General features: G+C 27.1%; 4 protein-coding genes across 4 annotated transcripts; 3 read left to right on the plus strand and 1 right to left on the minus strand.

Annotated features, from left to right (window-relative positions):
• The first annotated feature begins 6,818 nt into the window (after positions 1 to 6,818).
• Positions 6,819 to 40,074, plus strand: LOC100210280 (WW domain-binding protein 2). The gene is made up of 10 exons (XM_065803828.1): positions 6,819 to 6,977; positions 7,541 to 7,646; positions 12,627 to 12,704; positions 17,878 to 17,938; positions 18,377 to 18,469; positions 18,944 to 19,126; positions 26,906 to 26,928; positions 27,070 to 27,118; positions 38,844 to 38,902; positions 39,726 to 40,074. Exons 1-10 carry the CDS (start codon positions 6,922 to 6,924, stop codon positions 39,774 to 39,776), a joined length of 759 nt encoding a protein of 252 aa, XP_065659900.1. The 5' UTR covers positions 6,819 to 6,921; the 3' UTR covers positions 39,777 to 40,074.
• Positions 40,075 to 43,868: 3,794 nt separating this feature from the next.
• Positions 43,869 to 45,446, plus strand: LOC100213815 (uncharacterized). Its single transcript, XM_065803829.1, has 4 exons — positions 43,869 to 43,968; positions 44,609 to 44,820; positions 45,076 to 45,144; positions 45,251 to 45,446. The coding sequence occupies exons 2-4, from the start codon at positions 44,611 to 44,613 to the stop codon at positions 45,299 to 45,301; spliced, it is 330 nt and encodes a 109-aa protein (XP_065659901.1). The 5' UTR covers positions 43,869 to 43,968; positions 44,609 to 44,610; the 3' UTR covers positions 45,302 to 45,446.
• A 6,013-nt stretch (positions 45,447 to 51,459) lies between these two features.
• LOC136083366 (THAP domain-containing protein 1-like) lies at positions 51,460 to 52,359 on the plus strand. The gene has a single exon (XM_065802762.1). It carries the CDS (start codon positions 51,460 to 51,462, stop codon positions 52,357 to 52,359), a length of 900 nt encoding a protein of 299 aa, XP_065658834.1.
• A 6,077-nt stretch (positions 52,360 to 58,436) lies between these two features.
• LOC136083368 (piggyBac transposable element-derived protein 3-like) lies at positions 58,437 to 59,735 on the minus strand. Its single transcript, XM_065802763.1, has one exon. It carries the CDS (start codon positions 59,733 to 59,735, stop codon positions 58,437 to 58,439), a length of 1,299 nt encoding a protein of 432 aa, XP_065658835.1.
• Positions 59,736 to 72,089: the final 12,354 nt, after the last annotated feature.

Here is a 72,089-nt window from a genome sequence, read left to right on the forward strand (position 1 = left end):
TTTTTTAATATCATTACTAATTATTTTATTCCATACATTAGGCCCTCTAATAGTTATTGAGAACTTGGTTGACTCATATATAGTTTTGGGTTGTACAAAGTTGTTACTTGAATATTTAGTCATGTGTTTGTGTTGAATTTTATTAAGTTATGGTTTGAAGATATTTGGTATTGTATTATTATTAGTTTTATACATAAAAATTAGCAGATGATATATATTTATTTGGTACAAGTTTGATATTTCTAGATTGTTGAACAATGGTCCAGAATGTGAGAAGCGGTGTGCATTTGATAATAATATAATTGCATGTTTTTGTTTGCTAAATAGCTTTTTTGTCTTTGACTTATTGGTGCTGCACCAGGCAATGTTTCACATAGGAATGAATAAATGAGTAATATATGTGTTTCAAACATGATTGATCTAAGTATGGTTTTGCTTTATAGAGTAATCCGATATTTTTAGAAATTTTATTTTCAATCATGTTTATGTTGTCTTTCCAATTTATGTTTTCATCTAGAATTCCACCTAGAAATTTCATTGAACATTCTCTTTTTACGATGTATTCTCCAATAATAAGTTTTGGAAGTGCAAGAGGGATTTTATCTTTTTTATGGAGGCGATGAAAAATAGTATAATTAGTTTTAGTTAAATTAATTGCAAGTTTATTCATATTTAACCATTCTGTTAGTTTTAGAAGTTCAATGTTGACCGTTTTAAATAATGTTGTTATACCACTGTAAGAATAAAATAAATTTGTGTCACCAGCAAATAAAATAGAATCTAGAATATTAGAAGCTTTGCTTAAATCATTAATATAGATTAAAAATAAAAGTGGTCCTAATATAGATCCTTGAGGAACGCCGCAAGTAATTGACATTTTGTTAGTTTTTTCATTCCCGAATGAAATATATTGTTTTCTATTAGATAAGTAGCTTTTAAACCAAGCTATGTTTATATTTTTGATTCCGTAGTTTTCTAATTTTTTAATTAAAATACTATGATCAACTGAGTCGAACGCCTTATATATATAGAAATATAGAAAATACATTTAACTACAACATTAGTACTAACATTATCAAATCCTTGTGCTTTGTTTAATTTTAATAAACTCACAGCATCTAATAATTCTATTTCAGTTAACTCAGCATTTTCCATAATTGAATTGCTTGGAGTCAAGTATTTCTCCTTGTTAAACTCACTGTGTTTTAATTTTGATGCTAAATTTAAACCTGCATTGACAAACACCTCATTAAATGTTTTAGCAATTATAGATTCTTTAGTAATATCTTGATGATGATAGTTTAGTTTTTTTGGAAGACCATTTAGCTTAAGTGTTTTTTTGCAATAACAAACCTACATCCTTTATTAAAAGGATAGCGCTTCTAAAAGCGTTTTTGAAACAAACGTTTCGAATTTAAAAAAATTAAAACTTAAATTTACTAAAAACAAAACATGGTGTACCCCAAGGTTCCATTCTTGCTCCTCTTTTGTTTCTTATTTATATAAACGATCTTCCAAACGCCTCTAATATCTTTAAAACTATAATGTTTGCCGACGATACAAACTTATTTTACTCGTCAAAGGCAATCGAAGACCTCTATAAAAAAATAAATGTTGAACTAAAAAAAGTTAACATATGGTTTAAATCAAATAAACTGTCTATCAATATAGAAAAAACTAAGTATATACTATTTCACTCTAATCAACTATTAAAAACTAACAAAAAATTAAAAAAATACCCCTGAACCTACCAACAATTAATATAGAAAATATATCCATCAAAAGAGCTCTGAATACAAAGTTTTTAGGAGTTCTAATTGATGAACACATCTCCTGGAAACCCTACATAAACTACATAAACACAAAAATATCAAAGAACATAGGTTTACTTTACAAGGCAAGACCATTTTTATCACAAAAAAGTCTCAAACTTATCTACTTCTCATTCATGCATAGCTATCTCATGTATGCCATTATAGCATGGGGCAGTACCCACAAATCTAAGTTACAACCACTTTACTTACGTCAAAAACACGCTTCAAGACTAGTATACAACAAAAGTAAATTTACTCATGCTCAACCCTTACTGGAACAAATGAACGCACTTAATATACTCCAAATAAATACTTTTCAAAATATATTTTTCATGTTTAAATATAAACTAAGTCTGGTTCCAGAGCATTTTACAGCACACTTTTTTAAAAACAATATAAATAAATACAATACAAGAGCAACAGGCAACTTTAAGACTTTTTGAAACAACGAGATTTTTAAAATTCTTAGTTACATATCGTGGTCCCTATTTATTTAACAAATTAGTTTCCAGAAACGAATCACTATTAAACTTAAACAACGAATACTCTCTGAAAAAAAAGCTAAAAACTACAATAATCAAATTAAACAACTGTAAGGAATTTTTTTAAATTTGAATAAATTAATAAAAGTAACTTAACTTTTAATACAAATCGATAATAAAAATAATATTAATAACAAGGTATATATGTAACACGTATATATATACCACGTATGCAACTGATTTTTTATGTGTATTACACGTCTAAGAAATAGGTACTCGATGACAAGACTGACTTAAGTCTTCTGCGAGCTTCCTATGACTACAAATAAGTATTTCTTCTTATCAATCTTACGCAAATTTTTTTTTTATCATATTTATACACTAACATTATCTTAAAATGTGGTACATTAACTTATAGTGAAACATCTAAACTCTCCTCCAAAAAATCAGCAGGTTATTTTTATTTATTGTATTTTTTATTTTAATTGGAGTAATATAGAGATATATTTCTCGGATTATTTTTACTTACACGTTATTATATTGTTGTTATTGGTATTTATTTTATTCATGTCTCGGAGTTGTAAGCAACTATATTTTTATTTACCTCGTATATTTTGAACTTTATATTTATGATTTAAATTTGTATATCTTTACTGCCAATCAGTGATTGGTAACTTGTAATTACTTTGTAGCTGTAAAATAAAACATGTATAAATAATAAATAAAAAAAAAAAACCTTTCGGTAAATTTTAAATTTCATACCAATACAACTTGTAGCTAAAAAACTTTTTGTTTCTATAATAATTTAATTATTCATAAAAATTTGGTGAAGTGTTTTTTTAATGTTTTTAGAACGTGTAATTTATGTGATATTGCTCTATGGCGAATTAACTGAATTATAAACTTATTGCTATTTACCCAGTGGACATCAGACGTCCTAAGACGTCTAACAGGCGATTATTGGACGTCTGGACGTCTTCTCGACGTCCGTTGGACTTTTTAAGGCGTCCAATATCCGCTGGGTAATATTTCAAAAATAGTGCTAATAAAGTATTTTCGTTGTCTTTTTCATTTTTATTAGCCTAAAATTATTACATTTTTGAATAAAAAAGTTTAAGATACAAATAATTTTGTTGTTTTTGTTGTGCAATGTAATTAATAAAAATTTCTATGTTAATATTGCATCATCCTAGTTTTTGCATTATCTTAGTATAGTTATCTTATTATTTGTGCTGTTGTTGCTAATGATTTTTATTGTTGTTATCAATTGAGTATTCTCTTTTTTTTTTTCTTCTTCTTATATTATTTATTATAGCTTAATCATTATTTTTTATAATTAATTTAATCTACACTTGCTTTCATTTATTAATATTACTGTTGAATTTTTTTGTTTTTGTTTGTTTATTTTATTTAGGTGTCACTGCGATGACTAGTTTTTAACTATATGAGTGACACCTAACCTAATTTTGAAAAATTATAAAAACTTTTAATTTTCAATTTTTGGTTCAATAAAATATAAATGAATATATATGAATTTTTATTTTTATTTTATTATTTTAAATATTAAGTTAGTTTCTGTCGGAGTATACACACATTGGCTTAAGATTTTAGCAAATCAGAATGCCTTTTAATAAAAGGTAAGTTTTTTATGGTTATTTCTAAAACAAGTGTACATATATTGATTTAAAATCGGGGCCTATGTTCATAAAATAACTAGTTTTTGCAGGTTGTCTGAACCAAAAATCTATGTTTTTTTAAATTTCCAACCTCCTTTTTAAAATAGTTCAGTGCTAAATACTAAATAATACTAGGTACTAAAGGCCAAACTTTATAAAAATTTCGAGTAAATTTTTTGTCATATTTTAGAACAACGTTTCAACTTCAATGAGTATTTTTTTAAATCAAAGGTAACTTATGATATATTTTTTTGTTAACGCGAAATACTGAATTTTTTAAAAGTTAACTTGTTATGTGCAGGAGAAGAGAAATATTTAAGTATTTAATTAACTTTTACAAAAGAGTTAGTTAAATAGTTATTGTTACTACAACAAATATTTTATATTGGTGTTCGGTTTTAAACATTTTAAAAACCATCTTCAAACTCCAAAAGTAGTAAGTTATTTTCTCATTGTTCTAATTACTGTACTGTTATGAAATCTAAAAATTATAATGTACTTTTGTTATGCTGTGAGATTAGAAAAGTTCTTAAAACTTAAGAAGTTTTAAGACTGGCACGTGAAAGCAGAAATCTAATGCAGACGTACGTTTCTAATAAATTTCACTATTATATTTTTGAATTAACTAAAACACAAATTTTTTGAAAGTGTAAAAGTTAACTATAAACCAAAACTATAACCAATTTATAATATCAATAAGAAACAGTTCAAATTATTCGAAATAACAATAAATCTAAGCTAAAAAGATTGCATTGAACCCTGGATCTCATGTATTTAAAGTAAGCGCACACATGTATTTAAAGTAAGCACAGTTTGTTGAAAGCAAGCTGGAAACTTAGGGTGGAATGCAAGAAGCGAATTTGAAACTTGAAGTTATGCTTCAAACATAAAATTTGAGTGAATACGTAGAGCAAACTTAAACTTATGTTATACTTAAAAACCGACCGTTTTTAAGTTAAACTTAAAAATGCTACTTGAAAAAGCACAAATTGCTTCAAAGTTAATTTTTAAAGTCTTACTTGAGAAAGTTAGAATTTAAGTTGAACTTCACTCAGGTTTGCTTCTTGCATTCTACCTTGGCTTTTTAAAAAGGCTTGTATAATAAAACACCTTTTTAGTCAAAATCTATTCGGGTACTTTTGTTCCCTGACTTCCATCAATGCGTCTTTTTTGCAAAAAAACACTCTCAATTGATGTAAGTATGAACAAACAAGTTTAAAGTTTATACAATTCCTAGTGACGGATTAGGACTTTTCGAGGCCTGGGGCTATTTTAAAGCAGGAGGCTCTATTCCTTGTCATTAATCAAATAATTTATTTTCAGAGTTTCTTTTAAAAAAATTTTTGATTTTAAATCAAAACCGTGGGCGTTTGGGGTTATAGCTCCCCTTTAATTCAACACTGACAAGGCTTGAAAACATCATATTCGAAGCATTAAAAAATCGCTTGGGCGATGTTTTTATTATCTTAATGATATAGATTGAATTTGTTTTAAGTCGGAGAAAGCGACATTTGAATCATAATTTGAATCATAAATTGTAAATAAATAGTATTTATATATATTTATCGTGCAAGTTTATGTGTTTTCTCTAAATTAAAATATCTTTCAAGTTTATGTGTTTTCTTTAAATTAAAATGAGTTCTAAGAGAAGTGGATTTGTCTCAATATTTATTAGGGATGTTCAAAAAAACAGAATTTTTAAAACGTGAATACACAAGAAGCCAAATTTGGGGCAAATATAAAAAAAATGCGATTACAAAAACAAAATTCCGAAAATATTGGCGTTTACTTTGTGCTCAAGCGGCAAAATACCCCGAAAAATGCCTAAATTGTTCCTAAATCATTTGGCTTTGACCGCAAGGTAAATCTCAATATTACTTTAAATTTTTTTTTCTAATGTGATCATAATAGTCCAAATTTTTATTTAGATTGTTGTTTATTTTGGTTTTTTCATAAGTATTGTTTAAAATAAAAGAAAGATTTCGCATAATTAACGCAAAAAAAATTCTTTTTTTTTTGCGCATTTGCGCTGAAATATTTTTTTGTGAAATTATTTTTTCATATAAACAATAATAATGAAAAGACGAGGATACACAACAATCTAATAAAAAACTTAAAACCAATAAAATTACATTGGAATAAAAATTTTACAAAATTTTGAGATTTACCTTGTGCTCAAAGCCAAATAATTTAGAAACAATTTGGGGCATTTTTGGGGATATTTTGCCGCTAGAGGACAAGGTAACAGTCAATATTTCTGGAATTTTTTTTTTTGTAATCGTATTTTTTTTATATTCGCCCCAAATTTGGCTTCTTGTGTATTCGCGTTTTGAAATTTTTTTTTTTTAACACCCTTAATAATCATATGAACTTACAAACCCTTTTTTTATTTAGTGGCTTTTTTGCGATAAATTTTTTCTTTTTTTTTTCTTTTTTTTTCTTTTTTTCTTTTTTTGTAATTTTTTTGTATAGGTGAAAACAAAGAAATTATTGTTGACAATAACTGTAACTAATATTATTTAACCAATATGAAAATTATTGTGTTTTAACTAATTTAAAAAATATTACCTTAAAAAATATTTTTTTGTGTTAATTGATAAAATATTATTATCAAGAGTAATGATAATAAATTTTAACGTTTATTGGTTTGCAAAAAATGAAACATTTTAAAGGTGATATCGCCTTCACCGCAGTTACATAAATGACTTTTTTTACGCAATCGTGATATTTTCTTTTTCGTAAAATTGACAACAACTCAACATTAAAAAATGATGTAAGCGTTTGGCTTCTTCGTCAAGTTAAATAAAAGCCTTCAATAATAGTAGTGATAATTTAGTGCGTGGGACCAAGAATTATATAAAAAATTATATTTTTTTGCAAAAACGAAAGCATTTAATATTAGTTGAACAGCATTGTATCATATCTTATGAATTTTTATTATTATCAATAATGTCTGTAAATGCAGTGCAGGCAAACGGTGGAAGATTAACTTTACAAGGAGATTAGTAAGTTTTATTTGTATGCTCAAACTTGGTATTTATTGAAATGTATCTGTCATTTAAAATTTTATTGATACAAATCTTTGTTATCAAACATTAACATTATTGTAAATATCAATAATAAAGAATTGTCAGAAGATTTTTTGCTTTACTTATAATAATACTTTAGTTTCCCATTTATACAATTTTCTAAAATGGTGTATCTGTTTTCTTTTTAAATTATGAACTCATTAGTAAATTAAAGTAGAAAAATTTTGTCATTATAGTTTATTAATAGTGTAATGTAATTGTATAAAATTGTGTAAATATAGTTCATAATTAGTCAATGGATTGTCGAACAACTTGTTCTCTGATGTATTTGTATATAAAATAAAATACAGTGCATTTAAACAACTAATTGCAACAAATAACAGTCTAATTTTTATTATCAATTGCCATTTTTAAAATGCTTCTATCGGAACTTTCTAAGTAAACTTAGTAGCTTTTCTAAAAAATAATTTTATTTATATTATATTGAAATTCCTTTGATGAAATTTATTATGATTAATTTATCATATACTTTTATTCAGTGTTGTCTACCATCAAGATGGAGTCGATTTTAGTCTTGAAGGTGATAGGGTTCCATCAAACTTAATTGGGAACTACACAGGAGACATGTTTATTACAAATCTCAAGGTAAGGTTTTTTGATAAAGAAATGTTCCAAACAGAAAAAAAGTATTGTCAATGAATAAAATAAATTTTTTTTTTTAAATTGTCTTATTTTATTACTTTTATTTATTATTTTGTTCATAAATTCATTATAAAACCGTTTATAATAGGTATGTGACATAAAAATTTTGCATAAATTAAATATTAGATTATTATATATCATTAGAAAGGCCTCCAATTTAATTTTTCAAAAGTGAAAAAATTATCAAAATCAGACAGTTCTGTAAAAAGTTATACTTGGTAAGTGACAAATTTCTGATTTATGAACTTCCTAATAAATCAGAAGCAAAAAAAAATTTTCAACTAAAATTATCATAACTTGTCGATTCTTATCAAAATTCTTATAACTTGGTATCAAAAGATAGGTGCAAGAATAACCCACAAAATGATAGCAACCTTAAGCTGTTGGGTGTAACATAGTGGGCGACAGGTGCACATAAACACAATCTTTATGGTCAATAAAAAAAGATTTTTATAAATAAAAGGGTGTTTCTACATGAAACTGCTTTATTTCATATGCAAAAAGTTGTTACAAAAGTTGTCACCACCGCAGTTCATCAATTAGTTAGGGTAGACATTATGTGATATGTATATATATATATATATATATATATATATATATATATATATATATATATATATATATATATATATATATATATATATATATATATATATATATATATATATAGTACTGTAAATATGTTTTAAACTACTTACATTTTTTCAAAAAATCCAGGAGAATTTTTCTCTTATATTTAAGTTTGTAGTTCTATATTATAAACTTATTAAAACACATATAATTTACACAAAATATGGAACAGTTACGAACTTTTTAATGTCAAACTTCATAAAAAACTCCTAATATCTACTATGTCCTGAATTTGCCTTAATCACAGCCGATATTTGCCAGGGAATAGATTCATACAGTTTAGTCATAAAATCCTGGGATACGTTGTGCCATTCTCTTCTCTGAAGTACTTCAAAACATTCTTTAGCATTTTGGGGAGCATGTTCGACCTTCTTTCTGTCCAGGTAATCCCAAATATGCTTAAATATATTTAAATCTGGACTCTAGGTTTCTATATTTAAATCTGGACTTTAGGTTTTAAAGTCTGGACTTTAGGTATTTAAATCTTAGACTCTAGGTTCTATATTTAAATCTGGACTATATGGAGGCTAGGTCATTAATTCCAATACTCCTTCCTCTGCCATTTCATTTAAATAATTTTTTGCCACTCGGGAACAATGTTTTGGGTCATTGTCCTGCTGCAGAACAAAATAATGACCTATTAGTTTCATTATGGAAGATACAGCATGGTGCCTTAGGATATCCACATAACGTTCCCCGATGAGTCGCCCCTCTATTTTGATCAAATCACCTACTCCGGGCTGACAGGCTTCACTAATTCTTCTTCGAAAATATTGGCGTCTTTTTGTTCCAAAAATTTTAATTTTGGACTCATCGGTGTACAGAACCCGATTAAACATTTCCTGGGCCCAATTTTTGTGTTGTTTTGCATATTTAAGTTGTAATAATGGTTTTCGAATTGCAACACACCCTCTTAATCCTGATTTGAGTAGATGTCATCGAATACAAAAATAATGGTCAAGTTTTAAAAAAAAACAATTACATGCATTGTCAAAATTAGAGTGTGATCGTACACCTTTCTTGTCCATGACTAAATATATATATATATATATATATATATATATATATATATATATATATATATATATATATATATATATATATATATATATATATTCATATATATATATTCATATATATATATATATGACTATATATCAGAGATGTACACTTGTGGTTGCCCAGCGGTACCAGACGACCAAATTTTGTGAAAGGCGACCAAAAATATTCTTTTGATGCAATCAAGTCATCCGAAAGAGCGACTACTAATTTTTATTGGTAGATAAAATGCAGTTTTTTTTTAAATTCTAAAATGATAATAAAACTATACTTTTAAAGTGTCAAAGTTTGTTTTACGCAATTTCTATTGTAAACTTGAGCATAAAAATTTATACGAGCCTTTAAACATATTTAATAAAATTCTTCCTAAATAAAAACTGAAAAGTTGTATAATTTAAACAAAAATACTAATTATATCTTTTTACAAATTTTATTAAAAAATTTAGAGATAAAGTAATAGAACTAAATTTGCCTAAAAAAATGTCAAAAGCGTTCAGTTAAGGGAAAACTTTTTTGTAAAATGTAAATGTTAAAATTGTTCAGTTAGGCCAAAAAAAATTTTATTTGGAATATTTTAATTATCTTTTAACATAATTTATGTGACGTTCAAAAGGAATTAGGTCATAAAAAATCGCATTTAACCGCAACTGCAAATTTAAAAAAGAAAAAAGTTTTTTATAAAAAAAAATTTTAATTTTAAAAAACTTCCAATTAAATATGATTTAAAAAATTTTAATTTACCATTGAAGAAATGTTAAATAGTAAAATGTTGAATGTAAAGTTTAGTTGCAGTTTTTATTAAAGAAGTTATTTCTAATTGTCTGCTAACTAATTCATTACATAAAATAGACACATCATAGATTATTATAAGCAAAAGGAAATTAAAAATTTTTTTTTTCTAATAAAAAATAAGTATTATTTATTATATATTATGGCGTATATATCAGCATGTACTTTATCTGAAAGTAGAAAAGTGAATGCTAATAATATTTTACAATATCATCTTTATTTATGCAAATTATTTCTAGACTAATATAGTTCAACTATTTCTAGACTAATATAGTCTACACAAGATATAAATGATATAATGAAATATGACTAGAATATGGGAGAAATTCTCTGAATGTGAAATTTTTTATAAAAAATAGCAATTGGCAACTCAAAAAGTTGGCAGGCGACCAAAATTAATAAACTAATTACTTTCAGTCACCCTTCTGGCGACCGACCGATTATGTGTATATTTTCCAAAAATCACCTAATATTGTCATTTTTTTTAATGATGGGTCAAAATCTTTTATTACTTGAAACAAGTTTTTGCGATATCAGTAAAAATTGTAGTCCTTAAAAATTTAGAGTTAAAAATGTGATTTTTGAAAATCAACTATAAAAGTTAATTGAAAATTCATCAATGAATTTTTTAATTACTGCAACTTTTGATGGTTAGAGGATTTTGAAAATCATTCTGATAATTCAGCCGGGTTATCTGGAATTTTTTTGTAAGTTTGATACATTTTTGAAAATTTGCCCATGATTTTCACGATAGTCGAGGTAATATTGTTTTCTTTCATAGTAATATAGTGTTTTATATATATATATATATATATATATATATATATATATATATATATATATATATATATATATATAATATTTTAAGCAAATAATATTAAACCTTTATTGAAAAACATTTTAGGCATGCAGGTTTTTTTTCTTTTGTTTTGTTTTGTTTTGTTAATTCACCTCTCCAAGACTGAGAAGGCCACTACAGAAGAAGAGGCTTCTTAATTGTGGTTATAACCCTCTCTCAACTCTATAACTCCGATACACGAACCTTGACAAACAAGGTCGCTGGGCAGAGAAACAAGCTTAATTTTTGCAAAGCAAAAAATACTATCAACATGCTTAAGGAGGAGTTAACTGTAGCCCGGGGTGATAATTGCTTCAAAGTCTAATGGGATGCAGGCTTTTCACAAAGACTTTCATGATTATAGATGGCTAAAGCTACATTGTGATATATTCGTGGAACATGCCAAATTTAAGAATATTCAACTAAATGATTTTGAATCAGTTGGGATCAATCTTGTAGAGCATGATGGTGTCCTTTCTTAACTAATTTCACTGTTTCCTGAGTTTGTAAAGTTGATGAAGATTTTACTACGTGTGCCTGTCACCTCCTGGGTGTGTGAGCACTGTTTTTTTTGTCTTAGTAGGCTAAAGACTTATATGCATTCTACAATGTCTCAAGAGCGATTGAATCATCTAGCTCGTTTAAATTGCCATCGGGATATTGCCTACACTTTTGATTTTGACCATTTGATTGACCCAAGCGTAAGCCTCACATAGTTGTCTATTTTACTTGTTTACTATTGAGCTGTTCCTTCATATACAAATTTTTTTTTTTTTTGTGCATGAAGGAGCTAGTTTTATTTTTGACATAGTCATGTTTTGTTTCCTTGTTCTTAAAATCTTTTTTTTTCTTAGTAACTTCTAATTTAATTTGCTTAGAACCTTAAGAGTTGGAAGTGAATTTGTTTTAAACAATAAATATAGACTACCCAAGAATTGTGTGAGACACTTTTGATTTTTTATTTAGAAATAATAGCAACTGTCTTGAAAGTTTCAGATTCCACATTATGTTATTCCATTTTATTAAGAAAAAACTTGTGCTTTCTCAAAAAAAAAATTGAATAGCATGAGTTATTATATTTTTGGAGTTTAAGTTGACGTAAATTTATTTATTCATGAATAAATAAATTTATTCATGAATAAATTTATTTAGATTGTGTTTTAAATTTATGAGAAATTTGCAATTTTGAAATTAATTTTGTTAATTTTAGGTAGGAAATAAATGTTTTTAAAATTGTAAAATTTTTTATGTCCACTTAAAAAAATTTTTTTTTCCAAAATTTTAACTTATTAAAGAATATTAATACAATTTTGTATTTTATTATTTAAAAAGAATTCTATGTGTATAATACAACTATGTAATGTATAATACAATATAATATATAATTTTTTATTTATCATTGTTTATTATATAATGTATAATACTATATAATGTATAATACTATATAATGTATAATACAATATAATATATAATTTTTTATTTATTATTGTTTATGTTTATCAGATAATTAAGATCAACATCTAATCAACTTATTTATTTTATTTATTTATTTTATTTGTTGTTTGTATATCTAATAAATGTTAATTTTTAAAATGTTAACATTTTAGCTTATCTTTGTGAATAGTTCTTCTGCCAAAGGCTACCAGACATTTTCAATGGATTTTCAAGGAATAAGAAATGTTGAGGTTAATATTATTAATACATGTTATTTATTTATATAATTAAAAAAAAAAGGGCATTTAATGTGCAAGCAATTTTTTACAACCAGGTGTTGTTCCTGGCATTAACAATGAAGAGAGTATCACTACATCAACTAAGGGTTTGGGTTAGCTGGGTTGTCACAGGAAGCGTGTGCAGTTGGACGTCTTCTTTGTCCACACTTCAATTTTCTTAAGACAACTTGAGCATGACTTTTTGCATGTTTTGAAAATTTGCAGAACAAAATTAAGCTAAACTAAACATAAAAAAAGTAATAATTAGTTAAAGAGAATATAAAAAAAATAATTATAAATTACTAAAATAAAACTCAAAGTCTTAAAGAAAATTATTTGAAATGTTCATAGTATGCATTTGAAATAAACAACTTCAAAACTTTTTTCTAATAATTTTTCTAATGATTTTGTATTATGCAAAACTCTTTTAAATAAATTTAAAAATTTCTTTTGATCAATGTTTATTATTTTACCAAAATGTTTATTTATCAAGATGTTAAATTATCAAAGAATATTCTATATAAAATATTAATCATTTTTATTTAAAAAGTATGTATTTTTTTATGTTTATATTTAAATGTTTATATTATTTATATTTATATTTAAAAAGTATGTATTATTTATATATATTTATATTATAATATATTTATATCATAATATATTTATATCATATTATATTTATATATAAAAGTATGTTTTATTTTATGTATATATATATATATATATATATATATATATATATATATATATATATATATATATATATATATTTATATTTTAAATAACCTCCATATTTCAAAATAACTTTTAATTAAAGGTTTTTATATATTATGGAAAACATTTAACTTAACTTTTTATTAAATTTTTTTCCAGACCATCTGCAACTTATTAGCACCCTTGCCCCTATAATTATTTTTTTTTAAATAAAAGTTCGAATTTAAAATCTTAAAAATTTTTTTTTAAATTTAAGCTTTTTTTATTCTGGGTAAAAAAATCATTATATGGGATCCCTTTTGGATCTTTTATAAATCGAACCACATATCAGAAAATTTTTATTACCAGCACATCGAGAACAACCACATTTCGTTTTTTTTTCCCTTTAAATAATATTTATACCTGCTTGAAATGTGTTGCTTAATTATAATCAGTATAAAAAGTTTAAAAAACTTTTTGAATTAGACTTAAAAATATGTAGAATTACCATGACCCGTATAATGTAATGTGTCATGTAAGTCTATTCCATAGAATGTCCATGTGTCATGTAAGTCTATTCCATAGAATGTCTATTCCATTTCTATACTTGTTCTTTATATAGCTGTTTTATTTCAATAATTTTAAGTAAGTGGTAGAAAATAAAAAATGTCAAATCTTTGTTTTGAGTTAACAATATATGTTCAATGCCTTACAACTTCTTATTGTAAAGTTGTAAACTTCTATAAAAAAAAAAAAACAGGTACGAACTTAAGTTTAACTTAACTTTTTATTAAATTTTTTTCCAGACCATCTGCAACTTATTAGGACCCTTGCCCGTATAATTAATTTTTTTAAATAAAATTTCGAATTTAAAATTTTTTTTGCTATAAGAAAAAAAGGTGTCTCTTTAATGTGTGTTAAATGTGCACACTTTACTAATTACCCATAGGGGTAAGTAACCAATTGAACCATCAAAAGCAATAGTCATGGCAATCTAAAGTCAATTTTGCATTTTCTTAAAAAAAAAGTGCTGCAACTTTTTCTTGCCATTAACTCGGGTGTAATACACATTCTGTGTATACACAAAAATGAGTATTGGCTGCAGCATTAAGTTCAGTATAAAAATATTATAGGATTAATAATTATTAAATAATATAAATATGCAAATAAGCATATATTTTTTTAACAAGTTTATTAGTTAGTTAAATAATATAGTTAAATATGTAACAAAGTAAAGAAAATATATTTTTTTAACAAATCAATAAAACTTTAAAATTGTCAATTTTGATCTTCTATATTGCATAAATGACATATTATGATAAAGCTAAAATAAAAAAAGTATTGAAAGATTTATGATATGTAAAGATTTCTGAGCTGCCAATAGTCACCATCAATTTATGCACTTGCCAATATTAGCTCATACATTTTACTCTTCCAAATAAAACCTTTGGTTCCAACCACAGCCTTCTCAAAGTAATGTCTTTTTTTGACATGTTATAAAGAAGCAATTAACTTCATTTTGTAATTTTATTGTTACTGCTACCTTATAGGCAGCAAACAATTTTGAACGATTTGTTTTGCATTGTTTTTTAATAATATAACCCCCTGTTTTTAACACTTTGTTTTTGACTATAAGAGTCATAATAAATATAAGTCTGAAAAACAACAGAAAGAGTTCTGAGAACAACTATGAATAATACATTAAAACTGCCAATTTTTTTAAAAAGAAAAACAAGTTTTTAAAACTTGAGAAACATCTGTGTTTTAGTTACTCTGAAGTCATTTGTATCTTTTTTGTTTTATCTTGTTAGCACAGTGAATGTTTCTAAAGCTTGTACAAGAAATAAATGTTAATGAATAAATGTGTCTTTTCTCTCAGTGGTTGCTTTTTTAAGTTTTGAATTTTGTTTGCATTTTGTTTACAACATGTTCCAGTTTCAAAAAAATGTTTAGTTTTCCCATTTAACTTAAAACTGGTTTTAAAAATGACAAAATTATAAAAAGTTCGAGAACAAATAACGCACAAATTTTTGAAAAATCCAAATACAACAAGCTTCAATTCAATAACAAAAGTATTGCAAATATATCCTACACTGTTAGCCGTGTTACTCAATGTATTTCTCAAACAAAATCAATCAAACACAAATCTGGTGGTGAAAGAAAGGAGGGTTTCCAAAAGTTGCTAGAAAACTAGTTGTTAGAAAAAGATGAGACAAGCAGCATAGTAATAAAATACTTTCTTTAACAACTTTGTTTAACAATGCCACTATTTAGATTCTCTTGCAAAGCTCATGTCATACCGATTCTAAAATTGGCTTTTTTGCTTTTTTTAAGTGCTTAAGTATGTAATGTACAGCAGATTATTCTACTTTTAAAAATCAAATAATGTTCTTTTTAACAAACAATATGAAATTAAAAATGGTCACTTTGCTGATCATGCAATTCTTTATTTTTTTTTTTTATACATTTTTTTTTAATTATATAATACACCAAAGTAAAAAATCGTTATTGTCAAAAGACAGGCAAACATTTGTTAAAATTCAGATTACAAAAGGCAAAGATGACTTTAGCTTCAACATTGGTGCTAAAATGGAAATAGAAATTTGGCATTCAGTTAAATTTCAGTATCAATTTCAAAATTTCATTTAACTTATTTAAGGTGATTAAGTTATTATTACTTAATCACTTAAATAAGAAATTTCCTACACACTCCCCACGGCTACTTTCCAGTAATATTTGCATGCTCATTCTTGATTTTACAGCAGATAATTTTGGTTGTATTTATGTTTATCCTGAGTTTTTTTCATTCCATCATTCCTTAATGCATTTTATTGTCATTCTTTCTAACACTGAAATCTTAGTTTTAATTTATCTTCTGCCTCTGTAATCATCTGCATAGAATAAATATTATTGTAAACAATTATAAATTGTCTGCATAGAATAACTTCTGTAGTAAACCATTACTTTGCAATTTTTTAAATCTTTAATACAACTCTTTAGTTTCCAAGACAATAATAAAAAGTAAAGTGAGTAGTGAATCCTGTTATTATTTGTACTTTTGCTTTTCCAATAAGGAAAAGTAATAAAATAAAAATCTGCAATTGGTTGCTTTTTCCCAACCAGTGTTATCTCGATTGTTAGCAAGGACTTTTAATTAACAAACTTCTACTATCTCATATTAAGTCTTAATTAACAAACTTCTTCTATATCATATTAAGTCTAAAAATTTACTCTCTATAAATCTCTGTTCTACAGCTGACTTGCTAACTGATAATTAACAATAGTTTTTGTTGTTGACTGTTGTAACACAAAGGCTTTAATGTGCATTAGATGGAGGCAATGAGTCAATGGCTATTATTCTTGACATATCTTGACTTCTCCATAAGCTTGCTTCATATAGTGTGTCTGGGAAAGTTTGTGATGTTAATAAAACATTTCTTTCTAGCATTCAAATTATCCTCAGAGGTCAAGTTCATTTCCAGTAACTTTTGGGGTGCCTCAAGATTCTATCCTTTTTCCTGTATTATTTCTCATATATATTAATGATCTTTCTAGAAAACTTATATCTAAATTGACCTTATTTGTTGATGACACATCTGAACACTCCACTCTTTAAAAAAAAAAAAAATGCATAAAACAGTCAATTTTTAATATGAGCTTTTATGTGACAGCTTGGGGCTTGCAGTAGCTTGTGAGTTTGAACCCAAATAAAACTTTAAATGAATGACACCCTTATTGAGTCTTCTAATTTCCACTTTTCAGGTTATTGTTCACAACTGGCCTCTCATGAAAACTATATATACAATCCATTGCTACGTAAATATTTGCTAAAGTTGTCTCTTATTTCGTGTTCACTATTTTCTTAATTTTGATTCTATTTTCTGCCTCTAGAAATCTCTTATTTTTCCTTTGTATATGAAATACTGATGTTTTATTTAAGCTGGTTCTTCTAATAATGTCCTTTCTGTGCAATGCAAGGTCCAAAAACATACAAGATTGAGCCTCTGTCCCATTGTTGCAAAGTTGCATTTCTTTCTATTTTTACAAATACTTTAATAGTCGTTGCTCAAAAAAGCTATTATCTTTTAATCTATCAACCAAAACAAAATCTCATTTGATTTGTTGTTTAGTAAAGGTGCATTTTTTTACTCTTTTTGTTCCATCATGCTCTAAAAACTTTTGTCTAGTTTTTTTCTGCACACATTAATGCGTTGGAACTCTCTTCTGTCTTCATATTTTCGCATCTCGTACAAACTACAATTTTTAAGTTATCAACTGTTTTCTTGCTCTTTAGGAATTTAGTAATATTCTTTAATTTCTAATAACTCCTAACTTAACTGTTAATTCATATTTACGCTTTTTGTTTACGTTTTTTGTTGTACCATTAATTTTGTAATAATCTTTTAGGGATAGAAATATGAAGATAAAGATTTAGTGTAATTTTTTATTTTAGGTAAAGCAGCCAATATTTGGAGCAAACTTCCTAAAAGGATTTGTTAAATCTGAACCAAATGGTTTGTTGAAGTTATATGAATATATTAAAATAGTTTTTAAGGTTTATAAGTTTTTTAAATCAGAAGATTTACTCAAAACGTTTTGAGCTACCTTTTAATTTAACATATATTCCTTGAATTTCTAAGAATTTGGTTGTTAGTTTGTTTTTGAATAATTCTGCAAAAAAAAATTGTTTGGGTTTTTTCAAAATCCAGTTCACCTTTTTTTTTTAGCTAATCCACCTTTTTTAAAAATGCTAATTCATATATTCCTTGAATTTCTATGAATTTGTTTGTTTTTTGTTTTTTTTTGTTTTTTTTAATAATTTTGCAAAAACAAATGGTTTGAGTTTAATTTACATTTTTAAGGTTTTCTTTTTTACTTTTAAATCTCTTTGTATTTAAAAGGTATTGTTGCTAAACAAATCTTATTTTGTGATTTAAAATGTTACTTTTTAGGAGGTTGGGAAGGAAATGCTAATTTCAAAATTGTATTCCCAAAAGGTGGTGCTATTGAATTTGCTGACCAATTTCAAAGAGCAGTCAATCAATGTGAGAATTAATTTTTACTAAAGTTTTTATCATTATTTTAGTAAAGTTGGTTTAGATCAAAATAGACTTTAACTAAAGAATAAATAATCTTTATTTTTTTATTTTTTATTTTTTTATGGCAAGTTTTCTCATTAATTTTTGTATCTAAAATTGGAATAGATATTAATAACTTTTTCCTTATTCAATCACTACTGTTTTTCCTTTATCTTAAAAAGCAAAGTTGATGCAATGAACTATTGGCATACAGTCATTGTTGTTGCACATGAAATATCTAAATACAAAATTACATAGTATATGCTCAATATTAATATTATTGGTCGCTTATTCAGATTTAAGTTTTTTTTTGTTTACAAAGTAGTTGCATCTAAAAAATTATTTGTGACAAAAAAGCAGAAGAAAAAATGTTTGCTGGTGTTTGTTGTTAATGTTCAATCGATTATTTATGTTATATAATACAATAACTTTTGTTTATAGCATCTCGTTATCGTCAGAATGGTATGGCACCACCTCCGCCTCAACCTGCATTTGTTCCTCAACAAGGTTACTACCAACCTGCAGGATATTATGCTCAACCTGGCTTTTATCCTCAAGATCCAATGCAAAATGGGGCATATTATCCTCCTCCTCAAGGTTATGGGTATCCAGCACCTCCTGGAGGTTAGAAACTTGCTTTAGTGTGTTTTTAAAATTTATGACAAATTTTTTGCAAGGTTTTTAGTAAAATTAAATTAAATGATAAAGTTTTACAACTAAAGTATAATTTTTTTTAAATACATGCAAAAATGTGTAAATTAAGGGTCTGCGTCTTGTAAAAAATTTATTTCAATACCAATACCAAAACAATTCCATTATAGTCTTGAAATGTTTCAAGACATATCAATACTTTTTCAAAGTGGTCTTGTTACATAAAAATAATTTCAAGAAAATCAAGACTTGACAAGACTTTTCAAGACCAAAAGTTAAGTCTTGAAATTGTTTTCTAAATTACAAGACTTCAAGTGCATTTTTCTTTTAAAAATTTGGAAAGGAATTAGTTTTTTTCTCAAAATATTTATCATATTTTTTCACAAAAAAATCATAGAACTGTTTTCAGTATGTAAATATTTAGTTTTAACTTGAACTGATTAACATTCTGAGACAATTCAATTTTTGCGTTCAAATTTGGCTAGCTACAGAACGGAAATAGATGCAATGTTATTAAAAAAAGCATGAGCAAGTCTATTTAACTTAGTTATTATATATTTATTTAGTTATTTAGATTATTATATATTCTTACTTAAATGTGCACGGAACTAAATGTGCACGGAATTAAAAATGTTTTAGTTCCGTGCACATTTAAGTAAGAATATATAATAATCTATACCCCCAATTAGCGTGACGTACTTTATTGATGACCCCTTAGTACAAGGCTAAATTTGTGAGCTCATCTTAGAAATCTTTCTGGTTGATTAGTCTAGTCTTGATTTAAAAAATACCAAGAAAAGTCTTGTTATTTCTTGAATTACTAGTTATTTTTTAACGTTGGTCTTGATTCATTCAAGACTTTTCAAGGCAAGACTGAAATGGTCTTGTCTTGTCTTGTCTTGGTATTGTCTTGTCTTACTAAAATGAGTTTAACAAAACTTTTTTTTCAAGACGCAGACCCTTAGTGTAAATACCTAAAAATGTATGCAAATATATGTTATTGTATGCAAATACGTGCAGTTTAAAAAAATTTTTTAAGATAAACACTCTCTAGTATTAGGTATTTTTTTGTTAAGAACAATAGTAGTTCATGACCAAGTCTACCTATATAGCAGGCCTTGTTGTGAATAAAAATTGCTTAATGTATTTGCGTAACAGAGTTTTTGATATCATGGATATCAAAAACTCTTTTTATTTGCTTTTCATATGTATCGCCATTTTTTCGGACTATCAGATTTTACTAAATTATTGCAAAACTAGTTTAATTAAAAAATTAACTCAAAAAAATGTTAAAATGTAGCTATGTAATGATGTTATTGAATGCTAACTTTGATTTTTGTTTTAAAAGAATATAAAAAAGTATTTGCTTATTTTCTCGGCATTTGACACAGTCATGTTTTGTCTATAACTAAATGAATAAAAAAGATTTTGTTTTATTTGGTGAATAGGTATCAACAGGTTATAGCAATTCTTTTTTATTTTAAAAAGTCAGAAAGTAAAAAACTAAAAAACTAAAAACTTTAAAGGTTGTAAGAAAAAAAAACTTTGACTATTGAAAGAAAAAAAACTTTAAATATTGTATTGTATTAAAAAAAACTTTAAATATTGTAAAATATTTAAAGTTTTTTTTAATACAATACAATATATATAGGAAAATAACCTGAGCAATAGGTTATTTTTTAACCAGCAATTTTAAGTAAAATTTTTTTTCTTTTTTTTTAATTTTATTTTTTTTTGGCAAAATGATTGAAAAACACTTGTGTTATTGAAATGTGTTAATAATGCTTGTGTTATTTAAACAATTTTAAATACCCTTTGACATATCTTTAATGTTAACAATTTTATTTCTAGTAAAATTAATTAAAAATATGCATTAAAACCCTTATGGGTTTAAAAGATAGATAACTCCGGTGAAAAAATAAAATCTGTTTTTTGAACAATATATAATAACAAAATTAAAAGTCATTCAATTTAAACCTAAGCATTTTATGGTTAAATATGAGAAATATATTTTTTTTATTGGCTAGTTTATTTTAGGCATAGATGCTTTTATTAAAGTCGTCTCTCTAGTGATAAAATCAGTTATTATATAGAAACTAAAGAACTAATTTATAAAGAGTCAAGCTAGTTAAAAGTAAAGTTTTTTTAAAGTAATGTTTTATTGCCAATTGTTGTTGTATTTCTAATACCTGAACAAATTTAACTTACAAAATTAAGTAAATGAGTATTCACATGCTTACTAGATTATTTTGCTAACATTTTAATTTTTTTTTTTTTTCTTTAACATTTTATTGATTTATGTTGTATTAAGACAATAGACAAGTTTTTCTTTTTTTATCTAAATATTTTGATTATTTCAATATTTTGCTAAAAAAGTGAGTTTTTTTAAAAGTTCAAACTTTGTATATTTTTTATTTTATCTGAATTTATTATACTTGTAAATAATTAGCATATTTTATGTATTTGCAAGTTAAACTTTTGTCACAATGGTGAGCAGTTTTTAAAATGTTAACTACTAGTAAATGACCGGGGCTATGGCTGGGGCTAGGTTTGATAACACATAGTCGCGACCAGGGCCAGGTTTATGACCAGCGCTGCATAAATATTGATAGATCCTTTAAAAATGTTATTTTTAATTAAAATTTATGATATGAGTTATAATTAAAAACAATACTTTTATAGGATCTATTAATATTAATGCAGCCCCGGTCATAAACCCAGCTGGGGCTGCATTAAAATTGATAGATCCTATAAAAGTATTGTTTTTAATTATAACTCATATCATAAATTTTAATTAAAAATAATATTTTTATAGGATTTATCCAGCCCTGGTCATGAACCTGGCCCCGGTCGCGGCTATGTGTTATCAAACCTAGCCCCGGCCATAGCCCCGGTCGTTTACTATTAACTACTTCATTACAATACCGTTAAATTAAAAGTTTATTAACTCATTGAAATACTGTGTAAAAATATCTATAGATTTAATTATCAAACAAAAACATTTTTAGCGTAAAATTATTTATTAAATAAATCGCTCTTTGCATACATAAAATGCTCTCTACCCAATACTTCATAATATGGCCCGGTATAGTATAATTCCACTAGTAGTTTATAACACCCTTAGTATTTTGAAATAAATAATAGTGATCAGTTATTACTTTTTTTAGTTTTTTCTTATTTTTGTTATTACTTTTTTATTAAGTTTTTAAAATTAAGATTAATTCTGAAACTAGGTTCCTAGAATAAAAACTTTAAAGTTTTTTGAATTTGTTAAAAAGAATTATTCAAAATGTGAATAATTCTTATAAATCAAAATGTGAGCATAAAACTTTATTTCAGAGTCTTTTTTTCCTTTTAAGTAAACTTAAAATAGTAACATGTTTCCTTGTTGGAAACATGTTACTATTTTTGTTTTTTTGCTGTTGTTGTCTTCTTTTTATATCTGATCTAGTTAATGAATTAAGTTTCATTATTTTTTCTCCATTATTTTTTTTCTTTTTGAAGTATTATATTTTTAGAATGAAAAAAATTTAGAATTTTTTGAAAAGCTAAAAAAAGATTAAAAACACTTTTTTAAATAAAAATTGTCAAAAATAAATGTTTTAAAACATATTACCTCTGCAAAAAAAATTTGATTCAAAGGTCTTACCATAAACCATAGAAACAAAGTTGGCAATTTTTTGCCAACCTCAAACACTTTTAGGTTGGCAGTTAGGTCAGCATTGTCAAATGCCAACCCTAATTCGGAGGGCTGTTATATGTATATATATATATATATATATATATATATATATATATATATATATATATATATATATATATATATATATATATGCATGTATATATATATTTTTTTTGTAATTCACCTCCCCAAGGCTGGGAAGACCACTACAGATGAGGAGGCAACTTGTGGATATAACCCTCTCTCAACTCTATAAAATACGAACCTTGACAAACAAGGCCGCTGTAAGGAGAAACAAGTTGAGCGCGGTACGACCAGGGATGCGGTGGGAATAAAACTTGGAACCTGTTGCCTAAGCGAGACCTCAACCACTACACCACTACCGCATTATACATAAATATATATATATATATGTATATATATATATATATATATATATATATATATATATATATATATATATATATATATATATATATATATGTATGGATGTATATATCTACTATAGCATATTTATGTAAAAAATTGTTACCATACTTTTATTATATTAATTAAATATGAACTTTCAGAAAAAGAAAAAAATTGAAGAAAATGAATGAAAATATTGCTGCCCCATGCCAAACCCTCAGTCGATGTAGCAGCATTTCGCTGCAAGTCAGGCTATTTATCAGTCGATGAATATTTTGCATTGTCCTTCACCATTTTTTCTGAAAAAAACTTTCGCATTTTGCTTTTTTTTTGTACATTCAAGTCATTTTTGAATATAGCATTATGGGTTAGCTATAAAATATTTTTGCAAACCGAAATAATTATTAAAAACTATTGATAATATTTTCTCTTCTAATTCTGAAAAAAGCACACTTTGGCTTAATTTAGTTTACTCACTTACTATTAGTGCTTCTTTTACAAATACTTTTTCTTGTAACACAAAATCTTTATTAAAATGAATGAATTTCAAAGGATACTTATGATTTTAAGGCAATAAAACAAAAAACGAAATTAAAAACTGATTTTTATCATTATTATTACAGTTCTATCGTTATTGAATTCGCTATCAATTTATATCGTTAAATTATCGTTAATCGCTCTTAGAAAATTATAAATTTGTTTCAGTTTTTAAACTCTAAATTAAGTGCACAAAAATTAAACTAGTTTGTTCTTTTATATAAATTTGAATAATGATTAAACTTGTTGTTTACTTTATATCGTTAAAATCATTTAAAAGTATAAAAGTTATAACTGTATATAATATAAATATACGTGTATTAAATATTTGAATTTATTAAATAATGAAATCTCTAATTAAAATCTTTTATCCTAAAAGTCTATCAAAGTATGACTCTGAAAAAGTAATGCTGAAAAAACAAAAAGACAAAACAAGTTTACAAATTTCAAATTAAATTGTTCTTTTTTAGACAATGTTAACTTTTAACGGCTATGTTAACTTTTAACGACAATGTTAGTTTTTAAGGACTTTAAATGACTTTTAAATAAATAGATTAAAGTAAAAGAGCGACAAAACAATTTAAATTGAATTTTTCTTTAAACCTTTTTCTTTCATTATTATATGTTAATCATTAAAGTTTTTGTAAATATTACTTACAGAAAATATCTAATTTTAAGTTTTATTTATATCATTTATAATAGAAATAAGTAAGCACTAAAAATGTAACACCATCGAGGTATTAAATTTGCAAATATTCTCTAACTAAACGCAATAACTGAATAGAAATAATAGTAATAACTGAATAGAAATAAACTAATATTTTAATTTTTAAACAATTTAACGATCAAACAATTTTATTTTGTTCTAATAAATATTAGAAAAACATAAATATATAGTTATAGATTAGAAATGACATAAATAAATAGTTAAAAAATCATCAAAAATATGCGGCTGAAAAAAGTCACTTTATAAAAAAAGTTTTCTTCATAAATTTTTAAAAACGTGTTTTTTCTAATATATATATATACAATTTTAATATTATATGATAACGCTTAGACAATACAGGAATAATGATAATTTAAAAAATTTACCTTACCTAATTTTTTATTTAAAAAAATTCTTTTTTTAATGCAAAATATTTATAAGACACTTTTACAAAAAATGTTTTTTTTACAAACCATATTTATATGAATATTTATTTGATGTAAGCACCACAAAGCAGACAAATATTTAACTGAAAACTATTGCGAACTGTCAAAAATTTAATTTAGGCTTTTTATTAAGTATAAAGTAGCAAATTAATTATTAATGGTTGTGCTGTACCATTAAATCTGGATGAGAAAAAAGTTCTCTCTAACTTAGCGAAAATTAGTTTAGGTTACAGGCTAGAGCCATTGGATGTAGCATTGGATGTAGCATTGGATTGTATTAGAATTTACATTAATAGTCCTCATACATATGGAATAAAGAAAGTCTCAGGCGTCCAACAGCATTAAGTGACTGTGATAGATAAAAGTCTTAACTGTCTTAACAATAGTTAAGACAGTTGAAAAAGTAAGCTTGATTTTATATTTCATTGAATGTTTACTAATTTTTAACAAATTACGTTTAAAAATTGTTGACATCACTATTTTTACAACTCAATAAATTTCATTACTTTATTTTAATTAGCCTGTGGATAAATTAATGCAATAAATGAAATAGGTCATGTAAATATACCAAAAATATTAAGGGTTGTTACACTAGTGCTTCTACATATGCCATGTCAGGTGAGAAACATTAAACTCTTTAATGTACTACTCGTTATGTTTTTTGAATATTTTTTAGATATTTTTAATGAAGTTGGTGAATTTTTTATTAAATACTTTTTTAATTCTAGATAATAACATATAATAAAACATAAAAAAACAAGGTATAACAAAATACTCTTGCCCATCTAAGGCTCTAATGAAATATGTAACTTTTATATTTATATATATATATATATATATATATATATATATATATATATATATATATATATATTGTCACGAAATATGTAACTTTTATTTTATAAAAAATAAGGCGAAAATGCAAAATAACAATAATTATTTTAAAAAGGATAGAAAATATTAACTGAGACTAAATTGATCAAATATATGAAGCATTTAAGTTCATTTATATCGTAAATCAATACAAATCGATAAATATGTATAAATAAGTGTGATAAATATGTATAAATAAGCAATTTAGTTAGATGGAAAACATTCTTAAAAAAAAAAATTAGAATAAACAAATCGATGTGATAGAAAATCTTAATATCCTTTTTTTTACTACTAACTTTATTTGTGTGTGGTTTCTATTAAAATGTCTATTCAATGTTATTAGTTTAAATTAAAAACAGTTTAAGCTGGAAAAATAATATCACCTAAGAATAAAAAAAATTAACTGTAAAAAATTAACTGTAGTTTTAATAAACCTTAGATTATCTGCAAATACGCAATGTTTCTCCAAAGCTATTTTTTTGAATTCTATTTAGAGCAAAACTTACGTGTTTAAATTAACTTATAAAATATTTCAACTAAATAAATAGAATAAAAAAGTCCTGCAACAAATTATGAAATTAAATACTGTACAACTAATAAAGTTGCTTTTTATAGCATAAAATTATAAGCAAGCTTCCTGAGTATTTTATAACATAAGCAAATAAGCAAGCTAAATAAGCAAGCTTTCTGAGTATTTTAATATTTACATGTTTTAAAGGAAGGAATGAAGGAAAAAATGTAATTTTTCTCTCATATTTAAGTTCAACTTTTCAAATTTTTAAACTTTAATTTGTATTTAGGTGTTTCATTTTTTTGATCAAGTTTTAATCTTTTTATTATTAAATAAAATTGTGATTCTGTTTATATATATTTATATATTTATATATATATATATATATATATATATATATATATATATATATATATATATATATATATATATATATATATATATATATATATATATATACATATATATATATATATATATATATATATATATATATATATATATATATATATATATATGCGTGTTTTTGTGTGTGTATATTTGTGTTGTTTGCATATTAAGTTTTCATGCAATGTTTATTTTCTTTTAGGTCAGCCTATGTATGCTCCAACGGTATGTTTTTTTTTTTGTTTTGTATTTTTTAGATTTCTGGTTTGATTTGGTATAAAATCTTAGTTTAAAAAGTATTCATATTGATAATCATCATTTTCGAAAATTAATTGCTTGTAGATACAACAATTACTTTATTTTTAGGCACAAGCTCCACCACCATATCCATATAATCAAGCTCAAGCTGTTTATTGTGAGTAATTTTATTTTGTTGGTAAAAAATTTTAAATTTGTGATCTAAAAAATGTTATATAAAACCATAATAGTGTAAATATAAAAACTAATTTATTTATGGTATATTGTAGTGCATTCGGATGATATAGGGCATATGTAAGGGCATCAGTAACTTTTATTTAATTTAAAAAACAGATTGCATTTATGATCATATCAGATTACATGTATCAGATTGCATTTGTCATTTTTTATGATTAAACATTCAATGGAATATATATGGTTAATTTAAAAAAATTGAAGAGAATTTTGATTCCTTGATATATGCAAACTGTGAAAAATTTAATTTAATTTTAACTGTGCTATAATTCTGTAAATAAGCTGTGGAAAAAACAATAGAAGTTATTATTTTAACATTAAATAAATCTGAAATTACATGGTTTGTCTCATGGTTTAATTCAGTATATACTCTTACTAGATAAAATCAAGTTTTTTTATATCAATTTCTAATTATTCAATTATTAAAAATGAGATGAAAAATTACCATTTCTAATTCAAGAAATTTACCTGTAGCTAACTTTCTTATAGACAGTTCCTAGGATAAAAAAAAAACAATAGATCATATCTTTTTCTAATACAATCCATTTACCAATCGACAGCGCTCCTTGAAAAACACTTAATTAATCAAATTGACTCCAGATAAATTTTTTTAATGCTCATCAATTGCATCAGACTAAGAAAATTTAAAACTTCAAATACTTGCTAGACAATAAAAATCTCTTTTATAGTTGTTGATGAGCCACAATGGTTGTTAATAAGAAATGGTTGCTAATAAGAAATGGTTGCTAATAAGAAATGGTTGCTAATAAGAAATGGTTGCTAATAAGAAATGGTTGCTATTAAGAAATGGTTGCTAATAAGAAATGGTTGCTAATAAGAAATGGTTGCTATTAAGAAATGGTTGCTAATAAGAAATGATTGCTAATAAGAAATGGTTGCTAATAAAAAATGGTTGCTAATAAAAAATGGTTGCTAATAAGAAATGGTTGCTAATAAGAAATGGTTGCTAATAAGAAATGGTTGCTAATAAAAAATGGTTGCTAATAAGAAATGGAAAGTGCTTTTAAACTTTTTATTATTCTAATTAACTTTTGTTGATGAAAAATGAAATTAAAAGTAGGAAGCATGAAATTATTTTAAAAAAAATTGAATTTATTTATTTTACGTAATCTAAATAAATTCAAATCAAAATTAATCTAATCTTCATCATTAAAAATTTATTTTTTTAATAATTTTTATCAATAGAAAATTATGTTGAAGCTTACAAGCTTTGAATTGTATAACAGTTATTTTTTTTTTTATATTCAAGAATGTTTTTTTTTTTAATCAAGAATTAAATTAATATTGCAATGCATTGTAGTATTTTACTTCCTAGACTTTTGATGCTTTTTTTACATTTTTTTTCTTTTATGTTTCTTCTCTTATGTTGCTTCTGTCATGTTTCTTTCTTTTTGCTTCTCTTATGTTGCTTCCCTTTCTTTATGCTATTAGCTATTAACATCATGCTATTAACAAATTGTTTTAATTTTTATATATATATATAAGATCTTCTATAACCAAGTTCATTTTTTTTTTGGTTAAAATTTGTGTTTACAGAACTATTGTAAACTATTCCAGCAGGCAAATGAAATGTATAGAATAAAGATGTTTGATTGCTGAATTAAAATTCCAAAATCTTTTTAAAATTTTAACTCAACAGCAAGTTTTTTAGCTTTCAACTAATATTATCTAAAATAATAATTTGTTTACTGCTTTGTATCATATTTATATATTTTTGTCAGCAAATATTATTCAGACAGATTTACTCATTAATCACAAACTTATCTTCAGATTATCTAACAATAGTTATTTACTTTAGGTAAGCTAAACTTCACTTGAGCAACTGGGGCTTGGTGGTAAGACTAAGATTGTCTTCTTCTAGCCCCAGTCATGTAAATATTTGTTTTTATAAATTAAAATTGTAAATTTTTTTTTTATTGGCAAATACATACGCACACAAAAAACAAAAACAAAAAATTGCAAATTTTATATTATGCTTTCCGAAAAATGAATGGATTTTTTTAACATTGTTAAAAAACCAATAAAGCTTAAAAACAACACTGTTGTGTAAGAATCAAGAATATTTTATAGTTGCAGATGCCTGGAAGTTTGAATAAAAAGCCCAGGTTTCTTTAAGTCCAGTATTTTTTCTTTATATAATTGCTTGGTAGAGGAGTTCTTAAATATAATAAGTAAATATGTTTTGTTTGTTAACCAATTTGTTGCTTTAGATCAACTAACATAAAAATGTTTTTTATTGTTACAGAAATAAGCCACTGCTAAAAAATCACCAGAAGTAACTAAGTTACTTCTGGTGATTTTTTCATAACAAAAAGATAAGGTAATCTTCCTTTCTAAAATAGAAAATTTATTTAAAGCAATAAAAGTAAAAAAAAATTTAAAAGTAATAGAATAGTATGTAGACGTAAGATGCAATTAATGTTTAAACATAAAATAAAATTGAATTATAAACTTACTTATCGTCATGAGTTTTCATCATTTGTCTAAAAATAATTTTTTGCAATTTTATTTTTCATTTTATTTTAAGCAACACAAAAAATAAAATGAATTGAACCAATTAAATGAAAACTTTCAATTGCACTAAAAAAATAATCTTTGTTAACAACTAAATCTTAAAATTATTAAGCATAAAGTATTTTAATTAAATATAAATTAATTAAAAGCCAAAAAGCAATAAAACAAATCTCCAAAGCTTCTACCTTCAAAAATAAAAACAAGTCAATATAAAATAGTGTGTAAAATTAATATTGCTTACTAAACATTAAAGCACACACACAAAAATCAGAATTAAATTTATAAAAGCACATGATGTATAAAAATGTCACCACAATGGTGTCACAAAAAATATTGCTTCAAGGATTTTTTATGTCAAAGAAACATTTCTTACAAAAATATATTCCTGTCTTTTGGATTGTTAAAGCATTCTTTTTATTTTTATTTTAAATTTTAAAGTCTTTTTTTCAAGTTTTTTGAAGTCAAAATAAGAAAGTTTTCTAAAAACATAATAAAAAATTTTTTTTTAATTTTTAAATCAAATTTAAAAAAAAAAAGAAACCAAAAAAACAGGAAAAAAAACTTTACTTTTCATTATTTCTGCATTCCCTTAATTAAGTTATGTAGGAGAAGTGGGGGAATAACCGCATATGGAGGCACAACTCATTTTTTAACATTCTTTATGAAAAATATTATCAAGTATGGCAACAAATAAACCTTGCATTAGTTAAATAGTTACCCTCATTTTGTTTATGTCAATAAAAGTGCTAGTTGCGTTTAGTGTTGAGAAGTTGTTCATAATATTGCTTATTTTGATAAAAATATTATATTTATATCATATTTCTTCATACCTTTTTTTGTGGGTTAAGCAATTTGATTTTAGTATTAAAGATATGTGTTATCAGTATTATTTCATCAAGTAAAAACTATTTTTGATATCAACATAACTTAATAAACAAGCAATCAAACTGTATTTTTTCTAAAAACTGTCCTCTAGTTAAAATATAAAGCTAAGAGTATAAACTGTTATCTTGTTATATTTTTGTATATCTGGTGATAGGATACACAGTACAAATCTGCATTAAAAACAGCAGATAGACTGAGCTGTGACAATTGTTAAGAAAATGTACCGTGGAAAGTGTACCTCCAACAATTTTTGTGAGAGTGCAGTTGTGTCTTACAATGAAGGCACAACTTTTTTTTTCGCCAAGTGTAATTTTTGTGTAATAACATTTTCAAAAACCGCTTTATTTTTTTCTTAATAGTTAATATTTAAAGCATATTAGTGTGATTAATGGGTGATGCGGAAGTTATCGGACAAATCCTAATTTCATTATTTGAGCATAATAATTAGTTTTTGTGGTTTTATGCGTAGGCATAAACGTTCTATAAAATATAAACTTTATTATTTGAAACACAATTATTTAAAATGAGGTTAAATGCAGCTGAACGAGAATCTTTTCGATAGCGACTAAAAATGTTTTTTGTAAATAAACCTAATATAAAAAACAAAAAAAATCGTAAATCATTTTGAAAAGGAAGGATTTGCTCGAAGTACAATATATGATAACCTAAAAAGACTTGAAACTGTTCAATCGTTTTCTGATAGAAAGCACCCTGGTCGTCCGACATCCTGGACTAGAGAAAAGAAAGCCGAATTAACGAGACTTGTCAACAATCGAAAAGGGCTCAGTCAGAGAAAAATAGGTATTAAATTCGGTGTAAATTAATCGACAATTGGTCATCAGTTAAAAAAAATTAATATTAAATATAGAAAACGTGAAAAAACTCCAAAATACAATAAAGAACAACAAATAAAGGCAAAGAAAAGAAGCAGGAAACTAGTTAACCAACTCTATAACACAAAATCGCTTCTAGTCATCGATGACGAAAAATACTTTTGTTTTGCAGGGGACAACATGCCTGGAAATTCTGGATACTACACAAACAACAAAAAGACATGCCCAGAAAGTGTTCGTTTTATAGGAAAAGAGAAGTTTCCAAAAAAATTATTAATGTGGATAGCCATATCTGACCGTGGTATGTCCGAGCCATTGTTTCGCACTTCCAAGGCTGTAGCTATCAATTCATCAATCCATATTAATGAATGTTTAGAAAAACGACTTCTTTCATTTTTTCACAAGTATCATGGAGACTTTAACAATTTATTTTGGCCAGATTTAGCAAGTTCTCATTATTCTAAAGATTCTCTAAATTGGATGGACCAATATGTCTATTACGTTGATAAAGAATCCAATCCCCCAAATGTGCCTCAAGCACGACTAATTGAAAATTTTTGGGGACATTTGGCACAGAAGGTTTACAAGGGAGATTGGCAAGCTTCAACAGAGCAAGTTTTAATTGATCGCATTAAACTAAAACTACAAGAAATTGATTTAAACTTTTTACAGTGGCTTATGAAAGGCGTCAGAGCAAAATTGAGATCAATTGCAGATGGTGGTGTTTTTTCATATAAAAAATAATATATTTTTATTAAAAGATAAATGCTTTATTTAAAAAAAATATAATAATAGTTTGTTTTTTTATTTATAAATAAGTTATTGATGTTTTTATTTTGTCCAATAACTTCCGCATCACCCGTTATTGAAATAAATTGCTAAAAAAAATTTTATTTTCATATAGGTTTGTTCTAAGGGTTTAGGGGGGTGGTTATGTTCCCACTTCCCCTACACTTCACTGTGACTATCCCTATAAAAATTAGTTAGTGTATTAAGGGAATGCACTGCTGCACTTATCCTTTAGTAATTCAGTCAATAAATGTACGCTTTGCTAAGCCTAAAAAAAATGAAAAAGTAAAATGAAAAATAAATGAGTTAAAGGTATTTTTTAACAGCCTTTTTTTTTTACAGCATTAAAATTCATTAAGAGCGACTTTTTTTTTAGGACATTATGCAACTATTATTATCTGTAGTTTTTTTTTTTTTTAATTATTCACCTCCCCAAGGCCGAGAGGGCCACTACAATCGAGGAGGCTACTTTTGTGGTTACAATCCTCTCTCAACTCTATAACTCGGAAACACGAACCTCGACAAACGAGGCTGCTGCATGGAGAAACAAGTTGAGTGTGGTACTACCAGGGACGTGGTGGAGTTATACACCGCAAGAATATAATAGTAGCATAAAGACCGCACAAGTTTTAATGGAAAAAAATTTACTTTATTAAGTTAGCTAAATATCAAGATATGTTGATTTCATATTGGCTTTTATCATAACGTTAATATATAATAGCAATAATAGTAAAAGATAAAATAAAAGTAAAAGATGTATCTATGGTAAATGTTATGTTCTGAGTCTAACAACTATAGATGATGAACTTTTAAATTAAAAAAATTTTGATTTTTTAAAATTTTTTTGTGTTTTCTAAAAGATCAAACTTTTTCCTGAAGATGTTCACACTATCTGAATTAATTTTCTTTTCTGTTAAACTATTCCATTTGTTAGCTATTGTATTTTTGAAGAAGTTAAGTTAAGAGCGTGTGAGTTGTTTTTGTGTTTTATGTGTTTGACCTCTTGTTATTAGACATGTAGTTATTCTATTTTTTCATTTCATTTCTCATTCAAACCAACTTACTCAAATCTTGTGTAATGTTTGACTGTCTGCGATTGTATTAATGGCTGAAATAATTTTTGTATTTTCTGCTTATCGTTTCCATGATTAATTTTTTCACGTGTAAAATCATTTATATAGATGATGATTTAAGGGGTCCATTGTGACCCTTCATGACCATTAACAACAACTACTGCTAATAACACCTAATTAGCAACAACTACTACCAATAACATCTAATTAACAACAACTACCAATAACACCTAATTAACAACAACTACTGCCAATAACACCTAATTAATAACAACTACTACCAGTAACACCTAATTAATAACAACTACTGCCAATAACACCTAATTAATAGCAACTACTACCAATAACACCTAATTAACAACTACTACCAATAACACCTAATTAATAACAACTACTACTAATAACACCTAATTAACACCTTCTAAATGGCAAAGAGTAATAAAAGAACTAACTGTTGCAATTACTATCTAAAACACAAACAAATAAAATAAAAATGAACTTGCAAATTTTTAACTACCAAGGTATAGTTGAAGTTTAATATAAAAGTTTTTGAATAAAAAACTAATAAATCTATTTTTATTTATACAATTAAGCTTTTTTGTTGTGTGCGTCATGCAGTGTAACAACAAAGAAGAAAAACACATGTCTAACAACAACCTTTTACCGAAAAAAGACAACACATGTGTTTAACAACAAGAAGACACATTTTGTCTATTTTGCAATTTTTTTCCTAATGAGAAATGATTTACTAATGAGATAAATATTTATTCAAAAATATTTTTTTTTACTCTAACATTTTTATAGCTTTTTATCAACAAAAAAAAAAATCATAAAAAAATAAAGTCTAAAAATAAAGTAAAAAAAAAAATACTGTTAATTGTATCTATTATATGAAGGTTAGACCACATATCCAAAAGTAAACGATGGAATAATATCAAGAAAGTAGTTATATAATTTGAATCTTACAAATTTGCACTTCACTCTAAAGAGGAAAAACATTTAAAAATGTCATTTTTATAAAAACAGCAAACTAAAGAATAATTTTGTTAAAAACATTTTTTTATCTGCTGGCTAAAAAATAAAACAATCCAATAAGTATAATCAAAAAATTTACAGTTTTCAAGAAAATGAAACTGGAATGAAAATGAAACGGGAAACTTTATCTTTGTTGTTATTTTGAAAATGAAACTGAAATGAAAATGAAACTCCAAACTTTATCTTTGTTGTTATTTTGAAAATGAAACTGAAATGAAAATGAAACTGGAAACTTTATCTTCATTGTTATTTTCTTTATCTTAGTCATCTAGAAAATGTTTTTTATAGAGTAAAAAGTGAATTTTTAAATATAATTTAGTTATCACCAAATTAATTACAACCTTTACCAACTATAATGTATTGTTTACAAGTGTTAATACATAACAAAGTACGCTGAAATATAAATAAAAATCAGTTATTATTAAATGTGCATATATCAACTGACACATTAGTATAAGAGTAAACATGGTAAATATAATTATAAATACAATACAAGTAATTAATACAATATGTATGTAAAAAATATATTATACATTACATGCATATAATACAGCTCCTAATAATAAAATTCCATAAAATGTATTGATATTCTTTAGTATTATTTTATAAAATAATTTACCATTTGCCAATTTTGGCGCTAACTCTCAAATTGAGGACCAAAAAAATTTATAATATCTCCAGTAAACTGGAGACACAAATTTACTGGGCGTAATGCCATTTTTTCATTATATTTTCATTTTTAGAGAGTTAATTTGACATAAAAATGACATACCAGTTACACCATCTGAAAGAAAAGATTGCATTTAAAGTTATCTTTAAATGCAAATTTTATCTTTATTTTATCCTATCTATGTTCCATTTAATGATAAAAATGTGATTTTTCATAGATTTTACATGTTCTTGTTAAAATAGAACCATTTTTAAAAACTTTTGTTTAAAATATTTTATTCTGTTGAAGCTCATACATACCAACAGAATGCAAAATTTTATATACCTTGATTAGCACTGCAGTTTCCATCAAAATGTTACAAAGAACATCACAACTTTTAAAATAGTATAAGGCCATAGTGTATTTAAAGGGCTTTCAGTAGAAAAGGAAATGGAACAATTACTTTTTCATTTAGTTGATTTATGGGGTTTTAAAGCAAGGCAGGCAAAGAAACCATTTTTCATAATGAAGTTTTTCCTAATTCTTTCAGCCTTGATAACTTTTGTGCCTGTAAGTGTATTTTTTGCTTAGTAATCTCATAAAGATACAATAACAAGGGCAGCCAAGTTTTTCAATCTTATTACAAGAATTGTGGCTGTATTAAACACTCATTATTACTCAAAATTCTTTTGAATGACTTTTTCTAGCATAAATTTTGAAAAAATCAATCAATTTTAAAAATACCAAAAGCCCAATACATTAAAATTTTACTACATTGCTAATACATTTGGTGATAAAAACTTTTTAGAAGAAGTTTGGAAGCTTTTACATACTTAATCAGAATATCTTGAACATTTTTTGTATTTGTAGAAGGTAAGAAGCTCTTGATAATTGGGGAAAATGCAATGTGTTAAATAGTTTTTTGTGCTCCATTACAGGGAAAATGCCTAACATTTTAAAAACTTATGAAGACTCTTGAAGAACTGACTGTTTTGTGTGCATGAACAAATGTGACAGACAAGTTACAGATTTCATGAAGAAAAAAATTAAGGTTCATCTCCTTGTGATTGTGTCAATGAAGTCAATATTGACTTTACTGATCCCATGGATCCCAAGTAACATCAGAAGTTTGCAACTCTTCCAGAACAAGCTTGCAAAAAATAGACAGCAGCAAGCTCCCCAGACTACAATTTTCAGAGCAATAAGATCCCAAGAACCACCACCAACTGTTCATACTTCATTTGTCAAGTTGGTTAATCAAAGTACAATCAGACTATCCTTTTTGCATCATGTACACCGAGCAGCAGTCCATAAAAGTCTTTCCAGGCATGTAAAAAGCTCTCTTTGTCTTATAACACATAGAAAGGGGTTTCATCACCAGTGCATAAAAGGGATTTCATCACCAGTGCATAAAAGATTTAAAATTTGAAAAAATGGCGCAGACTAACTCTAAGAAGAACTCAAAGACTGATCAGGGTGGGAAGACCAATGCCTCATGCTCTCAACAACCAACATGGTAAAAGCTCAAACCAACACTGACTTTCCTAACAACAAAATTAAAGGGTTTGCATCAATTCTCAACAAGTGGAGCAAGGTTGGTGAAATCAAATTTCAGGGATAAGTTTGCCGGTGTCAGAAAAAAGTTGAAGCCTTTCACTACATCAACTAACTGTGAAACTCCACAAACAAGGTTATGTATTGCATCAGTCTGACTGAGTTTGTTGTCATGGCATCTGAAAAAAGAGGAATTTCCAAATGAATGAGCATCACCAAAACTGGGATTGATGGTGGTGAAAACTTCTTGAAGTTCAGATTGAGCGTAATTGGCACCAGGAGATCTCAATCACAGACTGCATATTAAAGATGACAATCCTTACTGTTCCCACATCTCTAGATTCTGGTGTTAAGCAGAAACTGATTGTGACCATAGCCAAAAACCTACCAGAAAACTACAAGTCTTAATTCAATCTTCACTCTTTTGCAGATTATCACATACCATTCTTCATTGCATGTGACATGAAAGTTGTTAAGATCACACTTCTGCTGCTGGTGTGGCATTACCCAAGACAATCTGCATTCAAAATGAGAACCAAGAGCAATCGAATCAATCAGAACTCAATTTCAGCACTACAATTCACATTTATGTGAAGGCAAACTACAGGCAAGTTGTTTGACTGCATCTTTGACCACAACAGCAAGCATCTTAAGATCAAAAACTGAAAAAGAAAAAGATGTTTGGTTCAATATCAAACTTCTACCTATTTTCAAATACTGAATATCTTTTATGAGAAGTTTGAATTACTTTATTTGTAAAATGTATCTTGTTCCACCCAATTTGAAACCTGTTTTGTTGTCTAGTCAAGATTAGTCAAATAATAATACCTTTTATGATGCTTTCTAGTTTTATGGCTTTAATTTTATTTTCTATAGCAAACATGTTACATAAAAATCCAAAGAATGAAGCAGTAGGCAACCTAGGTTTTCGTTTTCCCTTGTTTTTAAATCCTTATGACTTCAATAAGCGAAAAAACAATTTTTTGTGGCACAAAATTTATTAAAGTCTGAAAGAATAAACCAAAAATTTCATTGAAAACAGTAAAAATAGTCTCTCTACCTGCCTTGCTTTGAAGCCCCGTAAATCAGTAGAATAAAAAGATCAATTGTTCCATCACTTTTTCTGCCAAAAGCCCTTTGAATACTCTATGACCTTATACTGTTTTAAAAGTTGATGAAAACTGACAATGCTAAAAATTGTTTATAAAATTTTGCTTTCTAATAGGTATGTTAGAGCCTCAAATAAAAGATTTAAACAGAAGATTCTAAAAATGATTCTATTTTAACAAAAACATGTAAAATCTATGAAAAATTGTGTTTTAAAATTTTTGAAAATCATATCATTAAATGGGGCATAGCAGGTATTTACCCTGCTTTTCATTCGACCGGCATATTTTTTTAAATGTTGCAAAGACTGTCTAACTTCAAACTCGACTTTCTCTTTTGTTTTTTTAGTCCTCAATTTGAGAGTTAAGTCCTCAATTTAAGAGTTGGGGCCGAAATGTGAGAGTTAAGTCCTCAGATATATTAATACATTTTATGGAGTTTTGTTATTAGGAACCGTATTATATGCATATAATGTATAATAAATTTTTGACATAAATATTGTATTAATTTTTTGTATTAAATTTATTATTATATTTGGCATGTTTACTCCTGCTCTATTGTGTCAGTTGATAATTTAATAATAACACATTTAATAATAACTGATTTTTATTTGTATTTCAGAGTACTTTGTTATGTATTAATACTTGTCAACAATACATTGTAGTTGGTTAAGGTTGTAATTAATTTGGTGATAACTAAATTATATTTAAAAATTTAGGTTTTACTCAATAAAAAACATTAGATTTTTTTAGCTGTCGAAGATAAAGGTAATAACAATGAAGATAAAGTTTTCAGTTTCATTTTCAATAACTTCAGTTTTTTGAAAATTGGATATTTTTAGATTAAAAAATATCCAATTTTCTAAAAAAAAAGTTTTTGGTGTAATAAATACGATAATATTTTTAATTTTCTTCAAAATGTGTCAATTCAGTTGCGGCTATTAACAGAAAAATGTGGATGACCTAACTGAAAATTCAAATTGACCCAGTGATACAGGCTGCTTAGGATGTATGTTACTAAGAATATTATAATGTGAAGAGAATGTTATGGTAGAATGTGAAGGTTACGATAGAATGTGAAGAGAACTAGTGTTAAAATGTAGTATAAAATGTAAAGAGAAAAAAACACTTGGTAAAAGAAAAAGTCTTTATTTTAAATGTACTTTTCATTCCTATTATTGTTGTTTAGCAACAAATCCAAAAGCTCAAGAAGCTTATATGAGTGGTAACAATGTTTATGTTCCAAATGTAAGTGATATTTTTTAATTTATTTTTTTGTAAAGGACTTTTTTTTTATGTAGAAATTTTAAAATCTAGAGGACTTTTTTATGAAATTGTTCACCCCCACTTTGAAACCCTCTTTGCTTTCCCCCTACTCAATCTTTTAATTTCGAAACACAAGTTCATCACTTCTTAAAATTAAATTGTGATTTTTTGTGTTTGAAGTAAATTTTTCTAATTTAATAATTGTTTCTAATTAAATTCTAAGATATAAAATTAAATTTGAGTTTAAATAAAACGACAAACCTTAGTTTTAGTGATTCTTTTTGTAAAAAAAGTAAGAGTGCCACTATCAGATGCGAGAGGTCTGGTGCTCATCTTTTTAGTTATTATTTTGTAATAAAAATTTTGTTTGAAAAATTGTATAAAAAATAATTTTTATTATAAAATTAACTACATTTAAATTACATCTCCATTATTGTAAAAATGGGATTAATTTGTCCAGTAGGGTTACTTTAGCCAGCAATGATACATAATTAAAACCTTTAAATATTATGTTTTAAAAAGTAAATACATGTATTCACTTTTTATGATATAAAACGTTATGTGTAAAAATTACCATTAAGTTACTCTCCTTGCCATGTTAACTTACGTTCGATTGAACTAATGTAGCCTCATACAACAATATTAGAGTTTGTTTTTTTTAAATAAAAAATACTAATTTTGGAATTAGTTTTTGTCCTCCGAGTTGTTGTAGACTTAGTAACTTGGGCTGAGAATTTTTTGAACCCAAAATGTATTTTATTAAAACTTTAAAAATACTTTTTACTTTTAAATTTTTTATGTTTAGGAAGCTCCCCCTCCATACAATCCAAATTATGAGGTAAAAAAAGATCAATAAGCGAAAACAATCGGAAAATGTACAACTAAATCTTAATAAAATTCTGCATTTTCAAAATCAATTTTAATCTGAAATTTGAACGAAGTAGTGGAAGGCGAAGATTTTCAAAGCAACCGTTCACTTAAGTGTACCTGTTTCGAATGTGTTTATATTATTTTCTTTATCTCCAATTTTTTTAAACCGTAAAACCTTTGACTTCAAAAAATATAATAATGTTGTAACAATACTGTTGCTGAAATTAATTTATTGTTATTGTTTATTATTAATCCATGCGAATATTAAAAAGTTATTTCTCGAAGTATCGTTATAAATAACCTGTTTCTTTTAAATTGGTGAAGCAGATACGTTAAAATCAGTTAGTTTTATCGCTTCCGTTTACGTAGAAATTATTTTTATTAACTATATTTTAATATTTAGTAATTAGCAATTTTGGTGACTAGGGCTTAAAGAATGTACTGGGATCTTTGTTAGAGGTTTTTATCTGTGCCCCATTTTAATCATAATAATATTATTATATACTTTATCTGTGCACCATTTTAATCATAATTATATTATTATACTTTATACATTTTCAAATTATTTTTATTATCTATATTTTAATATTTAGTAATTAGCAATTTTGGTGACTAGGACTTAAAGAATGTACTGGGACCTTTGTTAGAGGTTTTTATCTGTGCACCATTTTAATCATAATAATATTATTATATACTTTATACATTTTCCACAAGTGATTTACGACAGAATGATTAAACTCTAAAAGAGAGAAATGTCTGGTAACGAAAAGATAATAAAATGCTTTATTTAAACTATTATAAATAACTATTTTTAAATATGACTACAACTCTTACAATCAACTATTATTACTCCTCAACTACTAATACTTCTTTCTTTTACACTCTTCTCTTGTTCCTTTTGCGTTCCTTATAAACTGTTTTTAAAGAGTTTTCTAGAATTTAAATAGTACTTTTCGCGAATAGTCTTTTGATAATTCCTTGGCGTTATTTAAATAAATCCTTCGCGCCGTTTAGTAAATCTTTTGCGCTCTTTACTCAAGTGAAGACCGCAAAGGAATAACGTGTATGTTTGTTGGAGGGCGACAGTAGTAACGAAATGAAGTAACGACTAAAAGGGAACGAAGATTAACGTGATAATGGTCGAAGAGATTTCAGCTAGCAGCGTATTATACTCTTTTTCAAAATTCCCTCTTTGTTCGAGCTATATTAGTTCATTTTCTGCGTCTAGAATCTCATTTGGTTGTAGCTCTCCTAAAGACTTACATGTTTTTGATAACGTACAGTTGTTTATAAAACCATGGATCTAAAAAAAATACTCTAATGATTCGAGTCCAACTTAAAAATCTCTCAGGCTGCAATCGCCATGCCCGTAAACATTTCTATTGAAAAAACTTTTTATATAAAAGAGGGTAAGTATCAAAACAAAGAAAAACGAACAAATGTTCAGAATAAACATAGATTTATTTAAGGAGAAAATGCACATGTATACACAAGTTGCAGTCAACAGTATTTTAGCATTTATTTTAAGGAGAAAAAGCACAATATATACACAAATTGCAGTCAACAGTAATTTTAGTGTATTATTCGCACTGAACAAAGATATCGATATAGTATTTGGGTTTTATTGTGCCAAAAAGTGAGCATTATTTTTAATTTATCTGTGTTTATTTGTTGCTGATTTGATTTTCTAAACATTTAAAGGAAGTAATGAAAAACTAGACGAAAAGTGTTCATTAGGGTACGTCACATAAAACGAAAATACACTAAGCAACTTCTATAGGTTCGGGGAGTCGCGCTCCCTCCCTCGCACTTTTTTTTGGAGGCTTTTTTTTTCTTTTAAGGAATTTAAAGTAAAAGTTCGAGAGAGAAAAAAAATTTATCCCTGGGAACTTGTTATTTTCTGAGGATAAGGTAGTAAAATTACGATCTAAAGAAATTTAATTTCAGTCAATATTAGTCTGAATTTGATGATCTTTGTGTTTAAACAGAAAATAAAAAAAGGTATAAAGATTATCTATTTGTTTGGCAAAGTTATATATTTGTGTTCAAACATATTTATGGTATAAATAAATAAATTCAAATGTCTTTAAAAAAATGTTTCTAAAGTCTTTTTTTATAGTCCAGCTTAGGCATTAATATTCTATGAGCCATCCTAGTCATAACAAACACGTCTCTTCTCTCAAATCCACAAACAGCAGATGCAGATGTATCTGTCATCTCTTTTACTTCATTTTTATAAGACTGTTTGTGTATGGGGAAAAGAAGGTGCTTTAAAAAGTGAATCCATGAAACTATGAAGATTTTGCATAGGTATTTGACAAGTAAAAACAGACTCTGATTTATTTTCTCTGTCCCAGTGGATCAGCTCCTGTATGGACATACAGGAGGTAATCCAGAATTATGTCAATAAAGTTATTGACTTTACTTCCTTCCTTGACCTAAATTGAATGCCTTCATATTCCTAATTGTTCCGTGTCTTTTAATAGCAAACCTCTTTAATTCCTTGTCTGAGCTTGCTGTTAGAGGAAGACTAAAAGATTCAAAATGAGAAAAACAAACTCATTTTCAATTAAAGAGTAACATTTTCTTTTGTTTCCTCGCTGTCTTAAGAGTGTTATTATGTGTTAAGGGGCCTAAATAGTAATGTGTTTTACTTTAATTAATTTTATACCCCATTTGTAAATACACTTGAACTACTCAAATTAAAATCAAGTGAAATGTTCTTTGGACATCATCAGAAAATCTATGGTCACTCATATAAAGAAAAATAATAGCTTTTCAAGTAGTAAGCCATCTGCAATGGCAGAGATTGCCACACCTAACCTTTTTTAAAATTTGCCTGTAGTTAAACATATAATCAGTTTATAGCAGAGAGATAAATCTGTCGACAATAAACTTAGAAATTTCAGGGAGCTGGAGTAATTCTAACTGCACAATAAGTTCAAGTGTATGAGGTTTTCCGTACTGTTCACTTTAGAAAGAGCCTTTCCAATAAGTTCAGTGAAACCAACTTTGAAACTTGTCGATCTATACAGTGACAATTTTGTGCTTCTAAGGAGACTCATTGCAATGTAGCATAAAAATACACCAGAAACTCTTTTTATCCAACAATTGTTCAAGATTTTTCTTTTTTTTTTTCTATGATATAATCTCAATTTTTTGACGCTAATCATTTACTTTTATTGAAGTGACACAAAGAGAAAGATGATTTTTTAAATTTTACGATCTGACATCTACCGAAAAAAAAAGCTCCCCGGTAGGTAAAGAAAAGTTTATTTTATATTATAAATTTACAAACTTTTTATTTTTATTTATTGTATACCTTGGCACTATAATACTGATGGTAAAAGTTTATTCGTGAATATTGTTTCAAGTGTTCATTAAAGAATATCTTATATTTAAAGTTGTCTATTAAGAAAAAAGTACTGTTATTTGGCAAGAAAAAATTTTAAAAACTTGTTGCCTACATTATGGTAGAAAAAGAAAGCCTAAGTTTTAATGTTTTTTGTTCTCGTTCTAAATATTTAGAATTTGCTGCGGAGAATTATTTAATTCAAACCATAATATAGGATCTCGATATCTGTGGTGGCTTTTAAAGATATAGACAACAGATTATGTTAGTGCAAAAACTGCGTCGAACATAAAAGTGCATGCATGTAAACATCAAATTATTAAATAAGTTTATAACAAAAAAACGTTTTCAAGTGGTTTGATAACTTTATATTTGTAAAACCATCTGTATATTAACGTAAAAATAAAAACGATTTACATTATTTTTTAAATACGGTATAATTAGTTTATATACAAAGATTATTTTTACATGTGAAAGGTAATTGATTATTAACTTATAAATTATTTAAAAAGGGAATGCGTAATTACGCATTCCCTTTTTAAATAATTTATAAGTTGATAATCAAGTTTATTTTAGAGGGTAACCTTGTTCTGTTGATTCAAGGTATTCAAACATTAATATGCAAACGTGTTGTGATCTGAAACTATAAATATTTAATATGAACAATATAATATTATTATTTATTAATTTTTTGAGTAAGTTTGTTTCAATATTATTTTTTCACTTTGGAAACATTTGTTAATTTAATCCGGTTTGCTTTTTTTATCTGTCATTGCGCTTATTTAGTTACTAGCTCGAACACTTATTGCGTAAAATAAATTTATAGGTAAGATTTTTTATTTCACTTGTTTTATTGTTTTTTTTTAATTTTTTAAATAGTTTTAAAACCCTTGCAGAACGGGTCAAACATCACTTAAGTATGTCTCTATTTTTATATGTTTTATAAGAAATTTCATGCAAAAATTATTTATTTCATTCTTTTTGATTTTATTTTTTTTTTACGAAAAATAATTAAAATGGATTGCCACAGATTTAATCCTCCCATTTTATTTTAATCGTATCCTTAAAATTATTCTCAAAAAAAAAATATTAGCACTAAACCCTTCTCTTTCCAGAGAAATGCATTTTCAAATATATATTTAAAAACCAAAAGTTTATTTTCCAAAATGTATTTACTAAAATATTTTACGCATGCGTGAAACATGGTTTCACTGAATGACACCATTAGCGCCCATAAATTTGAAAAGTTTTATGTAAATTTTTCATTTTTTTCATTTTAAGTCTAGATTCTTAAAGTATGTGTGATTAAATTATGTATGCAGTAAATGGAATAAGGTTTTAATATAACATAATATATATATATATATATATATATATATATATATATATATATATATATATATATATATATATATATATATATATATATATATATATATATCAGTTTTATTTCTTTTTGTTTTCAGATATGCCAGAATATACAAATTCGATATGCGGTTGTTTCAATGATATAACTACTTGTTTAATAACATACTTTTTACCTTGCTTGACAGCTGGTAAAAACGCTGAATTTGTGGGAGAAAACTGCCTGTTGTATGGGTGTTTATCGCTTACGTGCGTTAATTTTTTTTTTAATGCAAAAATAAGAGAAAAGATTAGAGAAAAATACAGCATTGAAGTGAGTTTGTTTTTTTTAACTTTTTTAAAACTGGTATTATAAAGAAAATTCTTCGTGTTACAATACTACAAAGTATCATTTAGGAAATAATTTAATATAATAGTTTTGGTTTCTTTGACGTTATTTTTACTATAACAAGGCTCAAATTCAAGACAAATTTACAGAGTTACGCTCTACAATATTAAAGCCGTGTCAAATAGAACCAAGGACGATGATACCTAACAAGGATGATAATTTATAACTTATTTAATATAGGGTTCGTTTCTAAACGATATTGTTTGTTACTGCTGTTGTCCACTTTGCGCCTTAGTACAAGATGCCCAGGTTAAATTTTTTTTTTTTAAACCCGAAAAAATTGTAAAAACAATGTTTTTATTTACCATATAATTTCTCTTATATTTTTTATTACTTATGCCGTTTTTTTCGTTAGGAAATTACAGCACACGGTGGTCCCGGAGTTTTAAGCATGGCAAGAGAATAAACAAACAGAACAAAATTAAAAAAAATGATTTTTAACATAATTATTTAATTGTGTTAATTTATTATTGTTTGGGGAAGTTTAAAAGTTATGTTTTTAACGTTGTATCTGTTATTTACTCTTTAAATTTTTTATTTGTTAGTTTTGATTTTTTTTGTTTTTTGTTTGATTAATCCATAATACAGAAAATTTCGTCCTTAAATCAAAAAAAAAATTAGTAATCATGAAAAAACAAAAATTTGATATTTAAAAATTTTAAATTTATGTTATCTTTTTTTACTTCATAATTACTTCATAACTTGTCAAGGTCCTTTGTACTTTTTAACACGAGATTTCTTTTAAAAAGCTGGCGTGCACTAAAAATATATCAAGCCAAACGTATCTTAAAACATACAACAAATGTATTAAGAGTAAGTAATAATTGTTGAACGTAAGCAACTTTTTTTTTACACGAGACTTTGAAAAACTTAAAGTCTCTCTCAAGTCAAGATTATATCGTTTTCACATCATTCTATATATATATATATATATTTTTAAACATCTTCGCTTCCAACAAGGCTGCAAGCAGCCACTAATTAAAGTTGGAAGTTACTTAAAGGAAAAAGATGAAGATTATAGAGCAAGATAACGATTGACGGACAATTTAAAAGATTGCAAATTATATGAATCAGGAAAGCAAGATTAAGGAAGCGAATTCCAATGAGCTGATGTTCGAGGAAAAAAACTAGACGAATAAGCGTTTTTGGAGCACTTAGGAACAGTCACAGAAAAAGGATGACACTTAATTGAATGACGAGTAACACGAGAATAAAATCACCGTTCATAAATATAGGAAGATCTATATTATTGCGATAACGATTGGCTGGAAAAATTGAGTTTTATCTGAATTAAAGTTCACCAGCCACTGTGAGCCCCATGCTGTAGCAGAAGTGAGATCCTTTTCAAGCTCAAATGATGCCTCCAAGCAATCAGAGGGTGTTGGTTTCTTATCACGACAAGAATAAATGGTAGTATCATCTGCAAACAATGCCACCTTAGATGTGAGAATATCTGGAAGATCGTTAATGTAAATTAAAAAAAGTATAGCGCCAAGGATAGAACCTTGAGGAACACCTGAAGTTACAGAATAAGAAGTAGAGTGTTGTCCATCGAGGACAACTTTTATGCTACAATTGGAAAGGAAGGATTCAATAATCTTAAAGATGTTGCCGGATACACCATAAGAAGAAAGCTTATGAAGAAGACCAGCATGCCAAACTTTATCAAAAGCTTTTGAAATGTCAAGAGCGATGGCCTTAACCTCTCCACCTTCATCTAGTGCACGATAAAACCTGTCAGTTATTACTGTTAGCAAATCAGCTGTAGAACGAGAAGATCGAAATCCATATTTATGGTCAGAAAGTAAGTTATTAGATTCAAGATGAGAAATTAAGTGTTTGTTAATTAAAGATTCAAAAACCTTGGTAGTTAGACGAATCAGATCGCTCTCCAGAATTTTTGAAAATAGGGATAACAGATGCCGCTTTCCAGCAGGCTGGAAAACAAGACTCTGATAAGCACTTGTTGAATAGTTTTGAGAGTATAGATGACAGCTCCGGAGAACACTTCTGCAAGACAATAACAAGTATGTTGTCCGGGCCACAAGTTATAGAAGAGTCAAGGCAGGAAATCACTTTAGATACAGGTGCTGGAGTGATATGAATGTCAAGCAATGAATCAACCTGTTTGTTGGCAATATCAGGTAGAACGCAACTAGTGGAATCAAGAGATGATATTGATGAAAAGCTTTTAGCAAACAATTCAGCTTTGTCTTTAGGTGAGGTGACAAAGTCTGAACCATACAAGAGAGGTGGAATTATAGATTTGCCCTTATTATTGATGTTATTAAAGATTCTCCAGAAGTCACGAGAGCCTAATTTTTGAGAGGAGATACGAGATTTCATGACCTGAGAATAGAGGGTTTTGGCGTTAGACAAAACCTTTTTACAATTGTTTCTAGCAGTAATAAACAGACGTCTGTTTTCTGGAGAATTGTTTTGCTGATAAATATGGAAGTAACGGTTTCGATTGGGAATCGCAGCAACACAGTGTGAGGAAAACCATGGAGGAGAGTGAGGCTTGACCTGGAATTGTCGAGAAGGAATAAAAGATTCCATGCCAGCCTGAATCCACGAAGTTATGTAAGAAGCACATTTGTCGACAGGAAGATAAAAGATTTCTACCCAAGGGCCATCACGAAGAAAATCACGGATAGAATCCCAGTCAGCTTTACTGTAGTTGTAAGAGGTTCGATAATAGGGGGATTCAGGTGATGAAGAAGAATGAGGTATTAGTTTTAGAGAGATCAAACTGTGATCAGAAGAATCTAAAGGTGAATGTGGAGAAACTGAGCACTGACTAGGATCAGAAACAAGACATAAGTCGAGTAGAGAAGGTAGATGATTCGGGTTGTCAGGTCAATGTCAAAAAGAGTGCAGTCTTGAGATGAAGGAGAGCGATATAGAACAAAGAGATCGTTATCAAATGACATGAGTTTTATATCGGTTTCAATTTTTTTTTAATTTTAATAATATAAATGTTATTATACCATTTTTACTGTAAATAAAAAGTAACAATAAAGTTTAAAATAAAACAAAATATTACCTTGATGCTATGGTAAACATTAAAAAATACAATAAAAAAACAGACAGCCTCTAAAGATGCTGTCGGTGAGAAAGAGTACAATTAAAATATTTCTAGTAGTCTTGATGCAAAAAATTAAAACAAGTTTTATAAATAAATTGCTTTGTAATTTGATTTTCGTGCACCAAAATAAACCAACTCTTTTTTTTTAGACTCTTTTGGTTAACTTTTTTGCTGCAGTACTTGGAGCTTTTTTCCTTAACTGTTTTGTTTATTTACCGCTTACCACACCAACGTTCCAAATAATACTGATCAGCAGCCGTATTCACATCTCTCCGTTAAGCTTAACGGAGCTTTTGTCTAAAATTTCATTACAATATTTCTAAGTAAAGAAACGACGAAAATTTCTATAAATTCGTTTAAATAAAACTAATACCAAAATAAAACATTTATGTTTAACAAATTATATATTTAAAGAATTTTTAAATTATTGTAGTTAATAATAATTTTTGACTAACGCTCCGTTAAGTTTAACGGAGAGATGAGAATACGGCCCCAGTACTATTTGGCACTTTACGGATTTGCTTTACTACTTTATCATTTAACTTATAAGGTCCTCTTTTTCTTTATTTTTATATGTCAATAACTGCTCTATTTCACAAAACCTCTGTTAATTTTTCTTTAATAAATTTGAGCTTAAGAGATAATTCATCAATAACGAAGGTTTAAATTTAGATAATAAAACAAAAGCAAAAAGACAACAAGCATTTCCTCACTGAGTTTTAAATTAAACAAATTAGTAGATAAACTCTTTAATTTTAATAAAAATCACCACGCAGAAGGTAATTTTTTATTTAGCGTTGCGTAATTGATGGAAGATCGCTAATAGACATTTCTCTAATTCGATTGCGAAACTGATTTCTCAGCTTCAAAAAGAGGCCAATAAGGACAAAGTTGTAAACAAATTATATTCGTACAAAATAAAAATGTCTTATTTTAACTTTAGCATTATCGACCAATATTGAAAAAAAGTGGAAGAGGAAAGTATTACTGTATATCATTGTATGGAAATTCATTTTATAATAGAAATATAAAAAAATTAATATTGGTCTGTCTTCTTTTCCGAACCAAGAGAAAAACACGACGTTCACAAAGCTCGGTGTAACAAAATATGTTAATATACTATATTATATAGACGTAAAGAAGGTCTATATTATATAGACGTAAAGAAGGTGCTGATAATTTTGAAATAATGAAACGCACTAAAGCGCGGGAGTTTCACTTTAGGCCTTAGGAGATAAAAATCAGTAGCAGTAAAAAATCTTTTAAAAAAAGAAATGAAGTTTAAAGCTTGTGTTCATTTAAGACAACACAAGAAAAATTACCTTGAAAATCTCTATGTAAAAGGTCAAAATATCCAGAGTTCACGAAAAAGTCAAGCGATAAAAAACTTTATACATTACTGGATTTCACAAATAGTTAAAATAGTGAAAACTGTAAGCTGTTGCCATCCGAAAAAAACAATCGTTTAAAAAGAGTAGTAGTTTATGAAAACTAATAGAGCTTGCTTGAAGAATATAAAAGTTTAAAAATAATCAACGACCAATTGAAAAATAATAGTTTTAGTTACAAAAAAGATGATAAATGTTTTAACTCGTTGACTGGCATGAGATAAGAAATATTTGGCATTTTATTTAAATATTTAAATCCAAGAAATGAACGTGAAAGTATGAAGTATTATTATCCTGAACATCATTCTGAGGAAAATTTACTCAAAGAATTGTTTACATATCCTTCATATTTTACATATCTGGTTATAGGTGAAACATGATTGACCAACTATCGATTGACCAACTATTCATGTTATTAACATGGCTAAGACTTTTTTTATTTAAATTTTACTTCCTGGTTTAAGACACCAAAATCTACTGTGTCGAGATCTTATTATATGGTTAAATTTGAGATACCTTATACTCGGTGCAATACTATTTGGTTCTAATTTAAATTACCAAAAACTTAACATGTCGTAATGTTTCAAATAGACTTATCCTAAAACAAAAGTTATTATTGACTGTTTTGAATTGGTTTGTCAAAGAATTTCAAGCCTTACAGTTTAAAGTAGCTTGTTTTCCCACTATAAGCATCATTTTATCTTTAAAGGATTAGTTGGAATTGCTTTTTTTAACATTTTGTTAGTGAGCTACTTGTTGGTTCTATTTCTGATATTGAAATAGTTAACTAATAAGGACTTTTGAAAAGAGAGCTATAGGAGAGTGGACATTCTGTAATGGCTGATAAAGATTTTTTAATATCTGATTTCTTAAGCCTTTTGGTATAACACTTAATATTCCCGCCTTTTTAAATTGAAGAAATCAACAATTACACAAAGGAAGGTTCAGGTAGTTTGTTCCAGAAGAAGAGACAGTCTGTGGATGAAAAAAATAGACAATTGTTTTTACTAATTTATTCTTGCTCTGTTTTTTAAAAACATGTAAATTAATATATATATATATATATATATATATATATATATATATATATATATATATATATATATATATATATATATATATATATGTATATATATAAACTATGATAGTGTATTCTACAACTAGAGTGCTCAATATTCTGAAAAAACAGAGCAATAATAAGTTAGTATAAACACTTATCTAATTTTCTTCAACAAGATGTTTTACCATCAGTAAGACCTACTGATGGTGAATCAACTTGTTAAAAAAAATTAGTGTTTTTACTAATTTATATATATATATATATATATATATATATATATATATATATATATATATATATATATATATATATACATATATATATACACACACACACAGTAGAATCTCTCTAATTCGAATTATGGAGGTTTTCGAATTAAGGAGATTCGAATTAGATAGATTATACTCTGTGTGTGTGTATATATATATATATATATATATATATATATATATATATATATATATATATATATATATATATATATATATATATTTCTAGAATTGATTTACAAGTCCATCTGGACTTGCACCAAAACAAGGAATGCATAGTTGATCATAAAATCTAGTTTTAATAATTTTATTATGATTTAACATTTCTTTGACATTTGTGAATTTTTTATTGTCTTCTTAAACTGTTTTACCAAAAATTCAAAGTTTTTTTTTTTAATAGGTAAACAGAAAAATTAGTAACCTAGAAGGATTATTTAAGCGATTTGTCGCTATTTGTTTAAATTTTTGTCCTTACTAGCCTAGTTTTAATGTTGAGAAAATAGTTGCGCAAACGAATTAGAGAATTGTAGTCAATTTCGTTTTACTTTGATACAATGACGTAAATAAATAACTAGATGTCTTACTTCGGGATTTTTATAAAATAAAAGTGAAGCCGATTTATTTGTTTACTATTTTAATCAGCCATTATTATATCGGGCAGAAAACTGTAAATATCATATAATGTAGAGAGTAAATCCGTGACATTATTTTTTTTGCCTTGCTAAAGTATTTATTTAATTCAATTATTTTTATCAAAAAATGGTAAATTCTTGTGCTGCATATGATTGCTCTAATAGATATATAAAAGGCGGCACGAAATCCTTTCATAAATTTCCTCTTCAAAATTCTGAATTATGTAAAAGATGGATTGTTGCTTTGAAACGTGAAAATTTTCTTCCATCCAAACACACCTGTATCTGCAGCGACCATTTTTTAGAATCAGACTACAATTATTGTATCCCAGACAAAAAAAATCCAAGTCTTGATCATCATCAAAAGCCTATTTTAAAATGTAATGCTGTGCCATCAGTTTTTATATTTTCTACAAATATTCAAAAGACAAAAAGGAAACTCCCATCAATACGAACATCAGTAAATTCATTATCTAAATTTGATCCTTTATCGAAAAAAACAAAGTTTGATGTTTACCCTGCAATAGACAAACCCAGCAAAGAAATTAATTTAACACATAATGATCAGCCAGAAAACACTATTGAAAAAAATGACCACACCAGTCAATCTCCAACACAATCTATAAGATCTTTATCACCAGCAAAAGAAAAATTAAAAAAAAAAGTGAAGGCTTTACAGCAAAAATTAAGAAGAAAAGAAAAGAAAATCTGTTCTTTACAAGACATGGTTTCCCTTTTAAAATCTAAAAATTATTTGACCACTGATGCTGCCACTGTTTTAAGCGAAAATTTTTCTGGACTCTCATATGAAATTATTAAGAACCAATTTTCCAATCAAAATGTTAAACCAAAAGGTCACAGATACAACGATGAAGTGAAAAAATTCGCTTTAATTCTTTATTTTTATTCTCCACGTGCGTTTAACTTTCTTCGGCCAATGTTATGTCTTCCTGCTGCCAGTTCAATATCACATTGGACATCATCTGTAAATTGTAATCCTGGTTTATTCCTTGATGTTTTTTCATAGCTTGGTCATAAACAGAAAACAGATATTAATTTTAAGCATTGTGCTCTTATTATTGATGCTATGGCAATCAAAAACAGTATAACTTATGACAAAAGTTCAGGTCACTATATTGGTTTTTGTGATTTTGGTAAAGATATTTCTGTATATGAACCTGATACTCCAGCTACAGAGGCATTAATTTTCATGTTAGTTGGTTTGCGAGGACATTGGAAAACACCCATTGGTTATGTTTTATCAAATAAATTTAAAGCAAGTGATTTAACATGTTTTATTAAAAATATTTTAGATGTGGCTTTGACATATGAACTTTGTATCAAAAGTATTACATTTGATGGTACTAGTACAAATTTAAATTCTGTTGTCCCATTTGGATGTAAGTTTGGCAAAGTCATAGACGATATAGTTAGTACTTTTTCATATAACAATGAACTGCTCCACATTTTCCTAGACCCATGCCATATGCTTAAATTAGCTAGAAATTCTCTAAATGATTTGGGTGTTTTTATTGATGATGAGGGCCACTATATTAAATGGAGTTATATAAAAGCTTTGTTTGAGTTACAAGAGCTAGAAGGTTTAAAATTTGCAAACAAACTTTCAAGAAAACATATTGAATTTCATCGCCACAAAATGAATGTCAAAATAGCTGGCCAAACCCTTAGCAGCTCTGTTGCTGATGCAATTGAATTTTTAATGGTATCACAGCATCCATCTTTCTTAGGAGCAAATAGTACAATCCGTTTTATAAGAGTTATTGATAAATTATTTGACATGCTCAATTCCAGAAATCCAAATATTAAACACTTTAAGAAACCTCTATATCTTAATAATCAGCTTTATTGGAAAGATTTTTTAAACAATACGATTACTTATCTGAGCAAGTTGACTGATATTAATAGCATTCCATCGCTTTTACATTGAAGAAAGACATTTGTTATAGGTTTAAATGTAGATGCTAAAAGCACTCTAAAATTATCCACCAATCTGTTAACGTTTCATGAGAAACCATTTAAGTATGTTCTAACTTACAAATATTCCCAAGATCATCTTGAACTACTATTTGCTTGCATTCGTGGAAAAAATGGTTACAACAACAATCCTGATGTAGTGCAGTTTAAGTCATCGTTCAAACGGATTCTTCTGCGAAACTCCATAGTTGGATCGAGTCATGCTAACTGCCTGATGTTTGAGCCATATTCTAATGGCTCTATTTTTTCTCTTAGTTGGAAAAAAAGGTTGTGTTCTGTTGATAATTTTGACCAAGAGGATATTGACTTTGAAGAAGTTTTTTTGTACTGCGATGAACTTCAAATGTCTAGCTACAAAGAAGCAATATTGGGATATATCTCTGGTTTTATAGTCAGAAAGTTAATAAATACTATTTCATGTAATGTTTGTGCTCAATCATTAACTGATATTTTATCATACGAACATTCCTATGCGAAATCTCATTCTTCACTAAATAATATGAAAGATCGTGGTGGTTTGTTTTTGCCATCAAGGGATGTTGTTTCTGTTGCGAGTTGTGTGAGAAAGTATTTAATTTCTTTATTAGTGGTAAAGATTTTAAAAATCCAAAAATAACCTCAGATAAAAATATAAAGCATAAGATGATTGTGTTAACAAATTAATTATTAAAAAAAAAGTCTTTAAAGGACTTTCAATTATTAAAAAAAAAGTCTTTAAAGGATAGTCACGACTTAGAATTGTGGACTGAGAATAAAGATTTGCATTCCAGCCAGCTTGTTAGAAAGATATGTGAATATTACTTTAGAATTCGAATGTTCAGATATGCCCAGGATTATTCCACTAAAGTTCTAAGAAAGTCGTCAACTGGTTTAAGACAACAAACTAACAAATTAATATTGTTCAAGGGTTTATGAATATTTCATTTTAAAAATATTTCATTGTATAAAATATTTCATTGTATAAAACTTTTATTAAAATAATAAAGTATATTATACGATGTTTTAGTTTGATGTTCTAAATGCAAATATGTTTTTAAATATATATTTTTGTGGCTATAAAAACAGTTTGTTTTAGTTTGTTATAACAAACTAAACATGCTAACAATATCATGTCCAATCTTTGACCAAAAAATATGTATGTATTGACTGTATGCTCACTAAATTGATCGTCTGTGATTCTAATCATCTTTAATTCCAAGAGTAAGGACGTTAAAATTGCCAATATCTTTTCATATGAATGTGATTGCTAAAAGCTTTTTGCCCGATATAATAATGGCTTCCAACGCATTAAATTGGCTTCACTAAAAACGGCGAAGTTAGATATCTAGTTATTTATTTATATCATTGCTTTGATATCACGTTTTGACTAGGGAATTGCGACATCTATTGAAGTATCAAAAAACTATCGGTAGAAATGATACTGAAAGTGCGAAGTCCCTTTAGCCACTACCGAACTCAATGTCAAAAAAAAAAAAAATGGTAATAATAATAATACGAATTTTTTAAAATAAATTTAATTAAAAATATTTTTTCTAAATAAAAAAACTTGAGAGCATAACAATTTTACCTAAACATTTGACATTTTATTAAAGTTAAATTATGTGAATTTAATTTAAAATAATTCTCCATTAAATTTTTTATTAAAATTAAATTATACAGTACAATCTCTCTAATTCGAATCTCCTTAATTCGAAAACCTCCATAATTCGATTAAATGCAAAGTCACTGTGAAATGCGTTTAAGAAAAATCAACTTTCTATAATTCACAAATCTCCCTAATTCGAACTTTTATTTTTCCCCATAAAATTCGAATTAGAGATTCTACTGTATTAAGTAAATTTTATAAAATAATTATTTTTCAAATACTTTTATGGTTTAATTTTTTTTCGCAGAAAATTTTTCTTTTAAAAATAAAATTTACAGGTCTGTCTAAAAAAATTAAATCACTTTCTTCAAAACAATAAAACAATGTTGTGAGAACAATATTGTTTTATTGTTTTGCAGAAAGTGACATCTTAAGAGTTGATAATGCCAAGAGCAAGTCCTTGGGAATTCTTTCAAAAAGATTTTTACGGCAAAGATGTTGTCCAATGCAGTGTCCATCAAAAATAAACACCAAGCTAGGCAGCACCACAGGAATAAAGTTTCAACTTCGAGGCTGCCACAAAGACATTTTTAACAGTATTAAAAATGACAGAAAAAAGCGATCATCTGAAACTACAACTGAAGCATTGGCAGTGGAGACAATTGGTGAACCTGCGGATTAAAATGTAAGTCAAGCCCAGATTGTTAAAGGAGATAAAAAAATGAAAATGGACATTTCTTCTTATCGCAAAGTATAACAAAATTTTCCTCAAATGATAAGCGACAGCTCATAGCAGACTTAAAAATCATGAAATCTTTGTGCGTGTTAAATTTATCGTTTACACATGTTGCTTCTGACGGGTTCAAAGATCTTATGGGTTTCACAATGTCTGAAATTAATCTTAAAGCACCTTCCACATATTCAAGGAGCAAGATACCCATCTTATACCAAAATATCAGAGAGGCAATTTTGATTACCATGATAAAGGATTTAGCAAATGTTGATGCTGTTGGTTTCACAACGGATCTGTGGTCAAGTAGAAGCAATGATGCTTTAACTTTGCACTACATAAATTCCAATTATAAGCTTAAGTACTTTTTGCTTGGATGTGTTGCATTCCCCGAGCGATACACTGGAGATAACATTGCTCACAAAACAGATACAATCATCAGTGAATTACTTTTTAAGTCAGACTGGAAAATGACGTGTGTCTCTGAAAGTGCTGCTAACATGTTGTCAAGAATGAAGAAATCATCAATGATTGACAATGAAAATACTACTTGTACTGTACATATTCTCCACTTGGTAATAACGCAAGGTGTCAGTTCTGTAGAGGAAGTTAATGAGACATTTCAAGCTTGCTAAAAGCTTGCTTCAAGAATAAACAAGTCAATTGCTAGTCAGTGAAGAATCTTCGATGTCTGCAAGGAAGAAAATATCAACTTTAAAAAATCATCACACCATGCAAGCCAAGATGGAATAGTGGGTTTATGTGCATGATCTCTATTTTACATCTCAAACCAGCATTGGAAGCTATTACAAACAGCAACTTAAAAACTGATGACCTTTTAAGATCGCTTATCCCTACGCAAGAGCATTTTGAAGTGATTCAAAAAATTATTTCAATTTTACAAGTGTTCAGTGACTTCACAGATGTTGTTTCTTCAGAAAAGTATCCTACAGCTCATCTAATTCCTGGCTTGTTTGATATTCAAGAAAAAATTAAACTATTAATTTTACCAAGCAATACCATTGCAACTAATTTAGTGCCCAAACTACTATCAAATTTCATCAAAAGGTTTCCAGATTGTGCCTTAGATTTGAGCATTAATGAATTAGCTTATTTCCTTGACCCCAAATTTAAAGGTCACTTACTACCAAGATTTGTAAGAAAGAGTCTTGTTATTTCACAGTTGAAAAGATGTGCTTTAGGAGATGAGCAAGCCGAAGAGATGCAACTTTTGCCAGCAGCAAGCACACCTCAAGAGCAACAAGACCTTTTCCCAGCTGACGCATTTCTTCAAGAGATGATGAGCCACAGCAGCCAGGAGTTACCTCACTTTTGCACGTCTAAAACATCACCATTTGAAACTGAAATGGAAGCGTACAAATGACTAGGCTTTCCACCAAAAAATTTTGGTGGAAATTTTAAATTGGAGGAAGATTCACTCTCCTCAACTACCTCTTTTGGCAGGAGTAGCCAAAAAAGTTTTGTGTATTCCAGCATCATCAACGTCATATGGAGAGTGTTTTTACTAGCAGGAAATATCGTTACGTGCAAAAGAACATTGTTAAAATCAGAAACAATTGAAAAACTTGTTTACATTAAACAAAACATTTCAAAAGCTATTATTAAGAAGTGGTCAGTTGAAGAAGACGAGTAGAACATTGATGAAGACTTTGTTTTGCACTTTCATTAAAATTTTCTGGTTTAAATAAAAATACCATTTAAAAATACTTCTTCTGATTCTTTATTAAATTGGGGCTCAACAAATCATTTTTTTTTGTCTCATCAAAAACGTTTATTGATGTATGGCACTGATATTTTACCAATTAAATGGAGCATTTATAAAGTTAATGAGTTTAAATACTGTAAATAGCAAGTTCTCTTAATTGCTTGTTTTAAGTATTGGCTATAATTCTTCAAAATATAATCAAACGAGCCAAATCAAAATTCTTTAAAAATAGTCAAACGAGTTTTTATAATGTTGTATGAATTTTTTTAAATTTATTGTTTGTATTTCTCACAAGTGTTGGAGACTTGAGTTTGAACTATATTTATTTTTATTAATAAAATATATATACAAAAAAAAAAAACTAATGTAGATCTGATCAAGCCTTGATGTATATTTTGTCTCTGGGGAAATAAAAACCAAATAAAAAAATGTTAATTTTTGTTGAAAATTTCAAAAGGGTGGAGTGTTGTAAAAAATATGAACAATCATATAAGATAGTATCATATGTCTTGAAGGCGAGCTAACCAAGAGAGGTGTTTAGTTCTTTTGATAGTGGTGTTAATTTAAGTTTACACTATCAAACACTTTTAAAAGATACCGTTCAATACCGAACTTTAGAAAGTGTTGATATTTAAAAAACTTACTTTCAATTTCAATATCATAACTTCGGTAGTGACTGGTTATTAATACCGACCAGAATATAATACCAACTTTTCTCACTACCGCAATCCCTTAGTTTTGACAAATAAGTAAATTGAAAGTAAATATCAATTAACTTAACCCTTTACAGGCCAAATTATGACAAATTAATGTAAAAAACATTATTTTTTGTTATACTAACAATTTAAGTTCACAAAATAAGTTGTTGAAAAAAAAAATTCAAAATTTTGTAATTTTGGTCAAATTTGGGTTTGATGCCATATGGCATCATTGGTCAATAAAGATAATATCTGAAAACAAAGTTATAAAACATTTTTATTGAAATATATATAAACAGCAAAGGCAAAAAACTTTTTGTTCAAAAAGCATGTTTATTCTAATATATGTAAGCACTAAATACAGTTTTACTCAACTATGAAAGTCTACATAGCAGTTGCGATTGGCTAACAAGCAAAGGAAAACATTACATTTTGCACACATCATTCTGCTATAACTCTGACACAGCCTGCATCTTTTTTTATCTTTTTGTGGTTTTGGCCAGTGTCCTATATGATCATACCTAATATCATTATTAGGGATTGGTATGACTGGTTTCTTTCTATTCCTTTGTTGAACTTGCTTGATACCGCTAAGTTTAGCTGGTCTTCCCCTACCCTGGATTGCTTTTGATTTATTCGCTTGGATAAGAGCATTTGAAATATCTACTGTAAATTCTGCTAATGCTTGGTGTTTGTTGATTGGAAGACCTAATTGCTGATAATGCCATTTATATAAGATACAGGCATTCACTTTGGCCACATCTACAAAATGCCAGAACACTTTGATGTACCATCGTCGTGTTTTTACTTCTGTGCGGTACAAGGCAATTAGCATATCTGCTAGATCTACACCTCCCATGCATTTATTGTATGCTGGCACTATATATGGGCAAGCAACGTTTTTTTTTTCTTTTGTTTTGCTGCGCCAGCGGTATATGGTACTCAAAGGTGCTATGCCAAAACAGTTGGATACTAAATGAACAATACTGTTGTCTAACCATTTTACAACAATTAGTGCAGAATTTTTATCAATACAATAATCAAGTGAACCTCTATCTTTTTTCTTGAGTTCTTTTGATGGTATTACTGGGCACCCATGCAAACGATTTGGTCTGATTGTGCCTGCAGCTTTTATTCCAATACCTTTAAGGTATTGGATCAAATCAAGGGTGGAAAACCAATTATCAAAGAAAACAACTTTGTCTTCATGTTTAGGTAACTCCATGCACAAATACGCCACTGATTGAGCACTTACAGATAAATGACTATACTCTGCTGGTATTGTACTTTCCTTTCCAGCATAAAGGTAAAAATCATACATCATTCCAGACCGCCCAGCTCTGACCATGTTTTTAAAACCCCATTTACATGGTTTTTTAGGATTATATTGTCGTATCTTTGAGTATTTAGTTTTTGAAGGTATTATTTGTTCATCAATAGCATGGAAACGTTCAGGTTCTAAACTAATGCATTGTTTTTGGATCAACTCAATGACAGGTGCAATTTTAAATAACTTTCCACTATCTTCTGAAAAAGTTGTGTTGTCTACAAAGTGTAGATTTTGCTGCAATAGTTTATATCTGTTTCTCGGCATATTGTCAGCAATTAGAGGATATCGAAGAGAAGTGGACCAATAGCTACTGTAGGCAGGTAGTTTAACTAGCCCCATTGACATTTGCATCCCAATTAACATAGAAATTTCATCAAGAGTGGTGTTGATACACTTCCCTGATTTTTGTGTGCTGTACAAGTTTGTGTTTTCAACAATTAACTACAATAACTCATCGGTAAAGAAATATTTGAAATATTGAAAAGGTGAGCTTATTTTATCTGGTATGTCCTTAAACTGATGTTCACATAAACTGGTATCGATATAATCTGAGTTTAGGTCTTTTTTTACCCATTGGTACTCATGTTTTTTTTTTAAAGCAGCTAGTGGTATATCATCATCATCACCATCATCGTCATCGTCATGATTATCATCAACATCAGCAGCAGCACAATTATCAGTGTTAACATTCTCATTGGCTAAAAACTCATCATCATCTGATAAATCTGATAAATCGGACACATCTCCATTAGTTACAAAATCTATCACATCAGCAACTGAATATTTTTTTCTCTGTGCCATATATATGTTATAGTGTCTATATAATAGTTTTTTTAAACCTAAATATATTTATATAATATAGTAATATATATGTATTGCAATAACTTAAAAAAAATATTAACATTTATTAAATGCTCAATTTAAACAAAAAAACATAACTTTAAATGAAACTAATAATTTCTATTATATATATCATAAATACAACTCCTTTTGGCAATGACGCCATGTGGCATCATTTACTTTTGAAAATTTATAATACACCAAATAATGATCACTTTTTAACTAAAATACCCTCAAATAAATCTTTATTATTTATATTGTTAATATCATTTAGTAAAGTATTTTATAAATGTGTTATCTAAATACAAAATGAAAAAACAAAAAATGAGATATTTGAGTTTTTACATCTTTCCTCTACTACAATAATAAACCTTGTGTTTACTTCTTACAAAGTATGTTCTACCATTATGAAAAGTTTTAGCGTGTGTACACTTCGGTGTTGAATAACAAACAAAAGCATTCTCCTTCTTATAGGCTTTAGTAAGCAATAGAAGAACTCCTAAAGTCAATGAAGCCTTATGGCATCACTGGCCCATAAAGGGTTAAAAGAAAAGCAAAACTCTTTAATCTTTGAATTTTTTAGAAGAGAGTTAAAATACTTCAGTTAAAGAACTCACTTCCACGAAGCAATCACAAAGAAGATGAAGAAAGAATAGGTTGGGTCTGATAAAAAAGTACAGAAACACAAGTTGATGTAAAACCATAGCATTATCTAAGCTATCCAAAAAATAGCAATGAGAAATAAGGCATAAGCTAAGGTCAGAGACAATGTTTCTGACTGTTTAAACAACTTTTACAGTACTTTAAAAGTTGTTTAAACATTGTGTAGATAACATTGTGTAGATAACATAGTGTAGATAACATAGTGTAGATAAGAGTATTTTGAGCACCTTAAGCGAGAATTGGAATTTTTTTTTTAAATAATTATGCTGGATCTAAAATTTTTGCGAATAAACAATTTTTAGGGATCATTAGTCATGAGCCATTTAGATATTTAAGCACTTAAACTTTGCTTAAACTTTTTAAATTTTAATATTTTACTATACTACACCATTTCCAACATGAACGCATGACTCAAGGGGTCTCACAGTGTTCTTATCGTGGTCTTGTCGACAACATCCTCCAAAATGAACTTGTGAAACTACTTTGCAGCAATTTTATTGATTATAATTAATTTTAAAACTTCTAGAATACATTTTTTTAATTTAATGTTTGTTCCCATTGTTATATTCAAAAATAATAAAAAAACTGAACACTAAAAAAAAGTATAATAAGAAAATTTGAGCAAACGAATGTGTATTTCCGCAGAAGATCCTACAGCAAATACTCTCAATTTTGTTGAGAACTCTGATGATAAAAGCAATGATTTGGTTGAATTGGATGGATAATCAAGTATACAAAATTTAAATAAATTTTGCATTTATGTGAAAAAGCCTTTTAGTTTTAAAATTTTGCCTCTAAACTAGATTTTGAAGATGAATCTAACATTAACAGCAATATCAAAGACAATGAGGATGTTGAGAGTGAGAGACCAAATAAAAATCCTATGCGATTCCTGACCTACCAAAGAAAGATTTATTCAATAGCTTATGAGAACAATACTTGCATATAATATAAGCACAAGTTTCATTTTTGACAATTTTAGCTTTCTAGAGGTTACCTACTAATTTTTTGTCAAATTGTTCAAAACTTTTAAAGGCGGTGTTCTATCTGTGACTTTCTAGCCATGAATAAATCATTAATGCTTAACATAAATAGCTAAACATGATTTAATTTAGGTTACTTTAAAATTTTACAAAATTTTAAGTTCAATTGCTTTGACATTCTCAAGATAAAGGCTTCGCGCTCCAAGAGCGCGACTCAGAATAAAGTTGACCATTACCACCCAGTATGAATAGGGTTAAATTAGCTTAAAAAACAACAACATTAAATTAGGTAAATACAAACCTGACTATCACAACTAATTTGTAGAATATAACAGTTCTTTATTAATAAAAGTTATTTTTAAAAGATTAAGTTTTATGCCACTTTTAATACAACTATGTGTTACGCAGAAACAAAAACAAAAAAAGTTCGTTTTTTTTTTGAAAAAATAAGTATCAATATTTTAAGATCAAAATTTTGCGCCACAGAATCTTTCATGGGTAATAATAATATTTTAACAACGCAAAAAATTGAGTAGCGTTTTAATTAGACGAGAGCCGCTAATTACTGCGTATAAATTTATGCTAATTATACTGCTTTCTATTATCACCACATAAAGTCAATTCAAAAAATACAAAGCAACTTGAACTCACATCTTAGAAATCTTTTGGTATGCTCATATTACCTTGGTTCTCATATAACCCTAATCTACCCTATGTTTCTTATCAGGTAATTATTTCCTAAAGTTAACGGTACAAGTTTAAGATTATTAAAAAATTATATCCTTGTCAACTAATTATCAATGACGAGACTAAATCACATTTTACAATCTTTTTGTCGTTCACAATTTAAATCGTAGAAGATATGCAAAAAGAAATATTTGTAAGCGTGTCATGACTGTTTTCATTTTTAAATCATCTAATGGAAATAAAAATAAAATTTAATTAGAACTTTTATTCGAAATAGTGAAACAAACCTTGAAATAATTATCGGTAACTTGACAAACGGAAGAACAAATGTGCGTAGAAAGTATAATGGCTTTGCCAGGTTTCTAAGAAAAGTACCGTCTTGACAAACTTAGATTTTTTTTAAATTGCGTTACTAAAATCAGTTGAAAACTTTTTTAAAGAGTTTAATGTGAAGCTATCATGTTTTAAGCTGTTAAGTACTTTAGATTATTGATAAATTTTAGATAGCAATCTTGTAAATTAAAAATTTTAAATATTTCAATAAGTACCTTTTTTCAAAATAGTGAATCAAACTTTGAAAAAATTATCGGTAACTTGACAAACTGAGAAACAAACGTGCGAAGAGAGTATAATAGCTTCACCAGGTTTCAAAGTAAAGTTGGCTGGACAAGTTCAGGTTTGGTGTTATGTCTACGTAGCGAACTTGACGGGTAGGGTAGAGTAGTTCTTTATCACAAAATTTTCAAAGGTCATGCCTGGGTAAAATCGTTTACCGATGCCGATATAGTGTGGATAAATGTCGACTTCTTCCAGGAATGTTTTGTTATATTTTTCAGCATTTTCCAAGATAAATTGTACTTTTCGCACGATAATACGATGGTGTTTTCAACGAGACAATCACAATTTCCACACATTGTATTAGTTTACTAAAAAAAATTACAAAACTTTTATTAATAAAAAAATGGAGGGGCGTCACATATCCATTCTTCTTCTTCTTTTTCTGGATGTTCTATTTTTTTGTTTACAAACTTTAATTCGTGTTTTAAACATTTTTCAAAATCTAAACCCCTCGTAGGTCTTTTTAATTTCGTGTCTTTAATTTGAATTTCAAAAGGTTGTGATATGAGTTCATTCTCCCATTCATCATTATTATTTAAATTATTCATTTTTATCTAAAAAAAGATGAAAAATATAGCATAAAGTTATATAAAATGTTGCTAATAAAATGAAATAATAAAAGAGATTAAAAAAAGACAAAAATGTAATAAAAAATATATTTGTATATAAAAATAATACAAAAGTTATTTTTTTTTGCAGCTGGCAACCTTGACAAGATCCACATTTCTTTATACAAAAATATCGGTTATTTTGTAAACGCGAATTTCTCAAGCTTGCTTCGTTCATTGTAAAGAAAAAGTTCTGTAAAAAAAAAGAAAAAAAGCAAACATAAAAAAAGAATATTTTTATTTAAAAAAATGATAAAAAATAAATATACCTCTTATTTTGTTTCGTAGTCTTTTTTTTTTGTTGTTTTTTTTGCGTAACCACTTTTCATTTTTATTATATTCTAGCTATAAATATAAAATAATATCATTTACATGTATAAATTTTTGATTCATGATAAAATTATATTGATTTATAGCCCAATATAAATATTTTTTTAATAAATCGTAAAATTGTTCATATTGAGAATTGGTTAATAATTCGTGATGATGATGTGCTTTAAATATTTCAAATTTTAGAAACAAAAAACTTTGTTGATGAAAATAAAAATCTAAACTATCGCGATATATAGGAGCAAATATGCAGCATTGTTTGGATTAACCGGCACATTATAAATAATGGAATACGTGTTAAAATAACGTATAGGTATGATAGTCGAAAGTTTTTCTTGAAATAATTTCTGTTCTTTCAGAATTCTGTAAAACGCCAAACGAGTATTTATTTCTAAAAAAATCTTGAAAATCAAAATCTTGTTATTTTGTTATTCTTGTGTTAATAGCTCGCAGGCGTACAAGAAGAAGCGGACACCGTCGTCGTCATCACAGAGGTAGCGCACGACATCATAGAGGTAAAGGAAATTTTTTTACAAAAGTTAAAAATTTTACCAAACGACTACTAAAATCAAACGTTGGAGGCTACGCACTCAATTATCTTCAAAAACAACGCAATGCGTAAAAAATTTTATTGCACCGCTTGTAAAATAAAAAAGAGTTCATGTAAAAAAAGAGAAAGCGGAAGAAACTATTTAAGAAAACGAAAAAGAATTCGAGGAAGAGGCGCCATAAGTTTTCTAAGAACAATTTTAAATCCACCTGGTTAGTTTGTCGTAAAAACATTTGCAAAAAAACTAAATTTGTACATGTTAAAAAACTACAACTTTTTTTTACCATATAAAAACCTTTATCTATTCTCAAAAACGTCGGAATGCATAGAAAAAGAGGAAGAGGAAGAGTTTATTTACCTCCTTTAAAAGGCGCTGGTAGAAAACGCTTAAGAAGACACTTAAAAAGACGTATGCGAGGTAAATTTCTACCCTTGTTAGCTGCAGTTTTAGCCCCATCTTTAATATCCGCTATTTTACCGCGTTAAAAAAATGTATAAAAAAACTCATAAATGACACATAAAAGACGTTATAAAAGATCAAAACGTTTTCGTGGAAAAAAAAGACGATGTTTTGGATTCGAAGGAGAAGTTGTAAAAGATATGGCTACCCTTGCAGCTGCTAGATACATACAAAAACAAATACCCTCTCGGCAAAAATGCGCTTTTGACTTTACACGTAATAAATTAGCCGAATTAAACTTGATATACATGAAAAAAACTCATCTAGAAATCTTTATAAACTATTTAAATAGATCTTTATAAAAAAAAATTTATACTTATTTCTATTTTTTATCCTTCTTCATAAAATGCGAAAAAAAAGAGGAAGAGGAAGAGGAGAATATTTACTTCCCTTGAAAACAATTTTGCAAGGTAAAGGTAAAAAAAGAGGCAGCGGAAGAGTCTATTTACCTCCATTACAAGGAGCTGGAAAAAGAAGAGGGAAAGGAAGAGTTTATTTACCCCCTCTAAAAGGCGCCGGACGAAGACGAAGACGCATGCGTGGAAAATTTATAGGACCCTTATTAGCTACAGTGGGAAGTCGTCTTATACCTCTTTTGCCTACGATCGGAAAAGCTGTTGGGTGGTGCTATTTCTGGAGGAATTTCTTACGGAATTAGAAATATTAAACCCTAATAATTTATTTCTGGAGGAATTTCTTACGGAAGTAGAAATATTAAACCCTAATAATTTATTATAATATATAAAAATAAATTTACAATGCGTTTTTTATTATTTTATTACAAATATACAATCCAACCATCGTTCCAAATAATATGAAAACTGCCAATAACGCTCCAAATAAATAATCTCCTACTAGAATAATAATAAACACGCTCGAAATCGCTAATATCGCTTATATTTTTTCTTTATTAACTTCAAAATATCGAACACGATTGCCATGCGAGTCGTGCGTACCACCATTATCTATCGGAGGATCTGGTTTATAAGGTTGAACTACTGCTACCGTTGAGCTTGTTTGAAATTGTTGTAATCGCTTGTTTTTTGTTTCTATTTATTATGAATCTATTTGACTTATCATTCTTTATATACTTTTGGTCACGCTTCATTAAACAAATTAAAATTCTCGAGGGCGTATTAGCGTTAGGCGATTTAAAAAAAATTTTTGTTATAAAAAAACCATCGGGCGCTAGCGAGGGCGGGTCTCTTGACACACTTTTCCAACATAGGCATATCATCAGACAGCAACCTTGATTGGCGCCATTATATATCAAAATCTGCCTATATTATATATGAAAGGATCTTTTCTTTTTTTTTTTTTTTGTGGGGGTTCCTTCTTTTCATTCGACGCCACTTGGATATCTGCCGCCCTGGACAAACTGTTTCTTTCACCCCCTCCTTTCGGGGGCACTATATAAATGGGAAATTAAAAGTTTATTAAGGAAGAGTGTAATTATTGCTGTTATGCTATTTCCAGGGGCGCCTTTACCACGCCTGGGACAGCAACCCTGATTGCCGCCTCTATTTTTCTAAATTTACCTATATTATCATTTTTTTAAATGTACTTTCTTTTTATTTGATGCCCCTTGGACATTAATTGGGCAAAAGAAACAATTTGTCAAGGGCAGAAGAATCAGTTTGCCCCCTCCTTCTCGCCGCTCCTTGGTATTTTTATTAAGGTAGCTAAAAAAAAAAAAGAAAGCCTTAGTTTTATGAAATCAAATGGGTTAACTTTTTGATATTTTAAAGTTCGAAAATGTTTTCACGCGTGCTGTTGGAATTAGAAAACGCATCTTCGAATGGCACTTTAAACACAGATTCGAAAAACAATGCGTTTATTCAATTGCAAAATGATGTTTGTGTGTTACGTGAAATTTGGATGTTAACCTTAAAAGTTTAGTATTACATTGAATATATATTTAGTTTAAATATAAAATGCAACTTTTTTTATTTTATGATGCTTAAATTTATAAAAACCAGGTACGAAAATATTATTCTCTGTATTTTATTACTTAATACACAGTTCTTTTACTTAGTTCACGTAAAAACTTGTTACGTCAACATATCATATAACTTACTAATATCATCAGCACTGTGATGTGCTCTTGGAATATCATATCCTTTGTTTATCTGCGATCCAATACGTTTATACTTATTATTCAACTTTGCTTTGTTAATATCATGAATACTTAGTCTTATAGCAAAGGAGTCTTCTGGATAAATCACAGATTTAGATTTAAAACCTTGTTGAATCTTTCCCTCGTTAAAAGTTTTAGAACGTGGTTTTCTCGGTTCAGGGTTGTCATAAATATGTTGTGTATGAAAATTGTCTTCTTTTGAAAAGTTTGCATTCATATTTATGTATAAATCATTATCTTCATTAGACATAATACTACCACAATTTTTGTATGCATTATCAATCTGCTCAATATTTTGTTTGTTGTTAGAAGATTGGTTTGCATTATTTATGGTTGGTGTTGGATTCTTTCTTTTTGGTTGGGAATCAGTTAACGTACTATAGCGGTTTTCTTTTCTTTTGGTAATGTCAAAACTTTCATCATCTGATTTCATTTCAGGAATTTTTTCTGAATAGGCATATGGATTTATTTCTGAAGCTGTTGAATCAGCACGTTCTGGAGGGGGTGGTGGCCGGCGCAGTCTTTTTAATGAATTAATTCTTCTGAGAAAGATCATTGTTCTGCGCTTTTGTTTGACATACAAATATAATATTATTAAAAAGCTAATAATAATAACTGGTATTGTTATGCTAATTATTATGACATCTGTTTTTTTACCATATATTGTATCATTAGTCTTTTGTACTGTTGTTTCAAATCCACAGTAAACAATTTTTTCAAATAGAATATCATTTTCTTGTTTGTAGAAAACTGTAAGTGACAAATAATAATACTTTTTATCAAATAAATTTTCTAATACAGAATAAAATTCTATTGTATTTATTGGAAAGTTTCCCTCTTTTTCTATGCAGTTAAGACATCTTACTAGAAAAGATACATTAACTTTTACATTAAAAAGGCCTTCTTCTTTCCAAGTCATCAATACCTTATTTTCATGAATTTTTAAAAATTCAATAATAAATTTTGGTTCATGACATGTACTACTAGAGTTTTTTGCATGTATTATTTCTCTAAATGCACTATTTCCACAGTGACACTCTTTACGATCAACATCACTAAATGATTTTTCTCCACATTTTTTACATTTTTGGTCTCCTATAACGTTTTTATAATACCCAAATGGACACTTTTCACATTTGTCTTTTTTAAAAGTATAGCCCTCTCTACAAACACATTTTCCAAACTCTTGTACAGTGCCATTTGAATAACATTCTGCATATAAATTTTCATTAAGAACAATTGAATTTTGAGAACATGTACCATTAATTTTCAGGATTTCTTCTTGAGAGTTAGGTGCATTATGTTTGTTGTATTTTACAGAATGATGTCTTGAATTTTCACAAGTATAATAATCCATAGATATATAATTGATTGTTCCACAAAAGTTTACATAGTGAAACTCAACTGAAAAGTTAGTATAGTCTTTCGTTTCAATTTTTGTTTCAAATGTTTTTGTGCTATATTGGTTATTAGTGCTTATTTCAAATTTGTTAATGTAACCTTGAATATCTTCATTAATGTTTTTTTTTTTGCTAAATAATAATAAATAATGAACACCATCAAATATAGTTGCAGAAAACTTAATTGTTATTTCATTGATGCCATCAACTAATAATTGTTCACTTTCTAGTTTACAGAGCTTTGTTTCTTCAATGCATTTACTTTTCCATTGATTGTTACTTAGTTCAAGAATATTAGAACAGTTGCTCATTTTCATTAGATTTGTAATGTTATTTGCAATAAGTGCTTCATTAGACATACCGAGAAACATAGTGAAAAAAGTTGCAGTAACGAGCTCCATATTTTTTGAATACTTTTCTGCATAGAATTATTTATATTATTTATTCTATGTATATATATATATATATATATATATATATATATATATATATATATATATATATATATATATATATATATATATATATATATATATGTATATATGCATACATAAATATATTTTTATGTGTGTGTGTGTATATATAATATATATATATATATATACATATATATATATATATATATATACATATATATATATATATATATATATATATATATATATATATATGTATTTTCACAAACACACACATATATCTATGTATAAAAAAATATAATAATATATTTATAGATATAAATGTGAATGTATATAAATATAAATGTGTATATATATATGTATGTGTATACATATATATATATATATATATATATATATATATATATATATATATATATATATATATATATATATATATATATATATGTATGTATATAGATATACATACACATTTATGTGTATATAGTTACACAGTTCACTTAAAAACAAAATATATTAAGTTGTTGTTGGCAAATGTTTTTCTATATCTTGTTAAAAATGATTAATGTGATGATCTCAATAACACTGTAATTACTTATGAATCAATGATCATTCACTAATATTTTAATCATTGAAGTTTAAGGTATGAATCATAAGCAGTTTTATAGTTTTTAGTCATGCAGATAGCTGGTTAGTTTGAATTCAAAAAGTAATATGTAACAAGTGTATCATTTTAATTATTAAATGAGTTCTATTCATAAAATAATTAATTATTCTTCATATTGTATAAGTTGCAACATATGAATAAGTCTCTAAAACCATGTGAATTGTAAATAATTAGTTTTTTAACTTGATTTTTTCTACAATAATTATATTTTATCTAAAACAGTTCTTATAAAGAGAATATTTTGCTAACAAAACCTAGTTCTAAAAATAAATTATGTAATAAACTAAATAAATAGTACAAATAAATATAATTGATGAGAAATAGCATGCATCAAAATAAGTTTAAAATAAGTTTAAGTAAGAAAAGTTTTTAACATAATTATTATTTCAAAATGAAAGTAAATTTTTTACAGATGAAATATTTTTCTCAGTTTTCTTATGTGGTCTTCTCCCTTTCGGCCAATACAGGCATTGTTATTAGTATGCAGCACTTTTAAAAGCTTTTTATTTTATATAATTTCAGGTCACTATAAAAAACAAACTTAAAGATAATTTAAACTTTGTCATTTTTTATCAATAGAATAAAGATTAGTTTTATTGATTTTTTAAATGAATTTGTAGTTAAATATTAGTATTTTTACTTTTTCTTAAGTGCTAATGCACTCTAGGTATCATTGGACTCCATGTAATAACAAAAACTACTGTATCCTGTGATGCCTTGGATACAGCAGATTTTGAGGTATCATTGGACTCCATGTAACAACAAAAACTACCATATCCTGTGATAACTAGGATTAAAAAGTTTTCTAATTTTTTATACAATTGTGAAACATGTAAATAACAAGATTTCTATAGCATATAAATTATTAATTTTCTATTGAAACCTTTTTAGTTTCATTATAGTAGCTATAAAAATTTACTATTTATTATATAAAAAATCTTATTTTAATATATAGTTTCTTATGAAATTTTATTTGAATTTATATATATTTTAGTTTATCAGCCAAAATAGAAGTAAAATATTTTAAATAAGCAATATTATAAAACAGAGTCTCATGATGAAAATCTTGTTTTATTCCAAAGTGTACAGAAAAAAAAAGATGTTGTTTTTCACAAGATCTTATATTTTTCGATTATCAGATAATAAGCTTTTAGATTCAAGATAAGACTAGGAGTTTGTTTACTAAAGACTCAGACCTGGCTATATTTGGAAAAAAAATTAATGAACAATAGTTTTTAGGATCAGCTGTTTCAAATGTTTTGAAAAATTAGGAATACCTACTGCTACCATACTTTTATTACTTTTGATCATATGTCAGAACATACTTTTTTTTGCGTATTGAGTATAAACTCACACCTTACTCAATACACAACTCAATATACATAACTTTTTTTAGTGTAAATTAAAATTTTGCCTTTAAAGTAATTTATTTTAAATAATGTTTTTCAAGCTGTTAGCAAGCTTCGTGTTTGAAATAATGACTTTTGGTAGTTAGTTAAAATAAATTTGAATTTTAGCTTCAATTTATATTAACAATATAGTTTAAGTTAATTTTTCTTAATGATACTGTTTGAATGTTTAATATAAAGTTTTATTTTAGATTTTTTTCTTTGATATGTCTGAAAGATACGCCAAAAAGAAAAAAGTTTTAGACTCGACTGTAAATAGTTTTAGAAAAAAAATATATATATATATAATGAAGAAGATAAAGAAAATCTGCCTGTAAATAAATAAATAATCTCTAATAGATGTGATAGTGCCTTAAGTGATTTGTCGATTTCAAGAAATCAAGACCAACCCTTGTGCAGCAATCCTTCATTAACAAATTTAAGTTTTAAACTATATGCTCAAGAGATTGATGAAATTCGACACAAATTAAAAAACAACAAGTTTCTGCGTAAAATTTTTAAATTTGGTGACACTGAAAAAACTTACAATTCAGTTTTGAACTTTTTTCATTGCCGAACAGAAATCGATTTTAAACCTAAAAGAAGAAAAATTACAGTTTTCCTGCATTTATTGCTATAAAGTAATACATGAGCCACTTGGTAAAAGTGATAGTTTTTTTAAGCATTTTAGTTTAACACAACAACAATAAAAAATTTTATGGCTTGGAAAAAGACTTATCGTGATATAAGTCTTGACAATGAAGATGATTCGTGCTTAAATGATGATATCATGTATCTAACTAAATATGTAGTATCATCCAATATGGCAACCCAAGCGCTGGATAACTTTGCATCTAAAAAGATATTTAGAGCATCATAAAATTAATTTACCATGTGAGAAGTCTATTGTCTATAATATTATTCCTAAGGTAGTGGAAAAGATCAC

Source organism: Hydra vulgaris, chromosome 08, assembly GCF_038396675.1.
Source record: "Hydra vulgaris chromosome 08, alternate assembly HydraT2T_AEP".
NCBI lineage: Eukaryota > Metazoa > Cnidaria > Hydrozoa > Anthoathecata > Hydridae > Hydra > Hydra vulgaris.

Bases quoted from the DNA above. Each gene is read 5' to 3' on its own strand.
- LOC100210280 (XM_065803828.1), top strand. From the start codon at position 6,922: ATGTCTGTAAATGCAGTGCAGGCAAACGGTGGAAGATTAACTTTACAA. The intron at 7,647-12,626 runs GTAAGGTTTTTT...TTAACATTTTAG, and splicing joins TGTTTATTACAAATCTCAAG to CTTATCTTTGTGAATAGTTC. The intron at 17,939-18,376 runs GTTTGTTGAAGT...GTTACTTTTTAG, and splicing joins TGTTAAATCTGAACCAAATG to GAGGTTGGGAAGGAAATGCT.
- LOC100213815 (XM_065803829.1), top strand. From the start codon at position 44,611: ATGCCAGAATATACAAATTCGATATGCGGTTGTTTCAATGATATAACT. The intron at 44,821-45,075 runs GTGAGTTTGTTT...TATTTAATATAG, and splicing joins GAGAAAAATACAGCATTGAA to GGTTCGTTTCTAAACGATAT. The intron at 45,145-45,250 runs GTTAAATTTTTT...TTTTTTCGTTAG, and splicing joins CCTTAGTACAAGATGCCCAG to GAAATTACAGCACACGGTGG.
- LOC136083366 (XM_065802762.1), top strand. From the start codon at position 51,460: ATGGTAAATTCTTGTGCTGCATATGATTGCTCTAATAGATATATAAAA.
- LOC136083368 (XM_065802763.1), bottom strand. From the start codon at position 59,735: ATGGGGCTAGTTAAACTACCTGCCTACAGTAGCTATTGGTCCACTTCT.